At 41.8% G+C, this 72,089-nt stretch overlaps 2 protein-coding genes and 3 pseudogenes across 2 annotated transcripts; all 5 read left to right on the top strand.

Annotated features, from left to right (window-relative positions):
* Positions 1–2,155: 2,155 nt before the first annotated feature.
* LOC147460902 (uncharacterized) lies at positions 2,156–2,986 on the top strand. Its single transcript, XM_086508599.1, has 2 exons — positions 2,156–2,454; positions 2,843–2,986. The coding sequence occupies exons 1-2, from the start codon at positions 2,281–2,283 to the stop codon at positions 2,984–2,986; spliced, it is 318 nt and encodes a 105-aa protein (XP_086364725.1). The 5' UTR covers positions 2,156–2,280.
* On the top strand, positions 2,980–5,829 carry LOC147460903 (uncharacterized). The gene is made up of 3 exons (XM_086508598.1): positions 2,980–3,116; positions 4,320–4,471; positions 5,348–5,829. Exons 1-3 carry the CDS (start codon positions 3,104–3,106, stop codon positions 5,498–5,500), a joined length of 318 nt encoding a protein of 105 aa, XP_086364724.1. The 5' UTR covers positions 2,980–3,103; the 3' UTR covers positions 5,501–5,829.
* Positions 5,830–5,998: 169 nt separating this feature from the next.
* On the top strand, positions 5,999–10,713 carry LOC147460904 (uncharacterized; annotated as a pseudogene).
* An 18,540-nt stretch (positions 10,714–29,253) lies between these two features.
* On the top strand, positions 29,254–29,958 carry LOC147460905 (secreted RxLR effector protein 161 pseudogene; annotated as a pseudogene).
* A 36,495-nt stretch (positions 29,959–66,453) lies between these two features.
* LOC147460906 (uncharacterized) lies at positions 66,454–69,674 on the top strand (annotated as a pseudogene).
* The last annotated feature ends 2,415 nt before the right edge of the window (positions 69,675–72,089 follow it).

Raw genomic sequence — 72,089 nt, forward strand, 5'->3', positions numbered from 1 at the left:
GTTTTTACATAAAATTTCTCTAAAGTGTGTAGGTTTTCTCACCGTTGAATATGGAATTTAGAGCTAAACCTCATAATTTGTAAACCTAGGTTTTTTTGGCACGTGGGATTACAATAAACTTAGGGTTTAATTTTTTGAGCATTTGGATATACAAAGTTTTTTTGCAAAAATTGGAACTTGAAAAATCTACATACAATGAATTATAGGTGAAAATTTGATGTATTTTGAAAGATATTACACTAAAGTTCTATGAACTTTGTAGGTTTTCTCACCTTCAAATCTAAAATTTAAAAGTAAATCTCAAAATTTGTAGGTGAGATTACAATAGACCTAAGTTTCTCTCGAGTACTTAGGTACACGATATTTTTTTTAAAAAATTTGAAAAACTCACATATGATAAATTTTAGAGGCAAACTTACTATATTTGAAGGCTTTTATATTAAATTTCTCTAATTTTGTAGGTGTTCTCACCTTTAAATTAATATTTATAGGCAAATTCAAAATCTAAGTTTTTTTGAGCACTGAGATACAAGAACTTGAAAAACCTACATATGAGAAGTTCTAGAGGTAAATCTTTACTATATTTGAAGGTTTTTACACTAAATTCTCTAAACTTTGTAGGCACTCTCACTTTCACATCTAGAATTTAGGGATAAACCTAGAGTTTGTAGGTGGGATTACACTAAACTAGCCCTTTTTTGAGCATTGGGATACAAATTTTCAATGTTGCAAAAGTTGAAAGCTTTACGATTTGATTTTGTGTAGGGTGACCCATCAAAGTTATAATAGTTAAAAGCTTTAAGATTCTCTTTAGGGTGACCTAATTTGTTGCAATGCTAAATGTTTCCTTTCCATCTCTCTCTCTCTCTCTCTCTCTCTCTCTCTCTCTCTCTCACACACACACACACACACACACACACACACACACACACACAAAAAAGCTAAAATGTTTCCTCTCTCTCTCTCTCTCTCTCTCTCTCTCTCTCTCACTCTCATATATAGCCACTTCTGGCCACGAGCTACCCCTCTATACCTTTGTAGGTTTTCTCCGCTTCAAATTAGATTTACAAGCAAACCTTAAAATTTATAAGTGGGATTACAATAAACCTAGGTTCTTTTCTAACATTCAAATTATTTATTTATTTATTTTGGGGGTGAGGGGTGACATTCGTGATGGGCAAATAATATGTTCTATTTCGCTCTCTTTTCAAGTATTGTTAATGCCAAATTAGCTAGATGTAAATTGCTATGTTGCTTTCTCAAATTAAGTACTCTCTCTATGCTCATTGGGAACTTGTTCTTAATGAAATGCTCACTATGTTATCAATTTTCGCTACACACAAGTTACTAGTGCATTAAATGTTACATTTGCACATCCTGATGGGTGAGTGGGTCCTTCCTTGGTGCGACCGCCAATGCAAGGAAGCTCTTGCTGCGGGTGTGAGCTGGGGTGCTCGGGGAAGACATGCCTCCTCTTTGAGACATGTGGGAGCACATAGTCCTGTGTGACTCCACCCTTAGAGTCACAAAGCCTCACCATTGGAATTCTTTGCCGAATGGAATTCTTCCCAAACAATTCTCAACACCTTAGTTTCACTAAACTATCTTCTTGCCTCAGTCGCATCGAGCAGACTTGCCAACAGAGAGCTATACCTTTGTGATGGGCTCATTACTTTACACGAGCTCAAAAACCTCAACAATACTCCTTTTCTCTCAAAAGGCAGTGCCCAAAACAATGCCGGTGCCCTATTGGTGTGCCCCCTCATGAAAGTAGTGTCGACAAGAGCAGTGTTTGTGAAAAACGACGTTTTCACCACCTAATTCTTTTTATAAAGAAGTGCTCAGATGAGCTTGATTTTCATTAATCACAGAATGTTACAGTCAGCCGTGGCATATCCTTTGTGCTCTTCAGAGGATTGGGTTGAACATCTCAACACGATTTGGTCCAAGAAGTGGTTTGCAGGTAAATGGAGACAAGTGGTTGGAAACATCTGGAAGGCCAAATATAGTCTGCAAGTGGATGTACACTTATCTGGTCCTCCTTTCTTCACGGAGGACCTTGCAATGGGTTCGAAACGCATCGACAATGAAGATCTCGTAATGGACATATGCATAATTAGAACTAAGGTGTTGAGAACTGTTTGGGAATCCATAAATGCAATGAACCTCTATCTAGTTCTAGAATTGTCGTGATGAGAACTTGCAGTCGAGAAAAGTTTATTTTGGTGCTTCCAGTTCCTTCCTTGTGCGAAAATTTCACCGCGATTAGGAACAGACATAATGGCAGAGCAGCAGCAGCAGCAGGGTTCAACTCCAGTCAGCGGCCAAGGAGCATCTTCTCAGGCGGCAGCAACCAGCGCCCATCAGTCCAGCCAACCGCCTTCATCTGGTCAGCAGTCTCAGCCGCAGGCCGAGCAGCAGGACTCTTCTCCAGCTTTTGAGAAACAGAGTGAGGTACCCACCACAACACGTTTGGGCACTTGCTCATCAAGAAAAAGCATGCGCACCCCACACGAGGACCCAATGAATATGAAAGTCTCATGAAAGCCTCCTGCTTCATTCATTGCATAGCTTGTTTTCATTTTCTTGTTTGCATGGTCATATTTCTCTGCAGATTGTATGCTGTATTGATAATAAGTACTCCTTGAAAGGACACTAAGGTAAGGTTTCAAGCTTATGATTGGGCCGAACAATTGTTCTGTTCACATCATTTGCTCTCCATTTGTGGCAACAAAACTATAGATATTTGAGAACGCAGGTTGATCAGAGGATGTGCGAAACTACTTAACGAGGGGGTTACCCTTGGACTTATTAGTGTTTTGAATTTTTTATGTACCGCAAGGCCACAAAGGCAGCAAAGGAGGCTTTTCAAGCCCATCAAGAGGCAGAGATGGCAATGAAAAAAGCTCAGAGCATGCAAATGCAGGCCCAAGAGAAGGCATATCAGGCATCCATGGAGATGATGGCTCAGCAGAATTTGGCCTGACAGCTAGCGGACAAAGTTGCGCACAAAGCAGCGGAAGCTCAAAACAATCTCATGCAAGAGAAAATGGAGCAGTAAGCTATCCAACATTTAGCTGGACAGCAATTGGCCCAAAAGGTGATGGCCACTCAAGGTAAGTGAGTCGCTTTGTTTGTGCAGAGAGTCGGAGTCTAGTTTGGATTTGAAACATGGAACTTTGGAGATTGGCACTCAAAAGCATGCAGACCTTGTGCTATTATGTGTGCTTGTATAAAGACCTAGCGCTTCACCAAGTATCGAGTACTGATGATGTTAGTTGGGATGTTGGAGGATTTCATCAACACTATGCCTGATGGAATTGTTGGTTTTTTTCTTGGCCTACTTAAGGGCTTAGTAAAGCATGGAAAGGACCACGGACCCTTGGATAAGGGTTTGGTTAAATATCGGCTAGCTTGCCTGCGTGGCAGGGCAGCCGGAGCCGGTTGTCGGTCAAATGAAACCTGCTGGGAGGAGGTGACTAGTTGGATAAGGCTTGTTGATTAGTCCCACGTGACTAGTGAATAGTGGCAAACTTTTTGGGCCTGTATAAGGTCATTTGGTTAAATTTCAAGCACTAGTCACTATGTGGCACTAGCGAAAGCCCTTGATGTTGAAGATCTTAATTTTTGCAAAGGCATTTGCAAGTGTTACATATGGCACTACTGCTTGAAAAATATCACCAAGCTGTATAAGCCTGCATAGTTACCCGGAACGGGAACATGCATGAAATGCCATTCCCTGTTTCGAATACTCACGTTTGAAACACGGAACGAGAATTTGGAACGGGAAATTGGGATGGGAACGATGGCCATTCCTTGTTACTAAGAAAAGCAATGAACCCTGTGGGAGCAACTGTGGACCGTTTGATAAATCTTGTTAATTAGTGCCACATGGAAAGTCAATGATAGTATTTCTAATAAGAATCGAAAAGCATTGTCATTTGTATATGTAGGCCACTGTGAGTGTGTGTGCTGCTTTGTTTTCCTATGTCTATAAAGAAGGGTATTGAGTAGTGGGTCACACACACTTTTCTTTATCCTCTAATAAAGGCCATTGTGAGTCGCCAGGGTTGTTTTTTGATGGGCACCCGTGCCCTTCAAATTTAACGGCATTTAAGTGTATTTTTTGAAAGGGTAGCTCAATTTTCTACCCATAAAAAAACGGATAAAACGCCCATCAAAAAGCAACCTTGGAGTGGACTTTTCGACATCTTTGTCATAGTTGAAATGTCATTTTTTCATTTGTCTAGATATAATTAGTTGTATAAGTAGTGGATTCCTTAGGAATTTAGATAACTATCTTTGATTTGTTGCAACAGGTTCTCCTCAAGCTCAACAAGGGCCACAAGCTTCCGTTGTACAAAGCGGGATCCTACAGGCAGCAAACCAAGCGGCAAGTACAGCCAATACACAGTTAGCAGCTGCTATGTCAGCTGCTGCCGCAGCTCCTCAAGATCCTGCCAGTCAAGTGGTAAGAATCAAAGCCTTGAGCTGTTACTTGATGGCTTTAAGTGAGTAGTTTCATTTATGGTTTGTCTTCACATGGTTTCTTAATTATTAGTCACCTCTTATCATACGCTTAAAGCCCGTTTTTGTCATGGGAGAACATACTCACATATCTAACTTAGTTTTTCTTTCCAAGAAGCATGCAAAGATGTATGGTGCATCTCTGTTTATGGTTTGAGCATTGGGTGTTCCCTTGAGGGGGAGCTTTAAGCAATCATCGTGTTTCTTGTATCTAGTATTATAGAACAGGATGAGCAACAATCACAAGAGACGAGACCTCAAAGATCTATGCGATGAGTCTCGAACTCAAAAGAAATGATACTTTAAAGTGGACCCTAGGAACCGGAATATCTGATCTACCACAAAGGTCTGTCTCTGGAAGGTTGCTTTCTTGGTTTTTATGTGTTACCGAATGTGTACTTGGTTCTCACACACACGTGATCCCTTAGAGACTCAACCCACTACCGCACTGAGTTGTCCCCTCTCAACATCGTACCATGTGGTTCAAGCTTGCCTTCAGCTGATGAGAGGGACGAAGTTCCCTTCATGGGAGAACATTTGCAGTAGGTTACAAGGGCAGGTCAGCGTGGTGAGTGATAGGCTACCTTCAAAGGTGTGAGCTACATCTGCTGTTGATTAATGAGCAGGAACTGGTAATAACGATTTCTTTCACTCTTGTGGCCTCTCAATCTTCATAATTCAAGGTTGGTCGAAAACCAAAGATTGTGTATGTTATTGATTAAAAACTTAGAACACCTACCGGTTACCAAATATTATATTGCATTCAAAAACATGTGCTGGTTAGTTTTGATTAGCTGACGGTGTTTGTTAATGACATCAGGCAGCCAGGGCACAAGCTGAGTCTGCACATCAAAAAATGGCAACAGCTCAGCAGCTAGCAGCAGCAGCACAATCTCCGCATACAGCAATGCAGGCATCACAATTTTTAACCTCGGATGGGGCTGCCCCTACCCAGCCAATGCAACTTGGATAGCCTCGCACGCAAGCAATATATGAAGTCCAGTGCTTGAGCAGTATATGGCTCATAAAATACTAGGTTTGTGTTTCAAGCCATTTCATAGTGACTTTTAACGCCTCATTTTACAAAATGGGCTCTAAGACTTGGTATTTTTCAAGGAACCAAGAACATAGGATATCTTTGAGGTCGTGTTAAAATGCCTTGTTTTTAAATGCCCAAAAGTTTTTTCTGAGGTTTTTTGTGGTTTATGAGAACAAGAATTCTCACACGAGCTTGTATTTCATAGAACCAAAGATGTCTAAAAGGTGTCTTTTGTGGTTATCAGAACAAGGATTTTCATGCAAGTTTGTTATAGCCACAAAAGTGGCTTGAGTTAGTGTTAGTGGCATCTCTATACCCTACCAATTCATGTGTTGTAGGCATTTCACTTGTTGGCTGTGATATTTATGTATTCGTTAAAAGTAGCTAGGTACCTATGGTGGGTTTCCTTCACCTTCTGGCATCCATAGTTCCATGGCTGTCCAGTATTATTCTCAATTTAGTGCTGATGTATGTGATCAACTATTATCTCTCCGCTCTGTCTGGTGCGTGTGCAAAGCGTATGTACAGTGTTCCCTACACCAAAATCCCAAATTACATCCATCTCAAAAAAGAATTTTAGCATGAAGTTGTCACCAGCTAGAATCCAAAACTACATTCAAGCTCGTTTTGAAGAGAACTTAAAAAAATTTGCACATTAAAATTAAATTTGGTTTGTGAGTTTGTGATCTCATCATGAACTCGCTTGAGATCACAAACTCGGCTCATTGTTGCAAGCAAGCGGTCCCATAAAGGTGGAGAAAAAACTGTTCTTGTACCGTACGCAAGGTGGAGATCTTTCTTTAAGTGCCTTAGACAAGAAACTTTGAAACTTTCACCAATGAGCTCACAAATGGTAACAATCATGTCTATAAATAATGAATAATTGCATCTTTTATGCTTACATTACTATTAAAAATCACTATTTTATCACTTTCAATAATCAATCTTTCTTAGAAAAGCTAACAAAAGCCTTTTGAGGTTTGCAATATCCACAAGGTGTACTTGGAGGGTGGTGGTGCCAATGTATATAATTTTTAGGAGCACAATGGCAATTTCCCCTCACAAGTTTTGACACTAAACAAAATTTTCAGTTTGATGTGTGAGCACGTGCAACTGCAAGGATTTATCACCAACAGTTTAAGAACATGTCCACAAACCATCAAGGTCGTGCATCGTGGGGTAGCTAAGCACCACCATACATCTATTGACATTTTTGAAGTGGAATTCACTTATGACCGTTAGATGCACGACAGCTCAACACACACAATTGTTTACACAATCAACCAATTGTTTCTTAGAACTCAGCAAGTAGAAGATCGTTGAGACCATCACCTACACTTTCGATTAGAGTTGGGTTCTGCCCGTGCCAATGGGGGGAGGGGGATGTACCCACTTTTGTTTCAGCGCAGAGAAGATGAACGTAGAAAAGGTGACTGCACCTGCCTTGCTCTCATTGGCTCTTGCAACCCTACGATGAAGGAGGAAGCAAATCTCTCGTAACCTTCGCTTAGCCCCCCCCCCCCCCCCCCCCCCCCCCCTTTTTCAAAGTGGTAGTAGGGTTATTGGCACCTTTCAAGTTTCGTACAATTTTTTTTTGGATTTTCTTAAAATGGTAAACATCCTCCCCCCACCCCTTGACGTGTCCCCCTGGGCGCGACCCAGGTCTTACTTCAGCTCCTACCCTTGTCAAACACTCCAATGCATGCCCCCCCCTCCCACCATGGCTCTTGGCATCCATTGGTTTCCATGTGCTCACCCTTTCTTTTACGGAATGGTCGTTCCCTACACCGGCCCCATTGCTAAATATCGGTTGTGCATCCCAATCAGCAGGACCAAAGTGGTCCAGGTCAGTGCCAACGAGGCAATGCGGATGCACACTTTCATCGCATGCTCTTTACCTTGCCTATTTTACAATGGGCCCATCACGCCTCCTCTCCCTCTCTTCCTTGAATTCTAATGAGCGTGCCCGCTCTCTCTCTCTCTCTCTTCAATTTTAATGCTCCTCAGGCGTTGCCTTTAGAAGCATCCAAGCTATGCATTTAAGCTTAGAAAGCTTCCAACCCTTTCGTTTAAACCTCAAGGGTCCAAGTGCAGTTTGCTTAAAAGACTTGACTCCCATCCAAGCCATGCATTTAAATTTAGAAAGCTTAAACCAAGGGTCCAAGTGGAGTCTGCTTAAAAGACTTTACTCACACTCAAGGGTCCAAGTGGAGTCTGCTTAAAAGACTTTACTCACACTCACCCACACTTGTGAACTCACACATTCTCAAATTGCCCCTCCACACAAACACATACAAAATGAAAAAGGGTGTCCACACAATGCTTTTCCAAAAAATCTACACTTCTGAAAGTGGCTACAAAACAAACACACACACACACACACAATGGATTTTCCCTCAATGCTTAACCACCAATTAAGCTAATGGTATTGAAAGGTAAAACACACACACACACACACACACAATGGTTCTCTTCTCTATGAGCATTCTCACATATCCACATAATGCTTGCCTGAAAGCTTATGTTGATAGTATGGAAGAGAGAAACACACACACAATGGGTCTCTTCCTTGAGCTTTGCTTGATGCATGTTGATGGAGCTAATTAGGTAGCCGCCATTTTCAAGATACACCATGGACCTCCAAATTCCTAGCCCCGGTATTTTTAATTCATATTCACTTCAATGGTTGCACATACGTATTGGTCAATCTAGATACAAGATTGTCCATGAAGCACGAATTCTGTGGTCGTGTGTGAGCGATTTCATTGTGGGGAGGGCAAATCCATCCAATATCCAACGACCTTCAAGACATACACACACCATCGACGTACGCTTTCACAACTCAAGCTCATCACAGGCGACACTTGGATAGAGAGAATTTAGTGTGAGTTTGATTTACTTCTCTATTGTTTTAATCCCAATTTGGTTGCGATTTTACTGTGCAAATTTAATGCATTTTTTGGTGTGTGATTTTAGGTTCTGGTGTGCATATGGCCCAAAAGACTCGTCGGAGACAACACCACACCATTCAAGTGAGGTTGAAGGAGAAGAAGACCACATTGGGGATTCGTCAAGCTCAGTGCCCGTTACTACAAGGAAGAGGCGTGCCTGCTCACTAAAGGATTACTCTTCAAAGGTTACCAATGCCATTTCAGTGTTAAGAGATTGACTAAGGAGCCAGATGTAGGTGTGATATCTTACATCCATCCCTATCATACCAATAAGGCGGATGAGGTATGTCATGGTTCTTCTCATCTAGATGCATCTTCGAAGTTCTCCTCTTGGATTTCATTGCACAAAAAAATATGGGTATCAAGTATGCTTTATCGTGGTTTTTCTCCCTAGCAAGTCATGGAGAAACATATACAAGCACTACACACTCAAAAGGAAAAGGATCCTAATTACATATTTGTGAGGGATGACTTCTTGTGCATACGTGATATCATGAATATAGGTAGCAAGCTCTCCATTGAGCAATATCAAATGCATGATAATGATGCCGAAAGTGTGCCGCATTGGTGCAATGAAAATACGCTCAACATATTCATATATCAATCAAAAGATCCAATGCACAATGTTGAGTTTATGCTAGGAATCCAAACTTCATGGCAAAGAGATATTTGCTACAAGTATGGGAATGGAAATCTTCTAGCAATGGATGCAACCTTCGGAATAAATAAGTACAAGGTGGGTGTTATTGGCATTTTCATATTATGGTTGATAAAGTTCGCTATGTAGTTTGTTGCATTCTACCGACGAGCACTTTTGTGATGTTGTTTTATCTCTACACTATACTAGTCTTTGATAGTCATCGCAATGGCGTTCCCATTGCATGTATCTTGACTTCTTCGGGCACATTTGAAACGACATGTACATGGATCACAAGCTTTAGAAACCATAGGTTACTTTAAGTCTTGGGAGCCTGGAGCTTTCATGGTTGACGATGCTGAAATAGAAATTGACATGTCCACCTTTTATGTCACAATCAATGTAAATGACCACAATGGCATTATAAGTCTCACATATACACATGCTTTTTGCAGGACTGTATTCCATGTACCTATTTTGTTATGTTTATGGCATGTCAAGAGGTGTTGGCTAAAGCATCTCATAAAGAAGGTGAAGGATTGGCCAACAAGGGCATATATGTTCCATGCATTGGGATTGATTATGAATATGTATGGTCAACCTACCTTATCAGAGGATGCCACAAAGGGGGATGCAAAGCTTTTGTTGGAGTGTCCTTCTACTCAAAGTACAAGGAAGAGGAGCAATTCCCCTTGTACTTCAAAACATATCGGGAGTCAAAGATAGGTACACAATAAAATTCCTCTCATTTGTTTTTTGGGTATTGTCATTGTATCCCTCTCATAAGATTCATGATTTTGCACATAGGCATGTGGATACGTGCAACACACAATTTCCCACATGTAGGACAAGACACGAACGGTGCTATTGAGGTATACCATGGCCATCGCAAGTACAAGTTTTTAGGCTCATCAAAGAGATTATTGGAACGCAGAGTTGATTGCTTAGACACAAGCGAACTACATCGTGCCTACCCTTTTTTGGTTTTTACAAAAAGTGAAAGAAAATGGGTTCAAGCCCAACAATGCAATAAAAATGTCATTGAGAACTCCTACCAACGAGCATTAGGAATCCCCGAAGGATATGTCAAGCATATGGATTCTTATTCAGGTGTTGCATTCATGCAAATTATTTCAACATAAAGGGCATTTCCACACAGTGTACAATGCCAATTGTGATTGGGCATGTTGTACTTGTCGGTGGTCTGAACAAGGAAACGTTTGCAAGCACCAAATCAAGGTAATTCTTATGAAAGGAAATTCCCATTCATCACTAATAGCACAATGCTTGCTTATGTATAGCGGTTCGGACATGTCCTCTAGACCGAGACAAAACCGGGCCATACTTACAAGGATAGAAAGTCATGAGGCATCAAGTCCTTCCATGGATTGCAATGTCTTGGAAGGGGATCCTACTATGGTGGAATCGTCAACACACGCCACAAGCATTCAACCACTTCAACGCATTTTTGAGGAGTTGATTAACCTAGTGGGAGAGGACAAGGTGCTCATAAAGGAGGCATGTGAAGGACTAAGCGGACCTTAGGTCATGTGCACCTGGTGAAGGCACACAAAAAGATGGATGATGAAGCTAATGTGGGCTTCATCACTATAAAGGATAGTTTTGGAAACAAAATCAATCGTGCACAATCATTTTTTGAGAGGAAGTATGAAAAGAAGCACCAAGAGGCCACTGTCCAACCCTTCGTGAAGCGAAAAAAGAAACACAAGGTCTCTATGCAATCAAAGTTGGATGCAAAAGTCAAGAAGCTCACCACAAATGTAGAGTCAACTTGAGGTCTTGGCTTGTGGCAATCTTGTGGCAATCTCCTAATATTTGTGTATCTAAACTGGCCTTGTATCTTTTGTTCAAGTTTTTCAATTAATTCATTGTGCCCTTTCTCTCCAACATTTTGTGTGTGTAAATTCACCTTTGTAACCATCCACCCCCCACCACACACACACACACACACACACACAACATTTTGCAGGGGATTGTGGTTTCCACTACTGGTAGGATTTATATGTCTATTGAATTAAAAACAAAATAAATTGGATGTAAGGAGCACTTAAAGAAAGGTAGGAAATGGCCTACGCATTCCATTTATAATTCATGCCAATATCTTTGGTACCAAGCTTAACTCCATTTATAAATTCCATGTGAGAGGAATGTGTTACTCAAGTCATTAAATTAACTTTGGACACATTCCTAATCTCTCCCTCCCTCTCTCTCTCTCTCTCTCTCTCTCTCTCTCTCTCCCCCCCCCCCCCCCCCCCCAACAACCCACAAAACACACACACACACACACACACACACACACACACACACACACACTCTCTAGCACATAAAATCTCTCTCTCTCTCTCTCTCTCTCTCTCTCTCTCTCTCTCTACAAACAAACACACACACACACACACACACACAATTTGATAATCGAAAGAGCAAGGGAACCATACTTGAACTCTTTTTGCAATTTAATTTAGGAACCATACATAAAATAGCAGAGTTACAATAGCTTTGAATTCAAAAGAAGAATAACAAGGTTGGGTGGACGTAGAAGAGAAACTTTGAGCTACATTGCAATAAATGTCTTTGAGTCTAGTAGATCTCCTATGAGTCATTGTGTTGTTGATATTTTGAAACATTTTGCATTTCCTCTTGGAGTTGTCATGTACTATGGTTTCACCTGTTACTTGATTGCCTAAGACCTCAACGCTTGTAACTTGGACGTGGTCCTCCTTACCGAATTTGTCCGTCGTGTCCATGGAAAGAGGTTTATCTAAGTCATCCTCAACAAATACACCTTTTGTGGAAAGAGGAGTCACCAAGTCCACTATCACCGTACAAAAAGAACCATCAACAATATATACCATAAATTAAAAAGACAAGCATTTATATATATACCATAAATTTAAAAGAGAATCCTTTACATCTAGATAGTCACAACATAGAAAGAAAGGGGGTTTACCTTCAAGCCTTGAACCTTCAAGTTGCTTCTTCTTTGTACACTCTACATATCTTGCAACTAAGAATCGAGAAAATTTAGAAAGAATAGGAAGACTTGAATCATAGATGCGAAGAGCATTTCGAGCTCGTTGTACGTGCAAATCGTTCTCTCTTCTAGACCACTTCCCTACATAGCGAATATAAGAAATTGACACCCCTTTGTTGTGTTCTTGAGCAAAGTGGCGTACCATGCCTGCTTTGCCAATGATGCCTTGGAGCCCAATTTTTTTAGCCTTACACTCAACACGCTTGTAATAAAAAAAGTTTTTATTTCTTGATTTGTACATGATTTTCTTGTACTGCATGGACACAATAAAATGCATCCTTCACTTATCGCGAAGCTATTGAGTAATGTATGGTTTACATAATGTGTAAGCATGCATGAGCACTTATTAAAACTCCATGAGAATGATGCTCGGGTTATACGCACACAAAAACGTGAACCACAAAATCAACCCCACGCCAATGCATCTTCCCTTTATGGAAAAAAGAAAGTCAACACTGCAACATTCTCACCATTGATAACCAAGTCTTCTTTTAAGCTATTACAAAAAGCATAAGACTATGTTTGGAGCACGAGAGATTCTAGTAAAATAATCAGAACATCATCTAAGATGTAGGGTGTTTGTTTCTACTTCCATAAAACATTAGCAAAATTCAATCGACTCAAAGCTCCAAGCAAATTCAAAAGAATCTTGACAAATTTATGTGACTGCTTCGAATTAGGACCAAAACTTGGGCCAATTATACTTTTAGCATACCCACCCCCCCCCCCCCCCCCCCCTCTCTCTCTCTCTCACACACACACACACACACACACACACACACACACATACACACACACACACACAAAATCTCTTATCTCTCTCTCTCTCTCTCTCTCTCTATGTGTGTGTGTGTGTTTGCGCGCACGTGCTAGCCTCTTGGATGCTCTGTCAGATAGGGTTGCCCACTCAATGCCTTGTTGTATGGCATTGCCACTCATCCCTTGTTATTGCATTTGGATCACTTGACTTTGCTTGGTCGTCTTCATAAGCTAAAATTACCCAATGGCAATGACTTTATAGGACAGGCCATGCTGATCATTCGTTGTTCATGCCGCGCGATAACTAGGATGATGTGCAAGAGATTATGTAACCATTGGATATATTTGGTCTAGCAACAAGCCTTAGGGTTAACTTTTGAAAATCCAAACTCTTGTCTCTTGGTGTTTGTGACTAGCATCATCTTTTGTGGCATGCGGAAATTTTGGGTGCGCATGTGGCGGTCTGACACTTAGGATATCGTATTGGCCGGCAGAGGTAACTAATACCCAGCAAGTCGATTGGGTCATGCAACGATTAAATGTCAAATGGCACTATTGGAAACTGTCTACATGGCCGTTACATGTTCGACTTCGTATTGTCCAAAGTATCATGATGGCATATGTTCAACCTTACTTGTCGTTTTGTTACACTGACATCACTCTCACCTCTTGCTGCTTATATCTGATATTGTATCTCACTTGTGGCGCACTAGTTCTCATAAGAAAGGCCTGATCTATGTCAGCATGTTACCATTCCCGCCTTTGGTAATTGGCAGATTTCCCTTTAGGAGATTGTGTTTGGAAAGATGGTCGGTCATATTCCTGGTTGCCTGATCACCTCTAGTTTGCTCTTTGCTTAAAAGTTGTTACGGATCATCTCTCGTGGCATGGCAGGCAGCAAACAAATGGGAATTTGTTGCATTTGGAAAGCATTCACTGGAGTAGAGTGATCTCTTGTACTTTGGTTGATCGGTCGCCTTGACTAAGATGACTTGGAGTGGTTTAGTAGGAAGCTCTTCTGTATGAGCAAAGGAGACTTGCAAATGTACGTTTCATCTACCCTATGGAGGATTGAATGTGGCGTCTCCTATAGTGGTGAACTCAAAGAAGAATGGCACATGGAAGGTATGAGAGAATTATAAGCCGTTGAATGCTGCAACAAAGAGGGATCACCTCTCTTTCTCTTTCTACGATGAAATTCTTAATGAGGTCGCACATCAAGAAATTTGTGCAATGACTATGTAGGCCATTTTCAAACCAAGATTATAGGGAGAGACTAAAGGAAAAAAACTTGCAAAAAACCTGGGGTATCTTTTGCTTATAAAATAATGTCGTTTGTTCCAACTCATGCACCAAAAATTCTCAAAAGATTTGTAACTCATGTGCTTCAACCCTTTTTTAGGAAAAGGAATAAGGTTCTCTATTGATGATTTTAGTAGCCATAGCTCATATGCAGAGCATCTTGAAAAAGTATAAAAAGGATTTTTTAAAGGCTACACTCAATAGGTGGATAGTTAAATGTGGAGGGATTCACATTTTTAAATATCAAGTAACTTTTCTTGGTCATGTTGTATTTGCAAGGGGTCTCCTCTATCCAGAGTGCAAGATATCTTAACAAAATTATACATCTCCTCTCATGGATTGTACTTCATTTACAACTCCTCGTTCAAAGAGCCCTCTTCACACGGATTGAAGGAATAAGTAGAAATTTTGACATGTGAAAGAACACCAAGTTTTGGGGTGGTCACTTTTCAAAATGTGTATCATATAATGTGAGTTAATTGGAGAGGATTATTAATTATCCAAAATATATGCTTTTATGTATACATTAGAGGGGGGGTGGAAGATTTTTAAATAGGCTCGCAGTGTAAATATAGTATGTATATTGAGGTATTATTAATAACCTCTCCGGTTAACTCACGTTATTGAGGATTATCAATTATCCAAAATGTATACTTTTATGTATACAATAAAGGGGGATGGGGGATTTTTAAATAGGTCCGCAGTGTAGATATAGCATGTATATTGAGGTATTATTAAAAACCTCTCGAACACATGTGATATGGGGAGCTTTTGATAAGTGACTTCCCCGTGTATTGAGTTTTCTTCCAAATTATAGGCCCTCCGAGGTGGGATCAATTATTTGATCTTTAATGATTCCAACTTTTAAAGGTAGTAAGAGAAGAAGGTTAAAATTGAGCCACCCACAATGCAAAGCCAATGACGATAGATTTGGTGAGGCTTAGCAAATATCTCTTTATTTTTTAAAGGTCACTCTCTTATTTTTCAGGTACATATAATAAACTGATAGAGAAGGTAAAAATAGACCTTCTTCAATTGACGAGTATAATGAGTATCGGTATACATCTTTACTACTTCTAGCGGGAACCTAGAAGTTGTAAAGATAAACTAATAGACAAGGTAAAAATAGACCTTCTTCAATTGATGAGTATAATGAGTATCGGTATACATCTTTACTACTTCTAGCGAGAACCTACTCTAGATTAGGTATGCTCCTATTTGACACGATCATAAGGTAAAAATAGACCTTGTTCAATTGATCAGTATAATGAGTATCGGTACACAAATTTACTACTTCTAGCGTGAACCTACTCTAGATTAGGTATGCTCCTATTTGACACGATGAGTATGATGAGTATGACGAGTATCAGTATACATCTTTACTACTTCTAGAGGGAACCTACTCTAGATTAGGTATGCTCCTATTTGACAAGATCATGATGTCACTAGCCTCTACAATAAACTAGTAGATAAGGTAAAAACAGACCTTCTTGATGAGTATGATGAGTATCTATATGCATCTTTACTACTTCTAGCGAGAACCTACTCTAGATTAGGTATGCTCCTATTTGATACTATTTGATACGATCATGGTGTCACTAGCCTTTACCTAGGGCTATAAAAGGGCCTCTTTTCTTCCTCCTTTGGATCACTCCTATCATTCCCATTGTCCATTATCCTTAAGTACTACTAGTGTGTGACCCGCGCGTTGCGGCCAAGAAAAGTATGGACATTGGGTCACACACACACACACACACACACACACACACACACACACATGTAGGTGTATATAAGTGTTTGTATGCACACTTATAGAGAGAGTGCATCACTCCAAGAAGATGATAATTCTCTCTCTCTCTCTCTCTCTCACACACACACACACACACACACACACACACACACACACACACACACACACAAACTTTGGGAATTGTAATTGGAAGCATGCCATACAAATTGTCTCTACAAAAATGGATATGTAATACAATTCTGACAATTGATCCTTGTTGGTGTCTTCTCTAGTAAGGACATGCCCAATTGCACGCCTTTGATCTCTTTATGTTGAAGAAATTTTCAAGACAAACAATTCTTCAAGCAATCCATGCTTCTATATTAAAGAAATCTTCACGAGTTCTATGTTATAATGCAATGTCTTATGTAGCACAAATGCAAGAGCCTCTGTATGGAGAAAGTTCTTGAAATCATTATTTGGATATCCAAATTAATGGTAATATAGTTTTGTATACACCATCTAATCTCATGATTCCAAAGCCACATTCTCAAATATCACTTATCATTTCCCTCAAATGAACCACCCTTTGCTTTATTTTGAGCCTCAAAAATACGACCTCAATAGCCAATGGTGTAACCATCTCAATCTAGCACAATACTTTCACCCTCTTTTGTTGTTCACAACCTTAGATCCTTGAGCCATAATCAAAACTGTATCAATGTATATTAGGATAGTTTATCTTTGGCTTTCCATAATCTTTCCCTCGCAAGGCTCTCTTGGAATTAGGGTTGCAGAGAAACACACACAGCTTGGAGAAGACGAGGGAAGCTCAACGCACACAATAGAGAGCGTGTTAGTGTGCAATGGAAAGATAGATAGCCCTAGAGTGATGGGCGTATATACAGTGCACGGGGGAAAAAACCTCCTAAAGAGGGAAAAAATGCCACGGCGGTCCTAGTGTGTTCACACACATCACTACCACATGTATATGGTAACAAATCCCGCCTAGAGTGATGCGGTCAATGCCCGGGGGATTCACTCTATATATAAAATGGAACGCCACGTGCGAGCGGACAACTTTGATAAAACCCCTATATACGACTCATATTAGGGAATATGACCCCCCTTTCTACGCTTATACGACAATCAATGCAAGAAATTATTATATCCCTATCTTACATATAAAATTTAGGTCTCACATAATCTAGCTGAGTAGAACTAGTCAAAGAGCGTGTAGCATAGTGACTGGCAAGGTACTAAGGAGCCACTTATGTTGATAACTAGATGTACTCTCAATGTGTCTTAGTTTGACTTTCAAACTATGTACCCGTTCAGCTTGCACTCTAGCTACTCATCCAATTCTACCCCATCTAAATTACTCAAAAAACATGGTCATATAGTTGTGCTAGGTTATTCGTGTAAATTTGCATTTATACAAACTCTTTATATCTTTCATCCCTCAAAAAATGAATTATAATCACAAAAGAAGCAATTGATATAAAGCAGTGTTGGTTCTTGCATGGATCTTTGTAGCTACTGACTCAAAAGTTCAAGGGTAGACTCTTTTGGGAAGCAATGATTTCGAAACACAAAAACTTCCTCTCATTTTTTCCTTTTCTCTCCCCCCCCCCCAACCAATAAAATATGATACCCCCTCCCTTATTTTTAAGCTTATGACATAAATTATTGGGGGTCTACCCCTAACTTATACGCTTATGTAACTTGTAAAAAAACCCCCCTCCCTTGCACTTACATGGTGCGATAAGTTTTCCATGGTGAATCCCCCAGGGGTGAATGAGAGCTGGCACATGAGTCAAGGGAAGTGCCATGCCCTGAGGACATGATTAGTTCACAAAGGGGAGTAAGCCCAAATCTTTGCGGAAAGCTTCGAGCTTCTCACAAGATAATGCCTTTGTGAAAAGGTGTGCAAGGTTGTCCTGTGTTGGCACATAAGCCAAGCTAATCTTTCTGCTGAGAGCATCTCCCTGACATAGTGGTAGTGGTAGTGCACCTCAATGTGCTTTGTGCGAGCATGAGAAACTGGGTTCCTCGCAACTGCCAATGCGCTTTGACTATCAGTGTAGATAGTGTTGGCAGTGTCCTGTCCAACACCCAAATCAGCCATAAGGCGTCCGAGCCATACACACTCAAGCATAGTTGTGAAGACTAACTGTACTCAACCTCACAACTTGAAGTGGCAACAATAGGTTTCTTTTTGCTCAACCATGACATACATGAACTGCTAAGCATGAAACAAAAACCACTTGTGGACACTCGCGTGTCAAAACAACCAACCCAATCTGAGTCCGAAAAAGCATGTAAGTCTGGCGGCAATGATCCCCCCTTGGGATAAAACAATCCAAGTTGTAAAGTGCCACTAAGGTAGCAAAAAATCCTTTTGGTAGCCTACCAATGCTTAGACCCTGGGCTATGCATAAATCTGGTGACTTGTGAGATTGCAAACTGAATATCCGGCCTTATATTGCATACAGAAATGAGGCAGCCAGTAGTTTGGTAAAGAGTGACATCAGCAGGATCACCAGCATCATGTAGGCTTAACTCCAAACCTGGCAATAGGTTTGCGATCCTCAAGTCCAAACTTACATAGCAATGTTTCTATGTAACTTTTTTGACACAAGGAAATACCACCGTCACACTGCTTAAAACTATATGCCTAAGTAATTATGCAACAACCCCAAATCTTTCATCTTGAAAGTAGCATTCAAATCAGCCTTAAATTCAGAAATATGTCTCTCATTTGGTCCAATGATCAGAAAATAATCTACATAAAAGAACCACAATGAGAAAGTACATCACCCTCACGCTTTACATACAATGTGCTTTCTGTTGGACTGTTACGAAAGCCTTGTTTGACCAAATGAGTGTCAGCTTTCTCATACCAAGCACGAGGAGATTACTTCAATCCATATAAAGTCTTCTTACATCTGCACACTTTGTCCTCTTGTCCTTTCTTGACAAAACCGCGAGGCTGCGTTACATAAACTTCCTAAAATATGTCATCATTCAAGAAAGCAGTTCCAATGTCTGATTGATGTACATCCCAACCAAAATGAGCTGCCAATGCAAATAGAAAACGCACAGTAGTCATATGACAAGTGGGAGCAAAAGCCTCTTCATAATCTATGCCTTTTTAATGTGCATAACCCTTTGCAACAAGTCGAACCTTATGGCGATCTATCTCACCATCTAGCTCACGTTTTAACTTGTAAACCCACTTTGTACCAATGGCCTTTTGCCAGGAGGCAAATCACATAAAGTCCATGTGTCATTTTCTATAAGTGCATCATATTCTGATTGCATGGCAGCCATCCAATTTTTTGTGCTTCATCAAAAGATAGAGGTTCCTCAAAATCATGTAAGCTAGACACAGCCAAAGCATAACAATCTGATGCATAAGATGCATGGCGAGAGCTTGAACGAGTACAACTAGACAAAGGTGCATCCAATTTACTGTCATGCAATGTATGCACTAGCCATTTTGGCATACCTCTAGCCTGCTCATTTTCAGCCCTTTCCTCATCAAGTACATCATGTACATTTGCATCAGTAATAGGCTGATCTGTAACATTTTTGGGAACCCCCATAGGCTGTACATTTGCCTCAATGGAATTTACATTCAAACTTCCACCACTAAAAAGAGGCAACAAAGTGTCATAAATGTCTTGTGAGCTTACATTACTGTCTCTAGTACATGACACCAAGGGCTGAATAGAATATTTCACAAACACTACATCCCTTGAAACCAAAATACACTTTGCTAGTATTGAAGGAACACAAAGAACTATATTGTAAAATGTCTCTCTTGATGGGTGAAACCTATAATACATAGCCTTTTGGAGGGGGAACCGGCTCCATGAAAATCTGGTCCTCAACTGTTGTCAATAGCTTAATTTCTCTCTCTTTTGAAGTATTTTTCATGCTATCTAACAAGGTGTTATGCTTTTTGTTGCTCTCTCCACCCAAGCACTCTTGTTATGCTCATTAGGAATCTATTCTAATGAAATGCTTACTATGTTCATGCTATTTCCCGCTACACACAAGTTACTAGGCCATTAAATGTTACATTGGTATCAGAGCACAAGGTTTATCTTTTCTTGCTCAAGAAGGGAGGTCCTCAAGCTAGCTGTAAGTGGTTGTTATTATTAATTGCAAATGAGTAAGTAGAATAGGGAATTTTCAGCCTTGCAATGTGCCTCCCTCATGCAGATAACGGGGCATCACCGTCGAGAGTTATGGTCTTAATAGTGGAGTCCTATGGGGCTTGCCTACGTCTTAACCACTATTGAGCTATTAGACGCTTGATAGGAGATGATGCTGTTTGGGTGTTGAAAGATCCTCTCTTCTATTCCTTGCAATTAATGGTATTCGAGCCACGAGTACAATAGCTTGAGTGCTTTCTATAAAGGGGTAAAGAGGAGTAGCAAGTAGGGCTTGAAGTTCCAAAGTACACCTAAAAAGTTTACACCTAAAAGTTGTTAGAATGGCTGACAATATTAAAGAGAGGGAAATTAATGTTGATAGCTTTGATTTTGCTAATGAGCAGGCTACTAATGATGCCCTATGCTTGTTAACTACCTTGTTTCTAGGCTTCAACAAGCCATGGGCAATCCATCCCTCAAAAGTGAAGTGCAACGGCAGCTTCGTGCTCATGGGATTCTCCAAGCTCCCCACCATGACAAGAGAGTACCTAGGAAGCCTCCTTGTGAGACTTACAAAAGAGGCCTCTCTCAGATTCGGGAAGAAGAAGAAGATCCATATACGAAAGACTCAAAAATTTTCTTTTTGATGATGCATCTCCTTCCAAAGGAGAATTCAAGAGCCCCCACCGAAGGAACACAAAAGAAGTGAGTCTCCTACCACCTCGACGAAGATGACTGTACGAAGACGGCGGGCTAAACGCTCTCCCACACCTCCAAAATGGAGAATACCATTGCACACTTCTCCACACCATAATTCAAAGAGGGATGATAAAAAGCAAGAGAAGAAAAAGGCGAGAAAGAGGATACCCTCTTCTCCATCTTCTTCATCCTCTTCCTCTTATGAAAGTGATGGTGTAGACAAAGAAGATCAATGCAAGAAAAAGGCGAGAAAGAGGTCACCCTCTTCTCCATCTTCCTCAAATTCTTCATCTTTTGAAGAAAGTGATGGTGCAACTTTTGAATCATCAAAAAGAAAAGGCCATAGGAAATCTATGCCGCATGGAAGAGGTCGTCCAAGCTCAAGAAGTTCAAAGAGGGAGAAAAGAGCATCTCTTTCCTTACCTATGATGGCACCTTTGGTGCTACAGACAAAGTCTTGGCCTTTATCCAACAATTCAATGCGGCGTTTGGAGATGAGGGCTTCACGAAGTCCTTTAAGCTACGCCATGTAGCTATGCACTTTCAAAAGTCGGCCAGGAAATGGTGGTCTAGCCTACGGGCAAACGGTGAAGCTCCATGAACGTGGAAAGCTTTAAGAGCTTCCATTATGAAGCAGTTTTTGGCCACCAATGCCAAAGACAAAGTACTTACCGAATGGCGAATCTTGAATCTCTCTCCCTACGAATCCATTCACAAATATGTAGACAAGTTTTGAACTATTAAGACTATAATATATTCTAAAAGTATAAAAAATAATATTTGACACAATAGTCAATGCCTCTCTTCAAAGAGAGGTAAAAGAACCCATAAGCACACGGAAGTTGAATCAAAAAAGCATCCCTAAGCTTTAGAGCCCTGTGCTCTAGACCCCACTTTAAAACTCTACATTCTTCCATCACGGCGGCTAAATCGTGATGGCTAGGGTCGCGATTTAGCCGCCACGATGGAAGGATGTAGAGTTTTCAAAGTGGGGTCTAGAGCACAGGGATTTACAGAAGGTCCATGCTAGGTTGGGGGGCCATTTCGATGGTCTATTTGGGCCTAAGCTTTAGAGCCCTGTTCTCTAGACCCCACTTTAAAAACTCTACATTCTTCCATCATGGTGGCTAAATCGTGATGGCGAGGGTTGCGATTAGCCACTGCAATGGAAGGATGTAGAGTTTTTAAAGTGGGTTCTAGTGAATAGGGCTTTAACCAAGGTCCATGATGGGTTGGAGGGCCCTTTCGATGGTCTGTCTGGGGGTTGCGATGTGGGGTTGAGTTGTGCCTTGGGCGTGCTGTGGACTCAGGGACCACTGGGAGGGATCTGTTTCAGCGTGCATGGTAGGACACCCGGTTGTCACGTCCCTCTTGGGTGGTGAGCAGGGTTCAACATTGAAAATTTATGCATCTTTGTCTTGGCGGCTGTCCACCTCTTTTGTGGACGGACCTCGCAAGCTTGTATCTGCTCTCTGGTGGTTCAAGATGGTGTGTGTACGATTTGAGATGTCAGGTGCTGCTATTGTTGGGGTTGATTATTGGTGTGGTATCCTCTTTTCGTGGTCATTTAGTGCTTGGCTCACCTATTACAGCCTGCTTTGTCTGGTCCTCATGCTGGTTTGGATGATTTTCTGCTCGGTTTTGTCTAGGTCTTCCATCATGGGGGTGCCCGTGGACGATCCTACTATGGTAGCAACAGAGGTCTTGGGGCTCCCCTATTAGCCCATATGTATGGTGATGGAGGTTCTGGCTATCCGTTGGATGGTTCTCCTTGTCGGTTGTCTGGAATTTATTATCGAAGTGATGGAGGTTTTGACTTTGCCCTTATGTGGCTTATGGTTTGCATGTTGGGATGTTTATGTATAGGTTGTATGAATTTTTGGCTTGGTACTAGGTTCATGTCCTTGTGAAACCTTGTAGTTTGGTGTTGTGAGAGGATGGTACTATGCTCCTTTGTGTACATGGGATTACTTTGAATCCATGGCTCGATATGAGCATGGTCCAATTGTAATTTATTTGTTGATTAATCCAATCTACTCACTCTGTTGAGTGAGTTTTGAAAAAAAAACTCTACATCCTTAAGCTCTAAAGCCTTGTGCAATAGATCCCCCTTTAAAAGTTTAAATCTCTACATCCCAAAGTTGTAAACCCACTTTAAAAGCTATAGAGTTCTAAGCTCTAAAAACTATAAGGCCTTAAGGTCACCCTCCCCCTACATGTGGGTCCATGTAATATTTTTGGAGTGCCCCAAATGGGTGAGGCCTTAGTGATGCCTTCCCTTTTTTTTCCTAATGAAAACGAGGAATTTAACTTTTAAAAACTCACAATTTTTAGGTTGGTCCGAGAAGACAAAATATACTCATTAGAAAGACATTCAAAGATATTCACACTGTCATTGAATTATAGAAAGACAATTCATACATCGTAGCCATAATGGTGTTGCATTTTCGTGTCCCGTGCGATTGTCTGTGTGTGTGTGTGTGTGTGTGTGTGTGTGAGAGAGAGAGAGAGAGAGAGAGAGAGAGAGAGAGAGAGATCCAATCTAGGCACCAACTTGGCAGAAAGAAGATCAAGATCACACAACACTCATCAAAGAAAGCGGAGGATGGTTGAGAGTCATTGACAAATCTGTTTAAGGTAAGAGGGCTAGTTAATTAGGGAAGATGAAGAAACAGGGCAAGCATACTAGCAAGGATGATGTTTCCTGTGAGAGCTTAATCTAGCGAACTCATAAAGCGTTGAAGATTGTAGGGCGATGAAGCTAGAAATGATTAAACACTTGTCTCAGTATAATGAGTATCTTGGGGACATATCCTCCTCATTACCAAAATGCGGTGGTTAGTGCTCTGCAAAAAAAATGGTGAAAAATGCTCTGCTCGTCTCGCTACTGAGATAAGCTAGCGGAGGAATGGACACTGGCAGCATGTAGGAAATGATAGCATGCCAAGATGCTCCCATCGAGCTAGAATCTGAGGGCATGGTTAGGAACGGACCCAATGGGAGGTTAACAACCAAGCACGAAACTGTGAGAGGCGACTAGGGAAGAAGGAGGTGGTCAAAAAGGCCCGATAGGAGTAGTGATTTTTATTTAAAAAACAAAAGGTAAAGCATGTGATAGGAAAGCATCTACGAGTTCCTCTCTTACTAGTCTAGTAAATCACGAACTAATGCATCAAGGAGTGGTGGACACTGGTGGTAGACTAGGCGTATAAGATCCGTGCCAAATTATGGTGAGGTTGTCGTGCAGCTTGTCCTTTTGCATGCTTGCCATTCTCTTCAGCCCCATCACTCAATTTTATCTCCATCATGCACCCAAAAAACTTTGCCATAAGAGACCCAATCATTATAGTCCAGTGGTTATTTACATTATTTACATCCTTTCCTTTATGCAAAGTCTTGACCCACTTAGTACTCCAATCGTAAGGCATACCATGTTGAAGTGCAACCAATTGATAGCTAGGCTTTTTGCGGATGACTCGTTACTCTTCCTCAAAGCTTGCCCTTGAGTGATTAGGAAGCCTCTATAGATTGTGCAAATGTATTCCATAGCATCAAGGTCATTGTAGCATTGAAAAATCAAGATCTCTCTCTCTCTCTCTCTCTCTCTCTCTCTCTCTCTCTCTCTCTCTCTCTCTCTCAGCGCAACTCGTTCAATCCATCAATGTGGTCTAGGGAGATAGTGTCAAGAGGGAAAATATTTTGACACCTTGGATCCCCGCTAGAGGTTTTTCAAATAGGGTAGGGGAGTCATGTTAATACAATGGAGACAGTATGTAGGGGGTTATCTTAGTGCTTTGATATCCATGAATAGGGGAGTGGGTTGCTACACAAGGGGCCATAGATAGAGGTTTCCTAGGAGGATGCATGCAAGTGGCATCCCCTACCTAGTATTAGTGAATCCCCCATGGTTGCAATGGGGAGTGTGGATGATTCTTAGTGTTGGTGGGTGCAGGCACGAGGGAGGGATGCCCTGGAGAAATGGGCGGTTGGACTAGAGGCATTGGGTTGTTTTGCCTTGTGTGATTCGAGCGCTCCTCCCTTGCTTTGGCTTAGGCTCTCTTCTCTGTTTTTTGTCATTGAGAGAGGGAATCCCTCCTAACTCTTCTTGAAGATAAGAAAAGATTGCCAGCTCTCAAGTGGCCCTTGGGGGTTCGGTAGTCGAGTGGGAATCGAATCCGTGTTTCGTGGCAACAAGGGTGGCATTTTCTGGGGTATGGCTCCACATCCTAGCTTGATTCTCATATTCGGTTCTTGACCGGGTCTTGGTCCATTGCTAGGAAAAAATCATTGTTTTTGTCTAATCTGTGTGGAACGGGTGTGACTTGGAGAGGTGAATCATTCTTGACAAGTGATGGAGCTTGTTGGATCCCCCCTTTGTGAGGCTATAAGATGTGCACTATTTGATAGTATGTGGTGGATCTTTCGAGGCATGGTGTGTGTTGTTGTCAATGTTACCTCTATGGTGGCAACCTAGGAGATCGCCTTGGTGATGAGGATGTTGGGACCTGCCCTCTTCTTGACAATATATGTAGTTTGGTTCTGATCCGATTGTAGTCAAGGTTTGCCTCCCTTGTTTTGGGTAGTCATTTGCATAGTTATCTAATGAGATTCTGTACATGTGGCTCCCTAAAAAGCCGGTCTATGTTGTTGATGTTCTATGTATCCATGGCTCGTCTCGCATGGACTTCTATGTATTTCCTTTTGCTTCTTAATTTACCCACGCACACTTTTATTTCTGCAAAAATAAAAATAAAAATTTACAAGAAGGCATTATTCCCTGAGACCCCTTGTTTTTTTACATAATCACAAATTGAATGTGCTTATGAGTTATTTGATTGCTACTAATGCATTTACTTTTGTCTATTTAATGTTTTGGCTTTGACTAATGCTTCAATACTAACCCCTATTTTGTTGAAACATTTGGGCAATTTGGGATTTCTAAGTGATTTTGTAATGGCCATTGAATTCTACTATGGTTAGCTAGTTTTGCAAAATTTTCTCATCCTTTTGGACTAGGGACATCAAGTTTTGACAAGCTCATATTAGGGACAATTATTTCTTCTATGGTTAACTGAATCTGTAGTACTTTTACTTTTTCTTTTTGGATTTGACAAGCTTTTATGACTTGGTAGTTATTTTGGAATACTTCAGACCTAATGTTACCCTACACTTTGAAATTTTGTGGATAGCTTAAGGAGGATTAGACAGATTTGAACTTTTCTACTAAAGTAAAAGGGTATTATAAATGAATGCTTTCAAAATCATTTGTGTAATACTTAAAATATGCAATTTTGGCTTGGACACTTCAATCTTGAAAGAAGTGGGAATTACTTAAGTTTTGCTCATACTTTTAAGTACTATTTAGGATAGTAGCTAGTCTAATATTTTTAAGTTTGACATGGATAACAACTGATAGGTCTTTAAAGCTTGCCATACATAGACAAGTCTGACATATCTATTGAATTGTCTATATGGATGCAGGTGGGAATTCTATCTTGACTTAAAAAAGTTTAGTGTGCTATATTTTGACTTTGAAGACCCTGATGATTCAATCGAGATGACCTCAACAACTCTACTAGTTTTGTATAAGATCATTAGAATGATGCCTTATTCTTATTATGTTGTACATAAATGGGACATAAATGAATCAAGGACTCAGTCATTTCTGTACAAATCTTTGTCCAGTTATCTAAAGCCACATGTCTTTTGAATGTTATGTTCTTTTGTGTATATGTATCGAGTTTAATACAGTAACACACACATCTTAAACACAAGGCCCTCCCAGACATTTGGGTGGACCGGAATGCTGGCTCTAGATTATTCGTTGTCTATGTTGGTATACTTGCAATGCCCACCTCTCTAAGTTTTGCCACCACAATATATGCTGCACATTTTGTAAGGCCCCCATATGTGGAGAAGCCAATGGTGCACATATATTTGGTGGTGGAAGGAAAGAGAATCCGCCAACAATGTTGAAACAGACCTTGAACTATGGGCTGTCATAGAAGAGGTATGCTCATCAGCACAAACTTTGCTTGTTGATGGTTCTTGGATTCTAGATAGTGGTGCATCCCGACATATGACTAGTAAGAAAGATTGTTATAGTTCCTGGAAGCCTCTACAGGAACCCATAAGTGTAATTGTTGGGAATAATGCCAAATGTCCAACCGAAGGGTCTAGGAAAATTTATTTTTTAGAAGCTAAAGGTTAAACTAAAGAGCTCTCTAATGTGTTGTACGTGCCTCAAATCAAGAAGAATTTGTTGTCCATTGCTGCAATCACTGATCGTGATCTTGAAGCCCGTTTCAAGAAAAATGGAGCAAAAATCTTGGATTCTAAAGGCAACACACTGGGAAAGGGTGTAAGGTGCAACAACCTCTACGAACTTTCTGCACTTACGGTCACTACAAAAAAAGGTACAACTCAATTATGGCATGAGAGATTTGGTCACTTAAGCATTGCTGTGCTAAAAGAGATGCAAAAATCTGGGATGAGAGCACACTTGCCTCAAATCTCAGAGATGAATGAAGTTTGTGAAGCTTGCATGATGGGCAAGCAACAAAGAAAGGCATTTCCACAAGAGAGTAGTAATCGAGCTCAGTCTCCTCTAGAGTTGGTACACGCAGATCTCTGTGGAAAAATGTCTACATCCGCTTTAGGTGGATCTTTCTACTTTTTGCTGTTAGTCGACGACTTTAGTAGAAAGATGTGGGTGTATTTCATTCGTGAGAAGTTTGAAGCTTTTGGAAAGTTTAAAATGTGGCAAAAGCTTGTAGAAAATGAAACAGGAAAGAAGGTGAAGAAGCTTCGCACAGATCAAGGAGGAGAATTCATCTCAAATGAATTCAACAATTACTGCAATGAGCATGGCATAAAACGACACCTTACTACAGCTTACACATCACAACAAAATGGCATTGTGGAGCGTCGCAATCGGACGGTGGTAGAAATGGCAAGGTGTATGCTCAAAGCCAAGGGTATGCCAGATTCCTTTTGGGCCGAAGCAGTAAGTAAAGCAGTGTACATTCTCAATCGAAGCTACACAAAGTCTTTGAAAGGGAAAACACCTCAAGAAGCCTATTCTAGTAAGAAACCTTTAGTCTTGCATTTCAAAACATTTAGGTGTTTTTGTTATGCTCATATTCCTGATTCTCAAAGAACAAAGTTAGAAGCCAAAAGCAATAAGAGTGTATTTCTTGGATATAGTGAAGAGTCTAAGGCTTATAGACTCTATGATCCAGAGGCAAAGAAAATACTCACAAGTTGGGATGTGGTATTTGAAGAAGGGCCACATACGGTGGAGAAACCAGGTTCGTCCACTTTCTCATCAAATGAAGAAATAACTCACCATGTGCCAGACCAAAGTCAGGTAAAAAATCAAGAGGAGGACTTGTCTGATGATGACTCAAATAAATCTAACCAACCTGTTTTGCAGCATCACAAGAAAAGCCACTACCAAAGTGGACTCAACAACTTTTTGACGCTCGAAACCCTCAAGTTCACAATCCTCGTGAAGAGGAGGGGGGTTTGCGACGGTCAAAGAGAATAGAGGAGCAAAGGAGAGCCTCCGAACACATCGTCAACATCGCTCTCATGACAGAAATTGTGGGCTTTGTGAAGGAGCCAGCCTCCGTCGACGAGGCCATGGTTGATCGAAAATGGAAGGAAGCGATGCAGTTTGAATACGACAGCATCATAAAGAATGACACTTGGGAAGTAGTGGATCCGCCTCCAAAGAAGAAAGTCATTGGCACAAAATGGGTGTACAAGCTCAAACATAAAGCTGATGGCTCTTTGCAAAAGTACAAAGCCAGGTTAGTAGCACAAGGATTCTCTCAAGTCGAAGGGTTTGATGTTAGTGACACCTTCGCTCCCACAACTCGAATGACAACTATTCGTCTTGTGCTTGCTCTTGCTGCTATCTATTTATGGGTTGTTTACCAAATGGATGTCGTGTCTGCATTTTTGAATGGAATTCTCAAGGAGGAGGTGTATATTGAGCAACCACCAAGGTTTGAGACACCCCATTCAAAACAGAAGGTTTGTAGATTGAAGAAGGCTTTATATGGCCTGAAACAGTCTCCAAGAGCATGGTATGTCAGAATTGATAAGTTTTTAAAAAAACTTGGCTTTAGAAGAAGTGATTCTGAAGCGAATTTATATGTACTTAGAGAGAATGGAAAACAAGTCATTATTATCTTGTATCGATGACTTGATAATCACAGGTGATCACAAAGAGCTCATCCAACAAACTCGTGAGAGTTTGAGTTCTGAATTCGAAATGACAGACTTAGGTTTGTTGCATTATTGTTTGGGGATTGAGGTTTGGCAATCCTCAAAAGGCATCTTCATCTCTCAACAAAAGTATGCAACAGAGATCCTAAAAGCTTTTGGCATGATAGATTGCAAACCTGTGAGCACTCCAATGGAGCTAAATGCAAAACTCTCCATGGAAGATTCTTCTCCCTTAGTCGACATTAAAAAATACAGAAAACTTGTGGGAAGCTTAATTTTCTTGTGCAACACTAGGCCGGATACTTCTTTTGCAGTAGGTGTTTTAAGAAGGTTTTCCAACCAACCAAGAGAATCTCATTGGAAGGCAGGTATGCGAGTTCTTAAGTACATCAAAGGTACTTTAAGCCATGGCATTTCCTATGGCATTGGCACAAATACTCTTAGTGGGTATTGTGACTCTGATTGGGCAGGAGATTGTGACTCTAGAAAGTTAGTTTCTGGATTTTGTTTCTCACTTGGTTCTGGAGTGTTTTCTTGGATCAGCAAGAAGCAGCCAACCATCGCTCTTTCTTCAAAGGAAGTAGAGTATAAAGCTGCTTGTTTTGCAGCTTGTGAAGCAGTTTGGCTAAGGCGAGTCCTCATGGACTTAGGTGTTTCTCTTCATTCAGCAACAACACTTCAATGCGACAACCAGAGTTGCATGGCGATTGCCAAGAACCCTGTCTTCCATGCACACACAAAGCATATTGAGGTTCAGTATCATTATGTTCGAGAGCTAATTGAGGATGACATTGTGGAGCTAGAGTATTATCCTATTGAAGAGAATTGTGCAGATATCTTCACCAAAGCTCTAGGGAAAGACTAGCTACTTCGACATCTTCATCAACTTGGAGTTGGCACATGGCCAACATAGAGCATCTTCGGGTGTTCATTGAGGGGGGGTGTTGGTATACTTGCAATGCCCACCTCTCTAAGTTTTGCCACCACAATATATGCTGCATAGTTTGTAAGGCCCCCATATGAGGAGAAGCCAATGGTGCACATATATTTGGTGGATTCCAGCTATGCACGCTGATGAGATCTCTATTTGTGATCGTGGGTGGTACGGAGCAAATTCAGGGGCAACTTTGGGGGCCTCGGGGGCGGAAGCCCCCGATACTTTTTTTTCCTTCGCCGAAATATTCCTTTTCGCCGAATATCTTGGCCGGAAGACAATCGAAAAATGGCCATCCGGTGGCCGGTGGGCAGATGGTCCATGGTCTTTGGTCGGTGGTCGACGGCCGGTAGTCTTTGGCCAGTGGCCGGATTTCCTTGGCCGGTGGCCAATTTCTAGGAGGACTTGTCTACCCAAAAGCGGCTACACATGGGTGCATGGGAGAGTCCTACTCTCCACCTCATCAAAGTGGGAGGTGGAAGAGGGTCGAAGATGGTCTCCAATTCATTAGTGGAAAAAATGGTTCTCCCCTGAAGTGTTACGGGAATTACAAACCAAATTTTTGGTTGGTGGATTGCTGGGATATAGATGACCTATAAAAGAGAAGCCCAAAGTGAGTAACATTGTTATAATTAATGCTACAAGAAAATAAGAATAAAAAAGATACATGCCACTCACCTACTCACAGTTGCACGGTAAAACTAAATTGTCATACCTCCCTGTGTGATGCACACTAGAGTCCACCATGTAGAGGCCATTCTCATGTCGTCTAGACACATTTGCAAACCACTTGCACTCGAAGATACAGGTATGAAAGGTTCTAAAATTAACCTTTAATATCCTTTCAATAGTTCCACAGTACCTGGCATCATCACCGTCTGTGTCAAAGTTGCCCATGATGGCACAGTCCATGGTGGTTCTACGCTCGTAAATGTGACGCATACGAAAGTGACGACCCTTTGACCACATAGAGTTAAAGGAAAGGCACTACAAAATAGTAAAATATCTTTTATCAGATACCAATTAAAGATAACACACAAAAACATTTACAATATGGTTTGAGTATATGAGTACTCTACCTTTGGTTCACAACCTTGTGCATACTCCCATTCTTTGTTGCTGATGTCTTCTCTGCGCACTTTTGCTTCGGTCATTCTCTCATGAATCCACTCCGCACTAATGAGATCTGGGAAACATGCAAGGTGTCTAGGCACTTGGGGTTCCCTCCTTCCTCTATGTGCTTGTTTCCATGCTTCTCTCTCTTGCAAATGCCTTGCCTTTGCCACTATCCACACGTCCACCCACTTGGTCATAATCTTTATATTGAGAATACAAAAGTCATTGACCACTCGAGATAGATTCATATCCATGTTAAGTAGTTTTCCCTTTCCACTTGGCAAGTGTGAAGTCATCCTTGCATCTTCCTCGTCTGATCAGGGTCTTCCCATTTGTTGGAGCCTTGTGCTTGCTATGCCCTTGGGGTAGGAAATGATGGTTGTTTAGATAGATTACCTTGTGCAAGGCATCAGGCCTCTCTATCACCAACGATGGCCCGCAAGTAGGACATGCATTGTGCCCCGATGTGGACAACCCTGCATACGTAGAGTGAACTAAAGGGAGAGAGAGATAGAGAAAGAGAGGAAAAGGGGGTTACCAAAAATCTCGCCAAACCCAGGATAGTCGTGCATAGTCCACAAAAGGATTCCCCTCACAATGGCTTCTCTCCCCCCTTTTGCAAGTGAGACATCAACAACAAGAATGCCTCTCAATAACTCCTCCAACTCCTCGATGAGGGCCTTGAGGTAGACTTCAATATTTGACACTTTGTACTTCCCTAGCACAAGCAAGGAAAGAAGTATATTGCCCTTCTTGGTTGTCTCCCATGGTGGAATATTATAGTTGACGATCACCACAAGCCAAGTGCTCCATGAAGTAGACTTAGTGCCGAAGGGTTGACACCATCACTTGCTACAATTTCAAGTGTCGTGGCTCCAACCCAAACTTTGGCCATTGAGTTTTGATGTGCCTCCATGCAGGTGAATCGAAAGGACGGGCATCATTCCATCATTTGAGTGGTGGTTGGCGTGCCACGCAAGAAGCTCCACGATAGAACTGCTTTTAAACATGTGGAGAGAGAGAGAGAGAGAGAGAGAGAGAGAGAGAGAGAGAGAGAGAGAGAGAGAGAGAGAGAGAAAGAGATAGAGAGAGAGAGAGAGGGGGGAGGGAGGCGGGGGAGGGGGGGGGGGGGAGAGAGAGAGAGAGAGAGAGAGAGAGAGAGAGAGAGAGAGAGAGGGAGAGAGATAGTGGGGGAGGGAGAGGGAAGAGAGAGAGAGAGAGAGAGAGAGAGAGAGAGAGATAGAGAGGGAGAGAGAGAGAGAGAGAGAGAGAGAGAGAGAGAGAGAGAGAGAGAGAGAGAGAGAGAGAGAGAGAGAGAGAGAGAGAGAGAGATATAGATAGAGAAAGAGAGGGAGAGAGAGATAGAGAAAGAGAGAGGGAGGGAGGAAAGAGAGAGAGAGAGAGAGAGAGAGAGAGAGAGAGAGGGAGAGAGAGAGAAAGAGAAAGAGAGATAGATAGAGGGAAAGAGAGAGAGAGAGGTAGAGGGAGAGAGAGGGAGAGATAGAGATAGATAGATAAATAAATAGGGAGATAAAGGGCAATGGTTGAAGGTAAAGAAACCATTTTGTGGTGTGCGTAGTCCGTGTATGCTTTTGCTTTTGTAGAGTGGTATGGAAAATCACGTAAAGCCGATGGACCCTCAAAAATTACTTTCTACTCTCTTCTGCTTAGCTTCTCTATCTTTCTCTCTCTCTCTCTCTCTCTCTCTCTCTCTCTTCCTATCTCTTTTTCCCCATCGAATAGGCATTAGGTTGTACATATTTTAATGGTACTATACCTCAGGAGGAAGGTAGGCATGCAATGTGGAAAGTAATCCCTCAAACAAGGAGCTACTGTAAAGAGATGCTGATCAAGAAGCACAATAAAGAAGCTCTTCTTCATAGCACTCTATAGAAGCAAGAGCACTCTCGCATTGCGCACAACACAAATCGGTGGCTACATTTACAACCATAACTCTTTATCTCTACTCAAAACGATGGCTACATTACGTAATTGTATATATATTTATGTGTACATATATATTTGTTTATGCATGTATGTAGACACTAAGTATGGGAGCATAGCACCCGAAGGTTAGACGCTTCCTCTTGGGTATAGTCCTTTTTTAATGGTGGCGTTGCGGTCATTGATCCACTCATGCATGGATTACCATAATGTACCTTTGGTTTTACCACGATTGAGATTGTGATGATATCTAAAGAGGTGCACTTGACCTTTGGCACTACTAGCCTTTACTTAGGTCTACTAGTATGTATATGTATCTACATGTTTGTGTGCTAATATACTTGTGTACGTATTTATAGATGAGCGAGTAGGGGGGAAAGATAAATCTCATATTGATCTTTGTAATGTAGATGTCAGATGAGACCACCTGGTGGGGAGCAGCCATCTGGCTCTTCTTTTGGTTGGTTCACATGCCAGGTGGGATCCCACCCGAGGTGGACATCGCCTCCAGTGGACCCGAGTCTTGAAGCGGTGAGAACAAGCAAAGAAATAAAGATTGTTTCTGGCTAGTTAACCCTAAACCATGAGTGCCATAGGTTTATTTTTGTTATTTGCAGGCATGGACATCCTACACCTACTCTACTCAGGTTCCTCCATCGGTCGTAGATCCAGACCTACAACGGGCTATCTCTTTACAAGAGCAGTACCTCCGTTCAATGTAGGATTTGTTTGGCCACTACACTCTGCAGCAGCTTGGGACCTACGGTCTTTCTCTGCAGACCACACCATGGGGGAGTAGGGAGGGACTCCTTACCTACAGAGCATCGCACCAACGGCACCTCAGTCTATGGCCCCTTCTTATCATCCTACTCCCCTTCCATCGCAGGGTCCCACTCCCATCGCATCACAGGGTCCTACGCCACTCCATTTTGCTCCTGCTTTTCCAAAACACCATCGAAGAGCTTCCTCTAGCAGCGCGCGTCAACGCTCGTCTCAAGCCAGCAAGCGTCATGAGAGACAAAGCGGCGGTGGATCTTGTGGCTTCGCCTGTTTTGGTAGTGGTGGCAGGGGAACGGAGTCCCCACTTTCAAAGCGTGTCGCCCTGATGCAGAGGACAAGGATATTGACGCACCCATGCTAGACACGCATGGGCGCTACTACATGGTTAAAGATGGCAGCAAGGTGGACTTCGGCACAGTACAGGGCAAGGCATTTCGATGCCATCTACAAATTCTTATACATTCAATGTATAAGAACTGTTTTGTAAAGTTTAGAGACCAACTGCCCGATCATGGATGCTACATAGAGGATGCGTTGCTAACTAAATTTCCAAATGCGCCCGATTAACGTTTTTCACAACAGTGGTTGGTGGGCTACATAATTTTTTTTCTAAAAAACAAGCACTCCAGTGTGTGGCGCGCAATAGCTAACTAGGTTAGAGATCTAGACATGAGCTATCGCAGTGGGAACATGGCAGATGCGGAGTGGGAGTGGGCAATGCAAGAAAAGAGTGATCAACGACAACGGGCTCATCCTACAAACAACAACGCGAAGCTCGCACCAGATAAACTCCCACGCACTATGGCTCAGTTGGCAAGGCAGCATGGAAGGACAAATATGTAAGATCGATTAAATTATAACGTCGATCGGTGATTATAAAGATGGTAGTTGATGATTTGTTATTGTTATTGGTAACTTAGGAAAATATCACTCTTACTCGACCAACTGGAGAGACGGTCAAGTATCAGGAGCGACATACAGAATTTGATACTTGGTGATGGTTGTTTGAGAACAACCACATCTCTTGCGAGCAATTCGACGCAGCGATTGGATCACTTAAAGCGGTAAGTTTAAACAAGTAATTTTGTATCAATTGTTTTGAGATGTGGATAATTGTTTAATTTTGTTTCGGTTTATGTAGAGTCAAGGTGATCAAACGTACATGCCTCTAGATGACGACGAGATCAAGGAGGATTAGATAGAAAAATATTTGTCCATACTTTTGTAATATTTCTGTCTAGATCTAAAGGAGATGTTTGTGACAATATAGAAAAGCTTTATGATGCATATACCTCTTCAGAGGGGGTGCCAGATGAGCCTTTACAGCTCTATAATGTATTGCTAAGTAACATGGATGCAGAAGAGGAAGCAGAGGATGACATGGATGAGTATGAAGATTGCTTGGATCATGCTGATTGTGAATAGGTTATCGAAAGGGATTTTACTTATACGTTGGTACATGGACAGCATGAGGAGATAACTCCTACAACTTTCAATAATGTTGAGACTTCCAAGGGTGATTTTCCCGAGGATGTTATGGATAAAGATCTACAGGATAAAGCTATTTTACATGATCAAGATGAAAATCCAACAGGTAAAAATTCCTCTGATGATACAGGTCGAGAGACTCCCAAGATTTTTCGTGATGGCTATGAAGCTAGAGGGGGTGATGATGCTAAATCATCCTTGATACTGCATAAAGTACACATGGTTTTTCATTTGCTTGGACAATGTGCCAGAAGTGGCTGGATTGTGATGCTACTCCTATTGATGCTTATGTCAGTGATGTCTTGGCTACCAGTAAAAGGGAGTTAGATTTCTTTAATGCTTTCTGGTAACGAGCTTAAGTTGCCAACAGTTTACGGGATGTGGGTGCTGCACTATGCTTCAGTTGAAGCTCTAGTATATTGCGGAGCCCATCAATGCTATGTGATCTCAATGGTGTTGGATCCAGGAGATTCTAAGGATGTTCATAAGCAGATTCAATATGGATGGATACTGATCAGTATGCATGGTAATTGCATGCTATTTGAACCAAGTGTTGGAATTAGGGTTGCAGAGAAACACACACAGCTTGGAGAAGACGAAGGAAGCTCAAGGCACACAATAGAGAGTGTGTTACTTAGTGTGCAATGGAAAGATAGATAGCCCTAGAGTGATGGGCGTATATACAATGCACGGGGGAAAAAACCTCCTAAAGAGGGAAAAAATGCCCTGGCGGTCCTAGTGTGTTCACACACATCACTACCACATGTATATGGTAACAAATCCCCCCTGGAGTGATGCGGTGAACAAAAGCTGGCACATGAGTAAACGGAAGTGCCATGCCCTGAGGACAGGATCAGTCCACAAAGGGGAGTAAGCCCAAAGCTTTGCGGAAAGCTTCAAGCTTCTCACGAGACAATGCCTTTGTGAAAAGATCTGCAAGGTTGTCCTGTGTTGGCACATAAGCCAAGCTGATCTCTCCTGCTGAGAGCCTCTCCCTGACATAGTGGTAATGCACCTCAATGTGCTTTGTGTGAGCATGAAAAACTGGGTTCCTCGCAACTGCTAATGCGCTCTGACTGTCAGTGTAGATAGTGTTGGCAGTGTCCTGTCCAACACCCAAGTCAGCCATACACACTCAACCGTAGCTGTGAAGACTGCCCTGTACTCAGCCTCACAACTCGAAGTGGCCACAGTAGGTTGCTTCTTTCTCAACCATGATATACATGAACTGCCAAGCATGAAACAAAAACCACTTGTGGACACTCGCGTGTCAAAACAACCAGCCCAATCTGAGTCCGAAAAAGCATGTAAGTCTGGCGGCAATGATCCCCCCTTGGGATAAAACAAGCCAAGATGTAAAGTGCCACTAAGGTAGCGGAAAATCCTCTTGACAGCCTGCCAATGCTTAGACCCTGGGCTATGCATAAATCTGCTGACCTGCAAGACTGCAAACTGAATATCTGGCCTCGTGTTGCATACATAAATGAGGCAGCCAACAGCAGTTTGGTAAAGAGTGACATCAGCAGGATCGCCAGCATCATGTAGACTCAACTTCAAACCTGTTTCCATGGGAGTGGCAATAGGTTTGCAATCCTCAAGTCCAAACTTACATAGCAATGTATCTATGTAACTTTTCTGACACAAGGCAATACCACCATCACACTGCTTAAACTGTATACCCAAGTAATGATGCAACAGCCCCAAATCTTTCATCTTGAAAGTAGCATTCAAATCAGCCTTAAATTCAGCAATATGTCTCTCATTTGGTCCAGTGATCAGCAAATCATCAACATAAAGAACCACAATGAGAAATACATCATCCTCACGCTTTACATACAATGTGCTTTCTGTTGGACTGTTACGAAAGCCTCGTTTAACCAAATGAGTGTCAGCTTTCTCATACCAAGCACGAGGAGATTGCTTCAACCCATACAAAGCCTTCTTACATTTGCACACTTTGTCCTCTTGTCCTTTTATGACAAAACCGCGAGGCTACGTTACATAAACTTCCTCAAAAATGTCACCATTCAAGAAAGCAGTAACAATGTCTGATTGATGTACATCCCAACCAAAATGAGCTACCAATGCACATAGAAAACGCACAGTAGTCATACGACAAGTGGGAGAAAAAGTCTCTTCATAATCTATGCCTTTTTGTTGTGCATAACCCTTTGCAACAAGTCGAGCCTTATGGCGATCGATCTCACCATCTGGCTTGCGTTTCAACTTGTAAACCCACTTCGTACCAATGGCCTTTTTGCCAGGAGGCAAATCACATAAAGTCCATGTGTCATTCTCTATAAGTGCATCATATTCTGATTTCATGGCAGCAATCCAATTTTCTGAATTCTGTGCTTCATCAAAAGACAGAGGCTCCTCAACATCATGTAAACTAGACACAGCCAAAGCATAACAATCTGATGCATAAGATGCATGGCAAGAGCCTGAACGAGTACGACTAGATAAAGGTGCATCCAATTTACTGTCACGCAATGTGTGCACCAGCCATTTTGGCATACCTCTAGCCTGCTCATTTTCAGCCCTTTCCTCATCAAGTACATCATGTACATCTGCATCAGTAATAGGCTGTTCTAAAACATTTTCAGAAACCCCCATAGGCTGTACATTTGCCTCATTGGAACTTACATTCGTATTTCCACCACTGAAAAGAGGCAACAAAGTGTCATAAATGTCTTGTGAGCTTACATTACTGTCTCTAGTACATGGCAGCAAGGGCTGAACAGAATCTTCCACAAACACTACATCCCGTGAAACCAGAATACGTTTTGTTTGCGGATGATACAACCTGTAACCTTTGCTTTCAGCACTATAACCAACAAAAATACATTTGACAGCCTTATCATCCAATTTTCTGCGCTGCACTTGTGGCACCAAAGCATATGCCAAACAGCCAAAAACACGCATGTGCTCAATAGAAGGTTTTCTATCATGCCATGCTTCATATGGAGTAATAGACTGCAAAGCTTTCGTAGGACACCTGTTAAGTACATAAGTGGCACACATGATGGCCTCAAGCCAAAAAGAATGTGGCAAAGCTTGACTTTTGACCATACATCGTGCCATTTCCGTTAGTGACCTGTTTTTCCTCTCAGCAACACCATTTTGCTGAGGTGTATAAGGCACTGTACATTGGTGTTTTATCCCACGACTAGCCAGAAATGCATTAAACTCATGAGACATATACTCCCCCCCTCGATCGGAACGGAGGGTGCCCATAGTACATTTTGAGACATTTTCAGCCATAGCCAAAAATTGTTTGAAGCACATAAAAACTTCGGACTTCGCTTTAAGCGGAAATACCCATGCATGCCTGGAGTAATCATCAATGAAAGTCACGAAGTACAGGTAATTGCCCAAGGACGGAGTTTGCATGGGCCCACAAACATCACTATGCACAAGCTGCAACCTGCATGTGGCCCTAACTGAACCATCCTTTGGAAACTTAGAACGCTGCATTTTACCCAGAATACAGCCTTCACAAACATGTTTGACAGGTGCTTCAAGAGGCGGCAAAGAAGCAACCATATCAGATTTCTGCAAACGCAGCAAACTGGCAAAATTCATATGACCAAAACGTGCATGCCAAAGTTTTGCATCTGAAATAGCCCTTGAATCTGCAATAGCATTTGCAAAATTTTGTCCACACTTGTCATACAAAGTGAGCTTATACAGCCCACGGCACAAAAGCCCAGATGCAACAATTTCATCACCAAAACTGAGATCATGAACTGTACATCTGTCATCCACAAATTTGACTACAAGTTCAAGTCTAGCAAGTGCGGATACAGACAAGAGATTCTTCTTGATCCCAGGTACATAAAGTGCATCAACAAGTGTGAAGGAACTGCCATTAGCAACAGTGAGCACAATCTTTCCAACTCCCTGAACTGGATAAGAGGCGTTGTTGGCACAAGTGACTGAATTCCCATGAGGGACAGACTCGAGAGAGGTAAACAATTCACGATGTGAGGTAATGTGCTTTGTAGCACCACTGTCGAAATACCACACATGTGAATCTGCAGCAACTGACAAGCATGCATCATGGACAACAGGATTGTAAGTGCACTCTGCGCTAAAAGCCCATTCTGCATCAACATCAGCATCACAATCTCCTGTCACAGAAGACTCAACAATGGATTCATTTGTAGTGGATCCAGCATTTGCAGTGGAACCACCCTCTTTCTTCTTAGCCTCTTTGGCCTTCAACTTAGGACACGACTTGATCAAGTGATCATTGGCTTTACAATAATGGCAACGCATCTTCTTTTTGCCCTTATCACCAGAATTGCCAGACGAAGTGCTGCCAGCAGAAGCATTAGGAACAGAATTTTTGCCACTCGTAGCAGAACCATAAGAAGTGGCTGCATTACTGTTACCACCCTTTCTTTGAGAAGCAATAAAAGCCTGTTCAACTGCACGCTGCCTAGTCCTGTTTTTTCTAGAAAGTGACTCTTGCAACAGCAATGTGCATAATGCATCAAACTTGACAACTTCAGGATTTCCTTGGGTCATCAGTCTCCAAGTACTAGCAAAAGTCTGGTAGGAATCTGGTAAGGCATCAAGAACAGTCTGCACAAGGGAACTGTCCGAAATCACTTCACCTGCAGAAATGAGTTGCTCATTGATATCCTTGACACTAGCAAGGAAAGTGTCCATATCATCTTCCTCATGCATAATCTTCGACTCTAGCTCTTTACGCAGCAAAGCAATTTTAGCCTCATTGCGGCTTGCATAAAGACCTGCTAGAATATCCCAAGCCTGTTTTGCAGATTTTGCTAAACGGATGTGAGGAATAATGGTGCGCTTCACAGACAACGCAATCAATGCATGAGCCTGCGCATCCTTAACATCCCAACGAGCTTGTTCTGCCGTAGGCAAAACAACTCTAACAGCTGCAATCCTTGCAGCAAGACCTGCAACATGCTCAATATCGCCTACATCTTCAGAACCAGGACGTACATCAATGCCCTGCACAATGTTCCAGACATCTTTTGACACAAGAACATGTTGCATCATATAAGCCCACATAGGGTAGTTGTCCCCATCCAACCTGTCCTCAGCAGCAAACATCTTGAACACATCTGTGTTGTTGTTGTCAGCCATGGTAAATGTTGCACCTGATGTGAAAACTGCCCGAAAATAGGAGAAATGGAGCGGGAACAACTTGTGCTATATAGCACAAACCGTAGAAGACTATAAGGCACCTGTTATGCAGAAAACGGCACTGACAGAAAATCTGCACAAAATGACGAAATAGCTTGTGCAGTACTGCCCGTAGTGGAAACGGAGGCCGAAATGAGCCCAAATCAAAATTTTGAGCAGACCTAGCTCTTCGAGCTATCCGAAAATATTTGTCGACCTGCGAACGCTCGCCAAAGCTCACTGAAATCGGAGAAAGTGAGCAGGCGTGGGCTGGAGCAGCTGGCGACTAAGCCCGGGAGGACGTGACCTGCTCTGATACCAATTGTTGGAATTAGGGTTGTAGAGAAACACACACAGCTTGGAGAAGACGAAGGAAGCTCAAGGCACACAATAGAGAGTGTGTTACTTAGTGTGCAGTGGAAAGATAGATAGCCCTAGAGTGATGGGCGTATATACAATGCACGGGGGAAAAAACCTCCTAAAGAGGGAAAAAATGCCCCGGCGGTCCTAGTGTGTTCACACACATCACTACCACATGTATATGGTAACACCAAGGGTAGCATATTTGCACCAGAAATGCTTGATGATGATTGATACAGGAAATGTATGCTTATGTGGATATTATGATGCTCCAATGTGTGGACAATTGCTTATCATCCCATTTGATCCTAGGGGTTACTAAAGTGCAAGTTGCAGATGTAGAGGATACCATATGCCTGATGTAGCAGGCTGCATGATGGAAGGTTTTGTTTTCTAGGTTATGTTAAGTCAGAAGGGTGTTTGGTTATGCATTCAATAAGATAACATGGCTGGCTTCCAGCTAACTTCTTTGGATAATTGATGAAGTATCTTCACATCTATTGAGTTGGTTCTGCTAACAGAACTTGAAGTAAAGGACTTGACGGCCATTCCGTGTGCAGATAGAGTAAGGAATACTTGATCTTGATAGGGTTCCTTAAGGAGAGCTTAATGGTCAAGCCGTGTGCATCATTAACTAGAGCACTTGAGTCTGGCGGGGTTCACTAAACATGTTATCCATAATTGAATGCTTTGAAGATACGACAGATACGGTTCAAAGATTTTTGATGGGTAGCTACCTAATGATTAAGCTAGAACATTGATGATAGGGTATAAGACTTATTTCAATTTCCGTACAGTTACGTGAGTCTGATGATGGTAAGGAGCTTAAGGTACCTAAAGCAGATGCAGATTGAAGTGCTATTGGCACAGACCGGAGGCTGTGCAGGTTCAGAGGGGGTGAATGTCGTGTAGCTCCGCTGCCATGATGAGAAAAAGAGAAAAGAAATGTAAGCTAAGCTTCTTTGAAGTCTACTTGATTAATGGTCAGTGATCAAGGCTTGTTAATAGGTCCAGTTTAATGATTTATGTATGCCAGATGCGGCTTAAAAGGGCCAACAGATGCCTTAATGATGCCAAAAAGGATTATGCTTGAAGTGGGCACATATGTGAGTTTATGATCTAGACCTGCAATGCTTGAAGTGCTCTACCGTCCTGTCTTTACGGCTCGTCGATTGGAGCTACGGTGAAGAAGTTATGGCAGTTTGAAGTTTGAGTTAATGCAGATCCATACCGGATTGGGAAACTGCAGCTGAGGTGACAGAGATGAAATGAATGCATGAGCCTGAAGTGATCACTTTATGGAGCGCATTGGTCTTTTCAGATCAGCGATCGGAGTTCCGGTTGCCAAGATATGAAGCGTCAAAGATTCAACGGGGGCCGGCTCCGTACCAGTCAGGTCGACTTGGACAGTGTGCCATCTAGGAAAGTTTGAGCTTCAACCAGGTTTTGGAAGTTGGAATCTTGTACGGAATTTCATCTCTTGTAGTGCAGTGTCAACTAGTGCTTCAATTGAATTGTATTTCATGACCAACTAATGAAGATACGACTGATGTGCTTAGCCGTGCCTTTGATGATAAATAGGTTGATAAATATTCTAAGTGGAATTAGCAATGCCTTGCTAGATTATGCATGCTAAAAGTGGTGCCATTACGAAAGCACTTGATGAGTTCATAGTCCTAAATGACATCTTATGAAGCGTATCGATTGTGGGATATGCTAATGATTAGACAGTGGCTGCTCGAGAAAGATGCTGTGCTTGGCAATGCTTTGCCACTATGTACGTCAAATGGGGTGCCCTTTAAGGGCCACCCGCTCAATGAAGCCAAGAAGACAACACGCCACCCAAAACAAGAGAATAAGGGGCCGCCCACCAAATCCAAGGCCACCCATATAACTTAGTGGCCGCCCAATTCACTAAGGGTGTGGCCGCCCAATACTTGGGGTTTTTAGTGGGAATCGAAAAAGGAAAAAGAGATGGCATGGTGGTCGACCAGCGGCGGCAGGCAGTGACGAAGACGAAGGGGAGAGCTCACGTTGGTCGTGATGGGCCTCGATGCCCTCGCAACAAAACGAGTCAGTCTCAGGGGCCCAAGGCGCCTCCATTTGGCATCAACAATGCAAAAATCGGGGATAGATCAACGCATGTATGCCACGTCATTAAGAGCGTTTTCCCGCGCCATGTCGGTAGTGCCCGGCACTACTGCTAAGAGGGAGGGGCTATTATTAGGGGCCTTTTGCATGCGGGAAGAAAAAAGTTAACGAAGTGTATGGCAAGCCAACGAGGGCAAGAAAACGAGGAGAGGAGAAGGGGGTTTGAGGAGTTGCAGGAGGGAGTTAACAAGGAAGCAAGAGGGGAGAGCTAGGTCGAAGGAGCAAGGAGAGGAAGGGCCTATTGCATGCGAGGGAAATTCAAGCTCGAGGGAAGCCAAAGGAAAGCAAAGCAAGGAGTTCTCTTCTCTCTCGACCTTGGCTACCAAAGCAAGGAACGAAGGCTAAAGATACATGTCTCTCGATCTCCGACTCAAGCAAGGTTAGGCGAGGAGGTAATCAAGGCATGCTTTCTCTCTCTCGATCTCCAATCAAGATAAGCAAGAGAGATAACGAGGGTAAGGAAAGCAAGAGGAATAAGGAACTTGAAGCTTTTTCCGAAGCGACCAAGACGAGAAACCTGTTGAAGTAAGCAAGCAGGCTTGAGAAGGTGAGAATTGAGGCAGATAAAGCGGCTGAACGTAATCTCTATCACCGTCATCAGCTTGAAGTTTGATTAATTATCTTGTTGAGGCACGGTGTCGTTAACGACCCGGTTAATTTTGTAAAGCGGGAGCTTAAACTCCTCGTAAGCAAATGATCCAAGTGATGGTGTTGTTAACAGCCCGCCTTGGCTAAAGATTAAGTTGTACTCAGACGTATTAATCGATTTAATTGATGATTGTGGTGGTTTCCAGAGTTATCAGTTGCTCTTGTTCTCTCTCTTTCACACCTCCCACAGCTAGAGGCCAGGCGCCTGCCCGGCTCACGTAGCGAACATGTATCCCCCGACAGTAGCACGAGAAATCTTTTTTTTAATAGTGATTCTATTTAGTGCTCTATAGTCGACACACATGTGATATGTGCTATCTTTTTTTTGCACTAAAAGTATTGGTGAACAGAATGGAGAGGAGCTAGGTCTCACCATCCTTTTTTCCACCAATTCATGCACTAGCCTCATGATCTCCTCTTGTTGAGCTTGTGAAACTCAATAAGGAGGTTTATTAGGCGATGAGCTTCCTAGTAGAAGCTCTATTGCATGGTCGTCATCCCCTCGTTTTGGAGGTAGCTAACTAGGGATGTCATCAATGAAAACATCTTGGAATCCATTTAGGAAATTAAACAAGTCTAATTCCTCTTGGATTCCCGTTAATGCTACTTGTGAAAAACATTAGAATTATTTATAGATTCTCTAACAAAAATCATATACGCAAAAATAGAGCTTTTCATTGACTTATCAAAAGCAAGCGTATTTACCAGGGATATGGTGTTCCTCGACTCTTTAGAATTTATGTACATGCTCTTTTCCCTGTAGGTGAAATAGATTCTCCTTTCAAGGAACTTCATGTTGGCAACCATGCGGTTGAACCATGGTTCCCCTAGGATAACATCCTCATGTTTGAGGAGAGATTAAAAAAAGTCTTCTTTGGCGACATAGCTTTGGACATGAAGCCTCAACTTCCCAATCAAGGGAGTAACGGAGGCTTGCTATCCCTTGAAAGCTCCATTGGTAGTTACAGTGTTTCCCATCTCAAAAGCTTGAGTACTCAACTTAGTGGCCAACTGCATTGATATGAAGTTGTGAGTAGAGCCAGGGTCAAAGAGAATAAGGGCATCATGCTCTCTTACTTTTCCCCAAGCATAGGAGAGGTATGAGCCTTTGAAATGAGTATCTTCTTTTGGATCTTGAACCATGGAAGCTCTAGGAGTGTCATTGAGTACATTTCTTTTGGGACAAGAACGATAACCATGTCTTTGCTCCCCGCGCTTAAATCATTTATGATCTTTATGAAAGGCCTCTAATTCTTCGGGAAAGAGCTTAACTTTACCTTTGTAAGCTCCTTTCTTCTTGGCCTTGTTGTTGGTGGTGTTGGTGTTGCCTTGGGAAGAGTTTTGAGCATTGCTCTTCCCTTTAGCTTCATTTCCATCCTTGTTTTCCATGGGCTTGAAATTTCTTCTCACCCCTTGTTGGAAATTGATCCTTGAAGCAACCATAGTGTGGTGGATCACTTCAGTGATGGTGCTAGGCCGTTGTGAGTTGACATACTCGGCCATTTCTTCAGGTAATCCCGCACAAAATTGTTACTTTTGTTTGACAAAGTCTATCCTTTGGAAAACTGTAGATTTGAGATGTAGATCCCAAAACTTGTCTCCATATTTGTGGTTGAAGAGTAGCTTCAAACTTCGCCATTTGTCGATGAGCACTTTGTCCTTGGGATCGCTTGCAAGGAATTTCTTCATTATGGAAACTCGTAGAGTTCTATGTCTTTGGGGCTTTGCCGTTGCCCCATGAAGGCTAGCCCATCATTGACGAGCAGATTTCTAGAAGTGCATAGCTACATGGTGTAGCTTGGAGGACTCCGTGAAGTCCTCATCTCCAAAGGCCACATTGAATTATTGGATGAAGGCCAATACTTTGTCAGTGGCACCAAAGGTGCCATCATAGCTGAGAAAAGAGATACTCTTTTCTCCCTCTTTGGACTTCTTGGGCTTTTGTGACCTTCGCCATGCAGGGTATGATTTGCGAACGCCTCCCCTCTTGTATTCTCAATAATAGACATAGCGTTTGTCAGAAGAGGAGGAAGTGAAGAAGAAGGAGAAGAGGGTGACCTCTTTCTTGCCTTTTTCTTTCTTTGTTTCCTCTCTTCCCTTTCAAAGTGACCAAGAGAAGCACTATGGGTTGACCATTTCCTCTCTTGTAAGGAGTTGATGATAGTCTAGACCGCCATCGTCATGGAGCTTTAGAGGAACTTAGGGATTCACTCCCTTCTTGTTCTTTGGATTCCTCCTCTCTTATGGGAGAGAGTCTTCTTTTGGAAGTCTCATAAAGAGGCCTCCTAAACTCTCTCTCCTCTTGGAGAGGAAGGGAAATCCCATAAGCACGAAGTTGTTGGGTAACTTTGGCTTGCAAAGTAGGGTTGCCCATAGCTTGCTGCAACCTAGTAACAAGATAATCGATAAACATGGGGGCATCATCATTAGCACCTTCATGTGCAAAATCAAAGTTATCAATGTTCATTCTACTCTTTTGGTTATTTTCAGCCATGCTAATTACACTTATGTGTTTACTTAGTGTTTTTTTGGGAATTCAAAGCGCCTTTGAAAATAAGCACTTAAGTATCTACATCCACGGCTCAAATTGGTTAATTATAGAGAGTAGTGGGGTGGGTCTAACATAGCAAAATTATCGAGGGATAGCTCCTTTCGGACTCTTTATGGTTCAATAATGGCAAAACCATAGGCAAGTCTAAAGAGACCCCATTATTAAGACCAAAGCTCCCGAGGTGTGCACCATATCCCACATAGTGTGCTCAACAACATATAGATCCCAATGCCAATTACCCTAATATAATTAACAAAATCAACCATAAATAGGCTACTTTAGGACCTCTCTTCTTAAGCAAGAAAAGAGAAACCAAATGCTCTGAGACCAATGTAACGGAAATGGCCTATGAACTTTGAGAATAGCGGAATTAAGCATTTTTGTGAGATTACTTTGAAAACATAGGGGGTGAACTTAATTGATGGTAGCAACATAAACATAGTACTTAATTAACTTTGCATGAACAATACTTTTGCAAGAGAGAGAGTATTAGAGAACATGAAAATAGTTGATGACCGGATTTACTTGGAGCCGGTCCCCCCTCCAAAAGGCATTTGTAATATAGATTCTCCCATCAAGAGAGACTTGGTACAATACAATCTTTGTGTTCCTTGTGACCTTGGTGATGCGATGAAGATGGAAAGCTTCATGCATCACGAACATAACATAAACTTTGCACAAAGCATTAACTATCCCAAGGCCTCAAACACCTTCGAAGGTGGAGAGAACTAGTGGGGAATGAGGGTAGGGAAGAGGAAGAAGAATCATTCATAGAAGAAAGAAATAGTTTCTCACTTATCATCACTCTTCTTGCTTAGCATAGCATAATAGCATAGTATTGAAGATGAAGAAGATGGCAAGCTTAAGCATTGAAGCATGTCTCTTGGTTGGCTTTCCATTCCATAGCCAAGATTGTTGGTGTAGGCTTGGAGAAGGAGATGGAGCTCTTGCACTTTGCACTCCACACAATGAGAGAGAGAGAGAGAGAGAGAGAGAGAGAGTGGGAGAGGATACCCCCCTCTCATGCTTGGTCCACACCTTTCTCTCTCCGTCTCTTTCTCTCTCTATCTCTCTCTCTCTTGTATTATTTAATTATTTCATTTGGACACGTGTCCTCTTTTTCCTCTTTGAGAGGAAGAACTTAATTATTTATTTTTATGTATCTAAATTCTCATTGGACCTGTTTAAAACCTATCCAATAGGATTCAAACACATCATGAGGGCCACATGTGGAGGATCATTTGAACATGTGTCTTTTATGCTTATTAAGTCATTTGGTTTGAATTGAATACTTCAAGCACTTAGTCAATCAAGCATGGAAATGTTTTATGCCTCTTGTGAGTTTATCTTTGAATTGAACATTTCAAGAACCTTAGTCATTTAAGCATGTGAGAAACACCTCAAGCTTTTGGGCAAGGTTCCCACAAAACACTTAGCAAGCCGACAAGCACCTCATGCTTGGGTAGGATTCCCACCTCAAAGTCAACCTTAGCTTGCCTAAGGTCAAAGGACTCTCTTACACTAACTTTTGCAGGTCTTTAATGAAGCTAACCCTAACGTCTTTTAAGATCCATTAGATGCACGTTGCTCTTTGATAGACTACCTCCTTTTTGACCCCTATTGAGATGTAACCATCTCTCCTCTCGGTCCCTTGTTGAGGTAAATCTAGAAGCATTTATTGCACATTGCTCTTTGGTAGACCGTCTCCTTTTGGACCCCTATTGAGATGCAACCAATTCTCCTTTTGGTCTCCTGTTGAGATAGGTTTAGAAGCGCATATCTATATCCTAACTCTTGTTCCCTTTTATCTTCCCATATTAGATGATCAATTTAATATGAGAAAATCATTTGGTAAAGATAGATATTATGTTTTATGACAGCTACCATCACTTAAGAATACTCGCTATGCTCACAAAGTAGTCTCACAAAAGTGCTTTATCTAATTCCCTAATTCCACTACTCTCAAAGTTTTTAGGCCATTTCCATAATATTATGTGATTTGCCTCCTGGAAAAATGGCCATTGGTACGAAGTGGGTTTACAAGTTGAAACGTAATCTCAATAAGGCTCGACTTGTTGCAAAGGGTTATGCACAACCAAAATGCATAGATTATGAAGAGACTTTTGCTGCCACTTGTCATATGACTACTGCGCATTTTCTATGTGCATTGAAAACTTATTTTGATTGGGATGTACATCAATCAGACATTGTTACTGCTTTCTTAATTGGTGACATATTTGATGAAGTTTATATGACGCAGCCTCGCGGTTTTGTCAAGAAAGGATAAGAGGATAAGGTGTGGAAATGTAACAAAGCTTTGTATGCGTTGAAGTAATCTCCTCGTGCTTGGTATGAGAAGGGTGACACTCATTTGGTCAAATGAGGCTTTCATAATAGTCCAACATAAAGCACATTGTATGTAAAGCGTGAGGGTGATATACTTCTCATTGTGGTTCTTTATGCTGATGATTTTTTGATCATTGGACCAAATGAGAAACATATTGCTGAATTTAAGGCTGATTTGAATGCTACTTTCAAGATGAAAGATTTGGGGTTGTTGCATCATTACTTGGGTATATAATTTAAGCAGTGTGATGGTGGTATTGCCTTGTGTCATTAAAGTTACATCGAGACTTTGCTATGTAAGTTTGGACTTGACGATTGTAAATCTATTGCCACTCCCATGGAAGTAGGTTTGAAATTGAGTCTTCATGTTGCATCATTACTTGGGTATATAATTTGAGCAGTGTGATGGTGGTATTGCCTTGTGTCATTAAAGTTACAGAGACATTGCTATGTAAGTTTGGATTTGAGGATTGCAAACCTATGCCACTCCCATGGAAATAGGTTTGAAATTGAGTCTTCATGATGTTGGTGATCCTGCATATGTCACTTATTACCAAATTGTTGTTGGATGCCTCATTTATGTATGCAACATGAGGCTGATATCAGAGCAGTCTCATAGGTCGGCAACTTTATGCATAGCCTAGAGTCTAAGCATTGGCAGGCTGTCAAGAGGATTTTTTGCTACTTGAGTGGCACTTTACATCTTGGCTTGTTTTATCCCAAGGGGGGATCATTACCGCCAGACTTACATGCTTTTTGGACTCAGATTGGGTTGGTTGTTTTGACAAATGATTTCTGTTTCATGCTTGGTAGCTCATGCATATCATGGTTGAGCAAGAAGCAACCTATTGTGGCCACTTCCAGTTGTGAGGCTGAGTACAGGGCAGTCTTCACAGCTACGTTTGAGTGTGTATGGCTCAGACGCCTTATGGCTGATTTGGGTGTTGGACAAGACACTGCCAACACTATCCACACTGATAGTCAGAGCGCATTGGCAGTTGCGAGGAACCCAATTTTTCATGCTCACACAAAGCACGTTGAGGTGCATTACCACTATGTGAGGGAGAGGCTCTCAGCAGGAGAGATCAGCTTGGCTTATGTGCCAACACAGGACAACCTTGCAGATCTTTTCAAAAAGGCATTGTCTCGTGAGAAGTTGAAAGCTTTCTGCAAAGCTTTGGGCTTACTCCCCTTTGTGGACTAATCATGTCCTCAAGGCATGGCACTTCCATTTACTCATGTGTAAGCTCTCGTTTACCGCATCACTCCAGGGGGGATTTGTTACCATATACATCCGGTAGTGATGTGTGACACCACCGGGGTATTTTTTCCCTCACTAGGAGGTTTTTTCCTCTGTGCATTGTATATACGCCCATCATTCTAGGGATATCTATATTTCCATTGCACACTAAGTAATACACTTTTGGTTGTGTGCCTTGAGCTTCCTTTATTTTCTCCAAGCTGTGTGTGTTTTCCTGCAACCCTAATTCCAACAATTCTTTTAAGTGGAAAAGTGAATGCAAAAGAAAAATTGGGCACGAGAGGCGATGGAGAGAGGAAGATAGAGAGAAATGATGCATTTTTAATTGGGTGATTGCATTGGGGAGCTCTCGGGGTTTTGCCATGTCACTCTCATGTGGAGCCGCAACTTCAAGCTAGATGGGCCGAAGATGGTAGGCGAGGGTGCAATGGACAAGCATAGGAATTGAGGGTGCTAGAGCGAGTCAAGGAGCATGCAGGGGAGTGTTGCTTTTGCGTGTCTCTCTCTCTCTGTCTTTGTTACTATCTATGATTCACGTATAGCAGGGAGAAAAAATTCATGTTTCTCTCTCTCTCTCTCTCTCTCTCTCTCTCTCTCTCTCTGCTATTTGCCTCCATGGCGATGCAGATTGAATTGAATGTGATTAGATCCCTTGGTTTTGAAAGGGAACTTAGCTAGATGGAAAAAACAGGGGTACATGGAAAGGCCAACTGTTCGCATAAGGGCGAGCAACACAATGCATGGACAAATGGCAAGACGACATATGGGTGCCAGATGGTAGCAATGGCAACATTGAGGAGGGGAACAGAGGGTTTGCATAGTGAATAGCAAGTTTTCCAGGCTGGGATGGTCAGCCCAAACTGAAATGAATCTTCAATGCACGTGGAGGGGGGGTTGGAGAGAGAGAGAGAGAGAGAGAGAGAGAGCACATGTTCGGTAGCATAAGCACTATGATATTTTTTCTCCTCTTTCCCACAACAGTATATGGCATGCCTCTGTAGGTGTTGGAAGTGATGGCACAAAGACAAATGCAAAGCGTGAATGGGAAGAGGGAGGGAGCGCCACATTAGTGCAGAGCCGAGAGAGAGAGAGAGAGAGAGAGAGAGAGAGGGGGGGGGGGGGGAGATGGCATGAAGTGTAGCAATGCGGATCCACAAAGAGATAGCTAGATAGATAGATAATTCTATTATCGTCCTCGTAGGTCAAATGACCTATGGGACCAAATGAACATGTCACGTGCTGTGAGTGGAGGTCATAAGTGACTCTCAATGCGCTAAAAAATGGCTAAAATGAGCATCGCAATAGAGAGTCCACATCGTGGTTAGGAGAGGAAGGTATGTAGGGAGAGCTCATGGCTAAATATATGGGGAAAAGAGGACCTAATGTGGTCAAAAGCTGAGCACTCAAGTAGTGTGTGTGGTACTCACTCTCTTGCATTTGACGAGGGAATAAGGTGCAAAGTCGATGAGACTCCTCGCCAGTGCCCCAACATCTTGTCTCGCAGCGTAGAGAATGGGAACTAAGATGAATGGAGGCAATGGTGCAGATCGCACTCAATGGGATGGGCTCAAGGATGTAGGGATGGGTTCGGTTACCGCGCTCGGAGAAGGGGAGAGAGAGAGAGAGAGAGAGAGAGAGAGAGAGAGAGAGAGAGAGAGAGAGAGAGAGAGAGAGAGAGAGAGAGAGAGAGAGAGAGATAGTTCTATTATTGTCCTCGGAGGTCAAATATGACCTATGGGACCAAATGAACATGTCACGTGGTGTGAGTGGAGGTCATAAGTGACTCTCGATGCTCAAAATTGGCTGAAATGAGCATCACAATAGAGAGTCCACATCGTGATTGGGAGAGGAAGGTATGTAGAGAGAGCTCATGGCTGAATATATGGGGAAAAGAGGACCTAATGTGGTCAAAAGCTGAGCACTCAAGTAGTGTGGTACTCATTCTCTCGCACTTGACAAGGGCATAAGGTGCAAAGTCAATGAGACTCCTCGCCAGTGCCCCAACGTCCTCTCTCGTAGCGTAGAGAATGGGAGCTAAGATGAATGGAGGCAATGGTGTGAATCACACTCAACGGGATGGGCGCAATGATGTAGGGATGGATTCGGTTACCTCGTTTGGAGAAGAAGAGAGATTTGTAGTTTGGGGCAACGTGTGTGGTATAATGGCTGAAGCGAGAACCTCCGGATTTCTCCCAAGCCGTGATACATTGGCGTTGTAAGAAGGCCTCATTAACTTGGGAGTCGATCGACGCATCCTTGACCAAGTGACATGCATCCCATCTTCCAAACCATTTCTTGATGTCAAGCATCCACCCCGAACTTAGTATTTTGCTCTTGCATGTTTTTTGGACCTTTTGACTTTCTTCATATGTGATTCTAGGAAGTCGATGCAAAGGCCTACGTTGTGTCTTAAGCATGTACTCCACAACCCTTTGCATGCCCAAGACCTCAATGGGAAACGATCCGGACTCAAGAAGTAAGAGAGAGGGGAGATGGCATGAAGCGTAGCAATGCGAAGCCACAGAGAGAGAGAGAGAGAGAGAGAGAGAGAGAGAGAGAGAGAGAGAGAGAGAGAGAGAGAGAGAGAGCAGAGCACATAAGTTGCAATGGCAAAGGAGGCTCCCTCTACACAAGCGATGATGGTGATAAGAGGCAATTTTGATTTTTCCTTCAATTTCGTAGATTCAAAGGGAATGTTAGAATTTACGGCACTAATTAATGAGCTTCGGCAATTTTAGAGAAAAAAATCCCCTTATTATTGGCCTACAAAAGGCCATAGAGAGGGGGCTGGGGAATTGGTGCAAATTCTGGACCGTCAATGCATATTGAACCGATGTTGGACATGTGTCCATTTTGCATAAAAGTGAGGGTGTTGATAATTGTTAGGCCTTTTTTTTCATTTCTTTTTGGTTTGTTAATGGTACCTTCCACTCATATTTCAAACTTTATTATTTCTTATAGTGATTAGTAAAACGACGCCACCTTCGGCGGCGGTCAAGCCCCTTGCTCTTGACAAATTTCATGAAAAAAGATCAAGAAAAGCTCTCTCTCTCTCTCTCTCTCTCTAGATTGTGTGTATCGCTTTTTGGCCTATGTGTAGAGTTCACTCACTGAAGCATCCTCGAAGCAAGCAACTCACAACACATGGCAGGGGGAGGGGGTCGGAATCCCTTCCCCCTTATATATAGTAATTGGCATCTTAATCTCCTCTATTTTTGTTGTGGTATGTGTTCCTATGCAGGAGGCCACGTAGGAGGTCTGTATTCCCAAGAAAGAGGCTGTGCCGCTTGCTTGAAGCGTTGTTGAGTTTCTACTGTATCTGTTTTTTTTAGATGCTTCTTGAGGGGATCGAACGTGAACATGTGCACCATCACCATCATTGGCATCTGGAAAATCCACAGCCCAAAGAGAAAGATGCTCCAACATGGTGATAAACTTTTTTTAAGTGCATGATGAATTTAAATTTAAAGTTTAGAAAACGTACAAAACGTGAAGGTAAAGGAGCATTTAGTGTAAAAACCTTCATATTTAGTCCAAAAGGTTACCCCTGCTATTACCATATACATGTGGTAGTGATGTGTGTGAACACACTAAGACCGTCGGGCATTTTTTCCCTCTTTAGTAGGTTTTTTTCCCCGTACATTGTATATACGTCCATCACTCTAGCGCTATCTATCTTTCTATTGCACACTAATTAATACACTCTTAGTTGTGTGCCTTGAGCTTCCTTCGCCTTCTCCAAGCTGTATGCGTTTCTTTGCAACCCTAATTCCAACAATTGGTATCAGAGCATGTTGCATCCTCCCGGGCTTAGTCGCCAGCAGCTCCAGCACACACGCCTGCTTGCTTTCTTCCATTTCCGTGAGCTTTGGTGAGCATTTGCAGGTTGACAAAAATTTCGGGTAAGCTCGTAGAGCTTAGTCTGCTGAAATTTTTGATTCGGGCTCATTTCGGCCTCCGTTTCCACTACAAGCAGTTCTGCACATGCAATTTTGTCATTTAGTGCAGAATTTCTGTCAATACCGTTTTTTGCATAACAGGTCCCATACAGTCTACTACGGGTTGTGCTATATAGCATGTGCTAGTCTTACTCAGTTTTCACATCCTGTGCGGACATTTTCCATGGCTGACAACAACACAGATGTGTTCAAGGTGTTTGCTACTGAGGACAGGTTGAATGGGGACAATTACCCTATGTGGGCTTACATGATGCAACATGTTCTTGTGTCAAAGGACGTCTGGAATACTGTGTCGGGCATTGATGTACGTCTTGGTTTGAAATAGTAGGCGATATTAAGGATGTTGCAGGTCTTGCTGCAAGGATTGCTGCTGTTAGAGATGTTTTGCCTACGGCAGAACAAGCTCGTTGGGATGTAAAGGATGCGTAGGCTCATGCGTTGATTGCGTTGTCTGTAAAGTGCACCATTACTCCTCACATTCGTAGAACAAAATCTACAAAATAGGCTTGGGATATTCTGGCTGGTCTTTATGGAAGCCGCAATGAGGCTAAAATTGCTTAGCGCATAAAGAACTGGAATCGAAGATTATGCATGAGGAAGATGATATGGACACTTTCCTTGCTAGTGTCAAGGATATCAATGAGCAACTTATTTCTACAGGTGAAGTCATTTTAGACAGTTCCCTTGTGCAGACTGTTCTTGATGCCTTGCCAGATTCTTACCAGACTTTTGCTAGTACTTGGAGACTTATGACCCAAGGAAATCCTGAAGTTGTTAAGTTTGATGCATTGTGCACATTTCTATTGTAAGAGTCACTTTCCAGAAAGAATAGGACTAGACAACATGCACTTGAACAAGCTTTTATTGCTTCTCAAAGAAAGGGTGGTAATAGTAATGCAAACACTTCTTATGGTTCTGTTACGAGTGGCAAAACTTTTGTTCCCAATGCTTCTGATGGTAACACTTTGTTTGGCAATTCTGGTGATAAGGGCAAAAAGAAGATGCATTGCCATTATTGTAAAGCTAATGATCACTTGATCAAGCAGTGTCCTAAGTTCAAGGCCAAAGAGGCTAAGAAGAAAGAGGGTGGCTCCATTGCAAATGCTGGTTCCACTACAAATGCAGCCATTGTTGAGTCTTCTGTGAAAGGAGATTGTGATGCTGATGTTGATGCAGAATGGGATTTTAGTGCAGAGTGCACTTACAATCGTATTGTCCATGATGCATGCATGTCACTTGCTGCAGATTCACATGTGTGGTATTTCAATAGTGGTGCTACAAAGCACATTACCTCACATTGTGAATTGTTTACCTTTCTCGAGCCTGTCCCTCTTGGGAATTCAATCACTTGTGCCAACAATGCCTCTTATCCAGTTCAGGGAGTTGGAAAGATTGTGCTTATTGCTACAAATGGAAATTATTTCACACTTTATGTACTTGGGATCAAGAAGAATATTTTTTCTGTATCTACACTTGCTAGACTTGGACTTGTAGTCAAATTTGTGGATGACAGATGTACAGTTCATGATCTCAGTTTTGGTGATGAAATTGTTGCATCTAGGCTTTTGTGTCATGGGCTGTATAAGCTCACTTTGTATGACAAGTGTGGACAAGTTTTGCAAATGCAATTGAAAATTCAAGGGTTGTTTCAGATGCAAAACTCTGGCATGCACGTTTTGGGCATCTGAATTTTGCCAGTTTTTTGTGTTTGCAGAAATCTGATATGATTGCTTCTTTGCCGCCTCTTGAAGCACCTATCAAACATGTTTGTGAAGGCTGTATTTTGGGCAAAATGTAGCGTTCTAAGTTTCCAAAGGATGGTTCAGCTAGGGCCACATGTAGGTTGCAGCTTGTGCATAGTGATGTTTGTGGGCCAATGCAAACTCTATCCTTGGGAAATCACCTTTACTTTGTGACTTTCATTGATGATCACTCCAGGCATGCATGGGTATTTCCTCTTAAAGAGAAGTCCGAAGTTTTTATGTGCTTTAAATAATTTTTGGCTATGGCTGAGAATGTCTCGAAATGTACTATGGGCACCCTTCGTTTCGTTCAAGGGGGGGGAGTATATGTCTCATGAATTTAATGCATTTCTGGCTAGTCGTGGGATAAAACACCAATGTACAATGCCTTATACACCTCAAGAGAATGGTGTAGCTGAGAGGAAAAATAGGTCACTTACAGAAATGGCACGATGTATGGTCAAAAGTCAATCTTTGCCACATTCTTTTTGGCTTGAGGGCATCATGTGTGCCACTTATGTACTTAACAGGTGTCCTACAAAAGCTTTGCAGTCTATTACTCCATATGAAGCATGGCATGATAGAAAGCCTTCTATTGACCCGCATGTGTGTTTTTGACTGTTTGGCATATGCTTTGGTGCCACAAACACAACACAGAAAATTGGATGATAAGGCTCTCAAATGTATTTTTTGTTCGTTCAAGGGGGGGGAGTATATGTCTCATGAATTTAATGCATTTCTGGCTAGTCATGGGATAAAACACCAATGTACAATGCCTTATACACCTCAAGAAAATGGTGTAGCTGAGAGGAAAAATAGGTCACTTACAGAAATGACACGATGTATGGTCAAAAGTCAATCTTTGCCACATTCTTTTTGGCTTGAGGGCATCATGTGTGCCACTTATGTACTTAACAGGTGTCCTACAAAAGCTTTGCAGTCTATTACTCCATATGAAGCATGGCATGATAGAAAGCCTTCTATTGACCCGCATGTGTGTTTTTGACTGTTTGGCATATGCTTTGGTGCCACAAACACAACGCAGAAAATTGGATGATAAGGCTCTCAAATGTATTTTTGTTGGTTATAGTTTTGCAAGCAAAGTTACAGGTTGTATCATCCACAAACAAAGCGTATTCTGGTTTCACGGAATGTAGTGTTTGTGAAAGATTCTGTTCAGCCCTTGCTGTCATGTACTAGAGACAGTAATGTAAGCTCACAGGACATTTATGACACTTTTTTGCCTCTATCCAGTGGTGGAAGTTCGAATGTAAATTTCAATGAGGCAAATGTACAGCCTATGGGGGTTTCCAAAAATGTTATAGAGCAGCCTATTACTGATGCAGATGTACATGATGTACTTCATGAGGAAAGGGTTGAAAATGAGCAGAGGTATGCCAAAATGGCTGGTGCATACATTGCGTGACAGTAAATTGGATGCACCTTTGTCTAGTCTTACTCGTTCAGGCTCTCGCCATGCATCTTATGCATCAAATTGGTATGCTTTGGCTGTGTCTTGCTTACATGATGTTAAGGAACCTCTGTATTTTGATGAAGCACATAATTCAAAAAACTGGATGGCTACCATGCAATCAGAATATGATGCACTTATAGAAAATGACATATGGACTTTATGTGATTTGCCTCTTGGCAAAAAGGCCATTGGTACAAAGTGGGTTTACAAACATACGTGTGCCACTTGAACAATGCATCATCACCTTCAAGGCAAAGGAGGAGCGGATTAAGCTATTACGCCAATCCCGCCTCCTCAAGGGAACCAAGTTTTGGATAGCAGAGGGATAGCAGAGGAATTGACTACCAACCAGCTGAAAGTCAAGGCAAGCGAGCTCAAGAAGATACACAAAGCCCGCAAGCATAGTAGATGGGTGGTCTACCGGGGTGGTAAAGCGGTCATCCAAGAGTTTCAAACTCCTAAAATGATGCCTCCATCCCTTGACCCCTCTTAATTTTTTTACCCTTAGTTTTTTTACCCTATTAATGGTCCCTCAGTCCTTAATTGATTTTTATCCCATGCCTTCACTCGAACAAATCATTGTACTATTTTTTTTGTTTGGTCCAATAGGCTCTATCTGACCTCAGTGGATGATAAATCTGTGTGTGTGTGTGTGGACTCGAAGAGCACTGACAATCAGAAGTTCAAGTGTCCACGGTGACCACACACACACACACAAACACACACATTGTCACCATCTGCCTGCTGAGTCCTTTATAGTGCAATGCTACCTGCCTTTTCCTTCAAACCCTCTCAGCAACTATTGTTTCATTTTCCTTTGCATGGTAGTGCATGTTAGTGATGTCACCATCTCTCTCTCTCTCTCTCTCTCTCTCTCTCTCTCTCTCTCTCTCACACACACACACACACACACACACACACACACACACACACACACACACACACACCATTTGTGCAGGGCACACTTGCCTAAGAGCATCGGATGAAGCAATTACCACCACGTGTCGGGGGGGTGGGGGGTGCTGGAAATATCCCTCCCCCTTTTATAACAGTATAGATGTCATGAATGGCTAAGGCTCATCAACTAAATGCAAGCGAATCACCTGGAGCTTGCCGGGGACCTGGCTTGGGGGGTCTACAGGTCTCTCTCTCTCTCTCTCTCTCTCTCTCTCGTTGTGTCGCCCGTGTCCAGTGTTGCAGAGTGCACTCACTAGAGCGGAAGGGGGATACTTTACCCATTTACCTATAGACGAAGATGGTAGACATGACAGTGAGACGCTCCCAAGATGTCCCGTGTTACCGCGTCTGATACCCACTTCTGGTGACAATGGTAGCAATGGTAGGCTGCATCATCTCTACAGTGCTAGGAAGAGTGGGCATGCCAGAACGGACCTTCTCATATTATATGGGCTTGTAGACTCACAAAATTTGTAGACTGTAGCCTGATGTTGATGTAGATAGTGTTGAGTGTTATCATGCTATAGAGCCGTTGAATGCTCTATTGGTATGGAGTGCAATTGTGACAAACTCTGTAGACTTTAGCCAGATGTACTGTAGGTAGTATTGAGTGTTATCACGCTGTAGAGAGGTTACGTGCGCTATCGTATGGAGTACAGTTGTGACAGTAGTGTGCACTAGTGTTGAGGAAACATATGTTTCAGCTAACAACTGTGTTGCTTTGAAATTCAAAAATGCCAGTCTAGAGCAATATAAAAGAGAAGAATCCCGCCTAGAATTTGAGAGAAATAGTCTTAAATTGGTTTAATTTAGCTTTAAGTTTCAAATTTTCATCTTGGAATATCGATAAAAAGGAATTGTGTCTTGTTGCCAAAATGATTTTTCCTGAGCAGTGGTGCAGGCTTTAGTAACGCTGTCAGTGGTCGGCGATTATAGCATTTTCAAAATTTCCTCTTGGAGAATCGATAAAAAGAACTGTGTTTGGTTTCCAAAATGATGTTTCCCAAACACTGGTGCGGGCTTTAGCGGCTCCGTCAGTGGCCAAGCGACTATGACATTTTCAAAATTTCCTCTTGGAAGATCGATAAAAATTAAGAAATCGTGTCTAGTTGTCAAAATGAACTTTTATAGAATATTGGTGTAGGTTTCAACGATGCATTAGTGGTCGGAAAGCTGAAACAATTTCCGGATTTCCTCTTGGAAAATTGATAAAAAGGAATTATGTTTTGCTGCCAAAATTGTTCTTCCGAAACACTGGTGCGAGCTATAGTGACACTGTTAGTGGCTGCAGCATCTGCATTGGAGTCTAGGTGGATGGACTACTTAATCAAAGTAAGAGGATTCATGACAAGTATAGAAAGAAAATGGAGTAACTAAAGTAGGATAATTATCATGATGATGATGTGTACATAGACTGCACACATGAACGCCCGCCAAGCTTTGTTGTACACACATAGTAGCAACATCATCTATGAGGAGGTGTACTTGCATGGTGCCGTTGATACCAGGCCAGGCTAGGTTGGCTAGCAAAGAGATCCATCATCCAATGACTCTCTCATCGTGGACCATTTCAGAGGTTGCCATGTTGTGCAAGGCGCCGCCCCAGAACACAGTGCCACTCAGTGCTATAGCAGGCTGCTTGATATACACCTCTGATGCCTCATTTGGCTCTAGTGATCTTCCAAATGCTCAAGTAGTAATGGCTGCTGCAACAGATTCAAAGGGGACCCCCCCCCCCTCCTCTCGATCCCCCCCTCTCTCATGTTGTTCCCCGTCGGATGCAAGCGCGGGTAACACGTGGTTGGGAGAATGTCCGAAAATTGCGTTATTGAGAAGGAAGAAGAGGACGGCTATGAGGTTGTTGAGCACCTGCTGATCAGGAACTCCAACTTGCTGCTGATGAAGACTATGCGCTTGAGTTTGTTGAGCAACAAATAGCCCGTCGTTTGCAGGTAAGCAACAGCAAGCAGCCCAGTTGCAGATGCACCACCACAGCTACCTCGCTCAGCCCTTCTTGCAGGTGCGTAACAGTAGCCACCTCTGGCCCGCTGCCTTCCATCTCAACTTGACAGCACGACATGCACTAGACCTTGTGGCTTTGTTTCCCTCTCAACTCGACATGCATTAGACTCTCTCTCTCTCTCTCTCTCTCTCTCTCTCTCGCATTTGTGGTGCAGGCTACGAAAGTTAGTTCTCTCTTTGGTATGTTCGACTTGAACAACTCCTTGTGTGAAATAAAATTGAAGGCAGACGTTGCCTGTCATTTCACCGAATTAGCCTCTCCCTCCCTTCCTCTGTCGGGCTGATAAACTCTCTCTCACACACACTTGCAAAATGCACCCCAGAGTGCCATGTGTCAAGGGGGAGGGAGCTGGAATCCCTCCCCCTTCGATAATAGTATAGATTAGACCTCCTTTTCATGTTGACGATTGAAATATCAGTTAACTTTTAGTGTGTCAATGTGTGTGCCTTCAAGTAGCATCGCTTTGCTAAAAAGAAATGGAAACAAAGGTTGCCCTTTAAATTAAAAGTAAGATGTCCACCTCAAAATAGAAAAATATGCACCTTCACAATAAAGAGAGGATTGATTTTACTGGAATGCTCAAAAAGGTTATAAAGAATAAGAGACTAAGGAGAGCATTCATAGAAGTTTGATCCCACGATGAGGAGTATTGACTCTTTGAAATATGTTTTGATATTTTAATTTGTAAAAGATTTATTTTGCTAATTTTGTTTGCATGAAAGCATCAAAATAATCTTTTGTGACAGTCGGGGTTCTTCATAACATATAGGGCATTTGTGATTATGTGTGTAGAATAGACAATATAATTTTATACTAAGACACAATAAAATTGACACGATTGTAGGTAGTTATTGAAACGTATTCAACCATAACAAAAGGCTTCATCATACTCTGATAGCTCAATTGGCGAGGCACTTGAATAGCATTCTCAATGGTGGATGTGGAGCTCATGGTGGTGTAGCATAAGTTGAGGTTGTACCAAAGGGTTTTGATTGGTCGACTCTTGGAAGTGCTATCATCCTTATATTCACCTACCAACGGAGAAGAATTGGATTGGAGATCCTGGCATTGGCCAAAAGACAAGGTGTTCCTGCTCCCCAAGACTTGGAGTAAATACAAGGTGCTGGTGTACAAAATGGATTGGTTTGTCCCAATCAACAAAATATGGAAGAAAAACTAGTCAGAAGAACACTCGTAGAGGAGTGTTAGTACTATGAGGGAGATTAAAGGGCCAGAAATACATAAAGAGATTCATCTGGAAAGTGTTATGGGGATCCTTGCCTACTGGGATTAAGGTGCACGCTAGAGGGATCGGCTTTGAAACTTGCTATGGATATAGGCAGCTTGTGAAGACCCCCGCATCTATTTAGCAAGTGCCCTACTTCGCAGGGGCTAGCCGCTAGGATTTGCAAATGTTGCTCAAGAAGGACTTGGAAGATCATCTTCTATACGAATGACCTGATCTTGGGAGGACATGGCATCCAAAACTAAGCCGTTTTGATGTGCTCGCAAATTATCAGGTATTGGTACCTGAACCAGGTTTGACAAGCTAGGAACCTTCAAGTTTTTTAGGACAAACTAGATGTAGCTCATTTTGACAATATTGTGCGTCAGAGCACTGAGCTCATGCATGGCGTAGGAGCAAGAGGGACAACTGACAAGGGTGAAGAATGGAGGTCTGAATTGAGCTGCTTAGAACGCTCAACAGGGTAAGAGCATCTTTTTCAGTGTACAAGCATTTGATGGAATCCTAGTCCCAGCTAAAGGTGCACATGTAGTGATTGAGAAAATTGTATTCTTTTCGAGTTAATATTAAGTCTCTCAACTCACAATTGTGAGTATGGCAAAAAAAAAAGCATTCTCAATGATAGGGGTACATAGATAAATATACACGCATACTCTCTCTCTCTCTCTCTCTCTCTCTCTCTCTTATGCACAGACACATACATACATTGATACCTACTAGATGCGCGTGCGCACACACACACACACACACACATACACACATACATTAATGTAAAAAAAAACATGTGTGTGTGTGTGTGTAAAATTTACTAAAATTATGTAAGGTGAACTTCACTTTAGCATTCTAAAACAATAGAATGCAAGAAAAATAAAGACAGGATGTGAGATGAAAGGTAAATCTCCATCATGCACTGCAAACTATGAAAGTCCCCCTAACCAAGCCCAACACTAAGGGTTTCTTTTAGAAAGCCAAAAATAGAAGCATCTTGGCCTCCTATATGCCACCACGACAACAAGCAAGAGCAAAAAATCTCACTTTGTCTTGACGATCGTACTGACGCACGTCACCTCCCTCACTTTCTCTCCTCCATGTACCATACATTGTTTTTCCCTCCTCAAAGGCACCTCAACATCTGTAGAGATTTTGCTTAATGAAAAACGTTTGGCAGACCTACTTTCTTGGATTGTTGCTTTCAATTACCAAACTTTCACCTTAAAAAATAAGGGCTGATAACTCTTCAAAAGAGAAATTTTTTCTTTGACTAGGAAATTTACATCACAAACGAGGATATGCCACCACTTTCAAGATAAAATATAATTTTGACATTGTTGCGGAAAGCCATTGACATGGCCCAGCCAAAAGAGCCGTGGCAAGCACTCAGCTTCTTTGATTTGCATCTCATGCTTGCTGCCCAAAACTCTCACCCCTACTTCACTTTAGCAGGCCTTCGTGACTCCTCACCTTGTTAAATTCCTCTCAATAGCATTACGTAGGCCATAGTGAACTTTCACCTTTTTATTATTTGGAAAACGGGGGGTTGAGCAGCTACACCTCAAAGAGGTGCAGTTGCAATTGTAGTTGGCTCATCCCACTTCAATTGTAGTTGGCTCATCCCACTTCTGTAAGAATTTGTGATTTTCTTTTAAGATTCTCTAAAAGTGCATAGTAAAATGTGAACTTATTCTAGTTTTATCAACTCCACGGTGTGGACTCTCTTACCTCAATTGCAATGAAAGAAAATGAATAAACTAATTTTTTATTCTTCAACTTTGAGCCTTGTCTTTTCTTTCCAGTTTTAAATCTTTGACAAGAAGATTTGGAATGCATCTTTTCGAATGTCCTTGTCTTTGCTTCTTTTTGTTAGAGAGTAAACAAGGTGAAGAATCACAGTAGCCTGCTAAGGAAATGTAATGTAAAAAGTAGATGAGAGTTGTGTTTGTAGGATCTATTTTTACATGGTAGGAAGAATCCCAAGATCTATCCAATGAGTCTTGAACTCAAGACATTATAGTGCAAAGGGAACTAGGATAACCAATCTACCAAACTTAGGGGATGCAAAGGTTATTCTGGAAACCTTAACGATCTCTGGTCCTTAACGATCTCCGGTGAGGCATGAACTGTATGCTTGATTCCAAAGAGAGAGAGAGAGAGAGAGAGAGAGAGAGAGAAAGAGAGAGAAGAAGAAGAGAATTTTAACGTCATAGGGAAATATCCCAAGAAACCTTAAAGATCTATCCGCCGACGAGGAGAGTTGAACGAGAGAGAGAGAGAGAGAGAGAGAGAGAGAGAGAGACAGAGAGAGAGATAACTTATATTTTCTTTACAAATGAAAATTTGGTACTCAAATCCATTTAGTGGCTTTCTTCTCCTTTTCTATAATGTACAAGGTAGTGCTATAACAAAATTGAAAGGACAACTCTTGCTTGGTTTGTGTAAAGGTATCACTATGTGAACCAAGAATGGAGTGGTGGTGAGCCCTAGCACCTTTACTTTGATAAGAGGTGCTCAACAAAGTAATCAATGTTTTGAGGATGATGGAGAGGATGCATGCATATATAATTATATTGAGGAGAGAACACCACATTAGAGAGTTTGGGACTTTAGAGCCCATTTGAGAATCGCCAATATCTTGAAGATTTGGCCATAAGCCTTCCACAAGCTAATACTTGAAAATATCTTCGGAGCCATGCTCTCAAAACTTTGGCTAAGATTTTACCATGTAGTCTACATTATGGGAGCCCCCCCCCCCCCCCAAAACACTTTCAAGCAAATTATAAAAAACAATTCAATCTATTGGCTTATTAATGAAATGGAGCCCTTGCTCCTAAGTGTTTGGACTTTTTCACAAACTTAAATAACAAAAAAAAGGTGGAAGAGGACCAAAAAATTGTGTGTGATCCAATTTTCAATGGTCCTCTTTAAAGAAAGAGGTACACAAATGTCAACACCTTTCACAAAAACTTAAAAAAATATTAAAAAACAAGCAGAATGTACAAGTGTCGACACCTCCATCCTATCGACTTGCATCCATGGTCCACATTTTGCACCAAAAATCCACCCACCAGTGACCCCACTATGGCCTTCTGGAAGCCAAAAACTTTATAGACACACTTTCTCCCTTTCTCTCTCTATAATTATTTATTGTCAAAACAATCACACTTGGGTTGTGTCCACTTTTCAGAATTATTTATTGTCAAAACAATCACAATTGGGGTTGTGTCCACCTGGGGTTGGAGCTTTCTCTTTCTCAAAATTATTTATTGTCAAAACAATCACACTTGTGGTTGTGTCCACTTTTGAGGAAAGTCAAGTACCTTGCTGATTCTAGGAGGTAATTGGGGGTTGCTCTTTTACAGTTGACCCTCCACACTATCTCGCACGAGCATGCTCAAATGGGATCGGCGTGGTTGAGGTGATTTGGGCCGTCAGATGCACGTTTGGTAAACTTGGGAAGAAAAGTAAATTCGGGTAGGTTTATAAATTCGGGTTGATCCGCACTCCATGTCTTGAACCCCCAAACTCCCCACCATGAGCCATGTGCACTAACCACTACACCCTCATGCGTACGTTGAAATATAAGCGATTCGAGTATGTCATATTGTAAATATAGGTCGATTAGTAAATTCGAGGCAAATTTGTAAATTTGGGACAACCTCAGATCTGACGGTACATAATTGACGCGCGTCTCCTCCACCATTGATCCCATTTGACCATGTTCGTGTGATATAGTGATGAGGACAGCTAACCCCCACATGTGTTCGTGTGATATAGTGATGAGGACAGCTAACCCCTCTCATGTGGGGGCTTTTGACAATAAAATTTTTTGAGAGGAAAAAAGTTTTTCAACAAGAAGGAAAGACAAGGACGTTCAAAAATCTTCTTGTCTAAGATTTAAAATTGGAAAGAAAAGACAACACTTAAAGTTGAAGACTAAAATATTAATTTATTCATTTTCTTTGATGCTTTGGAGTGGAGGGACATAAAAGCTACACATGGGGAACAGAGTCCACGCCATGGAGTTTACAAAACTTCAAAGATTTCTTGTAGAGACGAATTTAAGTTATAGCCTTTCTCTTCAAGTGTGAACATCACATGGTGTGGTTAGATTCTTTGATCTTACCCATGTGGGGTACTTTATTATGTATAATAAAATGTGAACTCAATGCATAGTAAAATGTCAACCTCTCCTAGTTTTCCCAACTCCATGACATGGACATTTTTTTCATGTGGAACTTTTTTTTGGCATGTGGAAGGCCATAGGGTTCATTGTGCAAAGTTGTTGCAACACCGAGGCTATTGGATTCTTTGGCTGGATGAGCACCACATGGCAAGGGTCTTTGTAAAATAGCTTTGTTGTCCCTTCAATTGTTTCCTTACACCTTTTTGGCTTGCAAAGGCCATAGGAGAGGGTGGTGGAGATAACGTACAGTTTTTTGGCCGTTTATTTTGGATGGCCCGATGAGTGCTAGGTGGATTGAGAGGATAAAGATTTAGGGCTTTAGAGATGTTTACGTTTCTTCCAAGCCTGTTGCACCACGTGAAGCCTGCTTCAACGTGTGGATGATAAGACGTTCTCTGCAGCGTATGGGGAAGGCGTGGTGAAATGCCCTCATCCACAGCTGAACATACCCGCCTGTGAAGACGCCGTTTTTTGTGCGCGTGATGCAGGCCGTCATGTGGTAAGCCTACACGGCTTTGTTCTCTCTCATAGTGTCTATGACGCCTTGCAATGCATTGAATGGTGCGTCTGCTACGTCATGCGATGCGTGCACGGCTTTGTTTTTGAGCCTGCATGGCTTTGTTTTCTCTCACAGTGTCTATCACGCCTTGGAATGCATTCAATGGTTGATGGGAAGCTTGATTCTTTTCCCTCACACTGTGTGTGATGGCTTGCAGGGCATTGAAGGCTTGATGGAATGCCAAAAACGGCTCTGTTTTTTGAGCTTGTGCACATTCAATGCGATGCGAGGTGAAGGTGTTCGGCCTTGTGGCGAGGAGGACATGAAGTAGAGTTATCATTCCTCTGATACCCCTCTTATCAAAGTCTATAAGAGGAGGCCTTCTTCTCTCTTTCTGCATCTCAAAAGTTGTGTGGAGTCGAGTATTAAAATTATATTGTGTTATCAAATTGTATAAGAGCAGCTCTTCTTCTGCCTTTGTGCATCTCAGGATTTGTGAGCTCATTTAGTTATAAATTACCTTTAGCTTTGCTTGCCAATGGCTTCCAAAGAACATAGTGGGAGTTCTTTTGTTGCCAAAGGACGAGAATGGTATGTAAGCAGTGGAGACTCCGATGGTGCTGACAGCATGGATTTTGAAGGCGGGGTGAGGCTTATTGACAGCTTTTGTGTTGTAATTGCTCACTTTGCTTCGTCAAACTTTATATATCGTGAAATGTATCGCTGACTTGTATTACGAATGTGCTACTCATTCTAAAATTGGCGAATATCAATTGGCGAATATCGTTGTTCGACGATGATTATTTTCATTATTATTTTACAAATCTAATGTTTGTTTTAGTCATTCTCTTGTTGCTGTGTTATGCTACGCTTGAATCCTTGCATGGGCTTCGCTTCTTTCTTGTGCCAATTTCTATTGTTGGCCTCATCTCTAACACTTCTCGAGGAGCATTCCAATCGGAGCTTGTTATGCTGCTTTGCCATGGTGCTTCTCTAGTCTTGAATTGCTACTCACATTGTCAAAAGATAGTCAAAATCTAGCAGTAGGTCAATAGCAATGTTGCTCTAATCAATTGATTTACCCCAAGAAGTAGAAGAAGGCTTACCTTTTAGGGGCTTTTTAGAAAAAGTCAGATGTATTGCTTTTGAAAAATAATGATCGAGGACATCGCATGTCTGACAAGCAGGGCACCCTTCAAGAGAATATTTTGAGTGGTTGAGCCTATGAGCACTATCTCTTGAATAAACCATTTGATGCACAAACGAGATTTTGAAACACACTTAGGCTTTATTTTGCATCCTCACATTGTGCATTCTCTCTACCACAATAGCATTGCATGCGTAACACGTGCACACAATATACTTGTACTATGTCGTTCGAAGACCACTATTGTAGCTGCATGTGCTCTTCTCCATGTTTGCGAATAGATATAGGGGTTTCTTATCTTTGTTAGCTTTTAAGACGCCGATTGATAGACCACTCTTAAACAACAATACAATAATATTTCGACGGCATCCACTTACACAAGACTTAAAACTCCTATCTTGTTGATTGCATAACGCTAGAGCAGAAGAGTTCTTGTCTTGTCTTGTGTCATGACATCTCTCTCTCTCTCTCTCTCTCTCTCTCTCTCTCTCTCTCTCAGACACACCAAACACACATAGACCTATGTGACAAGAACATTCACCACTCTCATATGATTACCCACCTTGCAAGCACCTCTTTGCCTTCGAGGTGCTTTAATATCCAAGGAGTAGTTTGTATCGCAAATGAGTGCTTGCCTTTCTATCTTTCATTCCCAAATTTTTCGTTATAATTGGAAAGCATCAGGTCCTCACAATTGATGTTCTGCAGAGCTCCGAAGGTTGACAGAAGCTACTCCTATCTCGAGTGCTCAATCTATCAACACATCCCCAACTGCACGCACAACATCACCACCTTGCAAAAGATTGAAGCAAGAGCTTCACGCCTCACAAGCCTGTTGCACACGCATTGTTTCATTTGTGAGCCTTCTCTAAATGTGAACCTTCTCTTTTGCAAAAGTGTCTTTTTTTGAGAGCCATTTTATTGACTTGTACAACCTGTTCACTTATGCTGCTATCTTTTGGATTCTGTAGGCAATCAAGCTGTAGTGGAGCCCATTGATGTCAACAAGGAAGCATATCTTCAAACAACTGTTCCACCTCATGCACTGAACAAGGCAAGACCTGTTCATATTGAGCCTTTGTCTATTGAGGCTCCGCCGCCGCTGTAAGCAACAATTGTCCCAAATCGTTTTGAGGAGATACCTCTTAAGATTGCTAATGATCCAACTCCAATTAAAGTTGAGAATGCTGGTCAATCTTCTGGCCTATATCAAGTGGGTGAATCATCTCAAGTACATAGCAAGCCTATTGATCTTAGCATTGTTCCATTTGCTCAAAGTGTTCTCCCACAATTCTTGATTGTGGATATCTCCAACTCAAGCCCACAATTCTGTATTGAGGGCAAGATATTGAATCTATATGGGACCTACAAGGTTGTTCTTGACCAATTGAAATACAATCGTTACTTGAAGGTAGATTTAGTGATGAAGAGTGCACCGACACTATTACGATTGTCCTCAATGATCCATGTACATAGACCTCTACATTGACAAGCTCCACCTAGGTGACTTTGTTCACATTGATAGCCCAGTTTTCAAGCGCAAAAATAGGGAAGATGGCGGGTCAGCATTGTATTCCTTGTACATTGATGCTACAACTGTAGTGAGTGCATCATAACGTTTCCCGGTGTCTCTCACCTTCGCCCCTGATTGCAAGATATGTGTATTTCTTCATGACATAAGTGCGCAACAATCTTCAAGTGAATGGTCTCAATTGAGCACACTTGCTTTCTTTATTTTACAAAAGCACAACTCACAATCAAGATTTGATGGCTTTATTGGTGACCTCTTGGTTGCAGATGGTCCTCTCCCATCAGACAGGGCATTTGTAAGAATTCAGCTATATTGCTTACTATTTTCTGCTCTTTTATTATAGATTTGAAATCTTCCATGATTCTTCGTGCTCTTTTTGATTTGGTTTCCATATTGAATATTCTCTTGTAGCTAAGTTTTGTCAACTCCTGCAAAGATGACTGCCAACAATTGCTTCAAGAGATGATTGTTGATGTCCCTGTAATGTGCGTTGCAAGAAACATTGGTGCATTCCTTGGCAAACCCAACATCTTGTCAATATTCGATGTTACAATTCTGGTGCCAGTTCGTAGTGCACGCCTCAGAGAGGAGCTTGCTACCGTGTTTCAAACTCAAACCAAAAACTTAGGCTACAACCGTGAGGTTTGCTCATATAGGATAAAATGATATATTACAAGTGACTTGTTTCATTTTCTTACATAGTTACCTTGTGCAGGTCATTGGTACACTTCAGTTCATCAACTTCAATAGTGTTCTACTAGAGAATCATTGTTCGAATTGTAAATCCAAAAAAGTGTATAGACTTAGGCAAGCACCTTATTGTGGATCTTTCAATAAGAATACCACAATAATCACGACACCAAAGTTGGAAGCACGTATTGCAATAAAAGACAAAAAGCTTCTTGATGTGCAAGTCATTGGTCCAGCAGGGGATTTAGTCCTTGCATTGGATAGAACCTTCAACAAAATTTACATTAACTCCGTTTTTGAGGCAAGAGATACCTTGGCAACAACCTCACGCTTTGGCCGCTTCAAAATCAATGCGAGTGGCCATGTAGTGGCGTATGAAGATGAACATTAGTGTTGAGAATCTTCACCTATCATTATCAGTTGCCCTTAACTTTCCTTGCTTGTTCCAAATTTCATCCTCAAACGAAAGCATTCCACCCTCTACTTTGTAATGTGCTTTTGCACTCTTTATGTCGTGCTCCTAAGTATTGTGGTTCTGCTTTTAAGTATTCTTTCCTTGTTGCATACATTGAGAACTCAAAAGATTTCTCTTTTTCTCTTCTCTCTTCTCTCTCCCTCTCTCTCTCTCTATCACACACACACACACACACACACACACACACACACACACACATACAAACACACACACACACACACACACACACACACACACACACACACACACACACACACACACACACACACACACACAGACAAATACCCACATCCATATGTGGATACATATTTGTATAGACATAGACACACACACATATAAACAAACAACAAACACACACAAAATTTTTAGTAGCCATGCAAAATCCTACTAATTTGAGTATTCCAAAAGAGGTCGACATTGACATGATATTTATGCAGACACATCCTTTTAATCAACAATTGTTTCTGATGCTCCATAGTGTATTGCAAACAAACTTAAGCTTTGAATTATTTAGGCTTATCATGTCACAATCCCTATTTGAGAACTACTTAACAACTCTATTAAACACTCTTCAGTTTCATTGTCCTTTGGATCACAATTGGAGCCATCAGGTGAAAGAGCTACACAGTTGAATGCTTTATATGAAACTTGCAAAACATCAATGAATCTCACAATGGAAGTCATCAATATTTTTGCTCATAAATTTCAAAAAACACTCATGATAATCCTTCACAATGCCACAACTGGACACAACAAACAACAAGTAGTTGGAAAATCAATTCAACAATTTAAAAAAGGAATTCTGATTATAGATACATCTACTATGGGCTTAAAATCTATTATCCTCTCACAACTTCACAATCATCTCGTAATGTAGTCCATTGGACAATCAAAGAGTGTGATACATTAACCCAATTGTGGAGAGAGAACATGGATAAACCAGCTACTCAAATCGCAAATCTATTTATTCAAGAGGAACCACTTTGTGTCCATACACATTTTGCAATCACAACAAAACTAAAGCGACCGAGACATACAAAGCTGACAAAGATTGGCTCATCAAAGCAAAACCCTTTCATTCATCCACAACAAAAATCCAAGATAGTGAACAAATTTCTAAAGAGGATAAATGACACACCTACATATCCATGCGAGAAATGTGGCCGATTGTTTTTCCGCTCACAAGTCACACAATTTGCTCCTTCGTTGTGCTTACATACTGGAGGTGGAAAGCAAAAAATATTTTGCTCTCTATTTTGTTCTCGCGCTTGCAAGCGCAAATCAAACAAATCCAAGGTGCCATTCAAGAGCTTGCATACATTAGGCTTTAACGACCCTCTGATGCCAATCATGCAACTAAACAATATTGAAGCGCGCTTGCTCTCTATTCGCATACCATTTGCAAAGATACGAGAACTAACTTATTATGTCCAATATGGCTTGCGAGGGAGTGTGGTCAATGTTCTTGCGAACATCGAAAAAACACAACAAGTGCTTCCCCGCTTTATCCAAGATGAGGCTTCAGTCCTGATAGGCTTCAAATACAAGCTTGAGTACACACATTGCTACTTATCTAGGCTTGTTAGACCATTACTAACACTAAAGGCCACACACGCTCTTCTTAATAGCTATCTATATAAAAAGGAAAACATAAGCATAAACGATAAATGGCTTGCACACTTTCAAGAAATCTCCCACTCATCACTTCCCCTAGACAAAACCAGACATGAGATGGAGGATGAGGAAAGTATTGACACTGATGTTCTCCGACACAACATCACTACTACTGAGCAAGTTGTTGATTATAACAATAAAATTTACATGTTGCACCATCAGAGGGGAACAGTCTACTCGGTTTATTTTTCGATGAGTTTTGTGAGAAACTTAGTTTTCCTACAATCTTCTTTGGAGAGCCTAGAAAATACCACCAACACATATCAAAAAATTACCAAGCAATAGCCAAATGGGATTTGATGCACAAAGATAGACGTTTTGCACTCAACATCAAAAATTTATTCTTCAAATCAGTGAAAATCATGACACAAAACATACTTTCCACCATTTGGATATGCCTTCGCAAAGCAAAACTTGAGGGAGCAACCTTTTCTGTTGGGGAGGTTTGTCAGGACACAAACATAGAGAAACTAGTCTCATCACAACTAAGCTATAGAGACTTTGAAGCGCTTCTTACCTCACCGGATTATAAAGAAAAATTTAAAAAAAGGGTGTTTGCTATGATTTGACAACTAGGGCCACCAACTTTCTTTGTGACATTCTCTTCAGTTGAAAAACGTTGGAAAAGCCTTCTTGATGTCCTACAACAAATATTCC

The sequence above is a fragment of the Adiantum capillus-veneris genome, chromosome 3 (genome assembly GCF_014529385.1).
Source record: "Adiantum capillus-veneris isolate H3 chromosome 3, ASM1452938v2, whole genome shotgun sequence".
Taxonomy (NCBI): Eukaryota; Viridiplantae; Streptophyta; class Polypodiopsida; order Polypodiales; family Pteridaceae; genus Adiantum; species Adiantum capillus-veneris.

Coding starts and splice junctions, on each gene's coding strand:
- LOC147460902 (XM_086508599.1), top strand. CDS start 2,281: ATGGCAGAGCAGCAGCAGCAGCAGGGTTCAACTCCAGTCAGCGGCCAA. Junction 2,455..2,842: donor CTTTTGAGAAACAGAGTGAG/GTACCCACCACA, acceptor ATGTACCGCAAG/GCCACAAAGGCAGCAAAGGA.
- LOC147460903 (XM_086508598.1), top strand. Junction 4,472..5,347: donor AAGATCCTGCCAGTCAAGTG/GTAAGAATCAAA, acceptor TAATGACATCAG/GCAGCCAGGGCACAAGCTGA.